General features: G+C 38.6%; 1 protein-coding gene across 3 annotated transcripts; it reads left to right on the plus strand.

The window, feature by feature from the left end:
• The first annotated feature begins 780 nt into the window (after positions 1-780).
• Positions 781-52513, plus strand: TFCP2 (transcription factor CP2). Of its 3 annotated transcripts, none has more exons than XM_065886920.1 (15): positions 781-937; positions 35395-35546; positions 36092-36168; positions 37075-37180; positions 39503-39609; positions 40638-40790; positions 41509-41619; positions 42514-42602; positions 44479-44527; positions 44913-45006; positions 45858-45948; positions 48265-48389; positions 48827-48969; positions 50624-50675; positions 51094-52513. In XM_065886920.1, the coding sequence occupies exons 1-15, from the start codon at positions 816-818 to the stop codon at positions 51126-51128; spliced, it is 1506 nt and encodes a 501-aa protein (XP_065742992.1). In that variant the 5' UTR covers positions 781-815; the 3' UTR covers positions 51129-52513. The 3 variants fall into 3 exon arrangements, with proteins under 3 accessions (XP_065742992.1, XP_065742991.1, XP_065742993.1); XM_065886919.1 differs by having other exon boundaries at positions 816-937; positions 51091-51128; XM_065886921.1 differs by lacking the exon at positions 40638-40790 and having other exon boundaries at positions 816-937; positions 51094-51128.
• The last annotated feature ends 3505 nt before the right edge of the window (positions 52514-56018 follow it).

Here is a 56018-nt window from a genome sequence, read left to right on the forward strand (position 1 = left end):
ACTGCCGAGGCCGGCGAAGCCGCTTCTTCATTGGCTAGCGTCAGGGTGATACACGTTCTTCGGACCCGAGAAGGAAGAGGGCGCCATGATTGGCTGGCGCTGGGGCGGTGGGCGGTGGAGGAACCTGGCGAGTCTGGGATTCAAGCCGGTGCTGAGCTTTCTCCACCCATGCTTTGAGGCCGTGGGGGGGCTGCAGAGGGCTGGGAGTCGACTCAGCGGAAACCTGGATTTGGTTCTAAGAGCCGTGGGATTGAGAAGGGGTGACCGGAAGTGATTTTGGGACTGACCGGAAGCGAGGCCTGGAGGGGAAAGGGAGACTGGTTCCCGGGAGGGAGGGGGGTTTCCCGCAGGAAGGGGCGTGGGGAAAAGGTGGGAAAGCGGCGTGGGCGCGCAGGGTAGGTAGCGGGTCGCTGCTGCTGGTCTGTTTAGAAAGCAGCGAGTGACCACCACGAGTTCAAGGGGAGAGCCCAAAGAGTGGGAGTGCGAGGAGTCCAGGGTTGCCTTTGGGCAGTCGGGAAAAGTGAAGCCAAAGGACCCTCGCGCGGCTCCGGAGAGCTGGGCGGGGGTGGAGGTGGGGGTGGGGGTGGGGGTAGGGATTTTTGGAAGTCAGGGCAGCCAAGAGCGAGGAGACAAGGGTGCGGGAGATTAGTTGTGTGGGCAGTGCGGGTGGGGCTTGGGGGCGGCTGGTGAGTACTGCGGGGGAGATCTTGGTTTGGAGTTTTCTACAGTCTTGCAGTCTTGCCCCCGTTGGGTAGAATCACACTGCTCGCCTTTGTACAAGAAACGGTGTCTCCTGAGGCAAGGAAGGAGCCAGGATGGCCTGGGCTCTGAAGCTGCCTCTGGCCGATGAGGTGATTGAATCCGGGCTGGTGCAGGACTTTGATGCTAGTCTATCCGGGATCGGCCAGGAACTGGGTGCTGGTGCCTATAGCATGAGGTGAGTGAGATTTTCCCAGACCCTGCACCTTCTGAATAACAAAGGCAGGATAGAGAATAAGGGGGGAAAAGAGAGAGAGGTGTATAGAGTTAGAGAAGCTCTCAGTGGTTAGAGAAAACGAACTTGTTTCTTTTGTTGTTTTGAGTAGTGAGTATTGCGGTAGAAAGGGAAAAAGAGATTACAGGCAGTGTCAAGAATAGCCCTTGATTAGCAACCAGATGAATGTTGAGAGGCTTTTGTGCCAGTGTGGGTGACTTGGAGACTGTTGGTGTGTGTGCGCGTGTGGATAGGTTGCACTGGACTTGTGTGAAGAAGAGGCCACATTGAACATGTGAGAGATGTTTAGGGAGTTGGGGCTTAATGATGAATGTTGGTTGACTGCTTATTGGGAGGAAATGTGAAACCTTTAATGCAGAAGTCCACACATCTGTATCTTAACCTGCTTTCAGGCTTTACTCAATTCTAGGGTTTCTGACTTTTGAAATATAAGCTGTGAAATGAAAAAGTGTCAAAAAGAACTCTTAGATGCTTCTAGACCTTCATGTATCAAGCCAAATGTTGATAAGAAATAAAAATCTCCTTTGAAAGCAACATAAGCCTCCCATGTAATATATTTGCATGTGTTAGCTACTTCATTCCCCCAATATAGTTTGTTTCATTTACAAGATGTGTAAGAGCCATGTCTGGAAATGTTGAAACATCTGCTTCTTAATGTTTGATGGAATATAATTGGGTTTCCAGATGCATTGTAAGGCTTAATCTAAATGAGTCAAAGAGACTTTAGAATTTAGCACTTTAATTAGGTTTATGAGTTTATAGTGGGAGGATGCCTTTTATGGGGAAAATGGACAAATTTTGCATTCTGTTAGTGAGCTCCTTTGAGAGTTAATAAAAGTGAACTTCCTTTCTTTAACTCTGCTAAGCCAAAGTGGAATTTCCTCACTGAAGTAAAATTATGAATTAGAACTTAGTACTTCATCTTCAGGAATCTTTGCTTACAGTTTAAAATAATAAAGGCTATCCTTGAATGCATATTTCAGTGATTTTCAGGGAAATTTGAATTCTATCATGCAGTGCTCTTAGCCTTGAGAAATTTAACTCTAATTTTGTCTGTCCTTGTTTACATAAGTCTTACCATAAAAACAGAGATTAACTTGGTCTGAAAGTAAACGTCTTGACCCTGAACTTGCACGTCAGTATGTGACATAATAGTTGACAATTTATGCTGTTGTTCCTGTAAAGATTACTGCTGCAAAAAGTTTAGTTTTGTCTAGGTTATCAGAGTTAAGAATGGAGATAATTAAATGTTAACAGTACTTGTTATAAAAATAGTCTGACATCAGCAAACATTTGGGTATCAACTATGTGCTCTCTCTGCCATGCAACTTTCCATTTATGAGTGCCTTCCTATTCATATCCTTAGTGGTCCTCAGAAGAATTAGTAGAATGGCTTGCATATTTATACATTTGGAATTTTTTTCCAAGATCAAATCGACAAGAGTTTTCAAACATCACTTTATGTTTTCTCAACAGCGCAATGTGCAAAAATTTTTTTCTTTGCTCTCTTTCACCTTGCTCTTTTTCATGCACTTTACTGCTGTCATGATTCTCTTGTCTCTTACACACATTTAATCATTTGCATTAATTTGTGTTAATTAGATACTAAGTTAGTTCTCAAACTTTAGTGTTTATGAGAGTCATCTGAAAACTTATAAAAAAATAGTTTACAGCGTCCCATCTTTGGTGATTGTCTGGGGCACAGACCAGAAATCTAATTTTTATTTAAAATAAATTATTTTATTTTTGGCTGCATTGGCTCTTCATTGCTGCACGTGGGCTTTTCTCTAGTTGCGGCGAGCGGGGGCTACTCTTCCTTGCGGTGTGCAGGCTTCTCATTGAGGTGGCTTCTCTTGTTGTGGAGCGTGGGCTGTAGGTGCACGGACTTCAGGAGTTGTGGTTCGCTGGCTCAGTAGTTGTGGCTTGAGGGCTCTAGAATGCAGGCTCAGTAGTTGTGGCGCACGGGCTTAGTTGTTCCGCGGCAAGTAGGATCTTCCCGGACCAGGGATCAAACCCACGTCCCTTGCATTGGCAGGCGGATTCCCAGCCACTGCGCCACAAGGGAACCCCTGATTTTTAAAAAACAAGTTCTTAGATGATTTTGATGCACATAGTCCAGGGACCACATTTTGAGAAACACTGATTGGAGGAGTTTTTATACTCAAAGACAATGATTCTTTGCTCTCCCTGTTTCTTTGTTTAACTAAACCTGTGATTATTTTTCCTAAACCTTTGTTAGGGAAAAATTTCTCTTTTTGACAGCAATTTGTTTTGTAAAATATTTTCCCTAATGTATTTGTTTTACCTTGATTTGCTTACTTCTACTGCATCTTATAATGGTTTTGTTTCACATCTATTGGTTTATATTTTATAAAAATTCATCTTAGCTGGATTCCTGTTTTTGATTCTTGATCTGCCATTGCATTCAGTGATTGTATTCTTTTCATAAGTGATCCTTTAATAGTCTCCTTACTTTTATCCTTACGTTTTAATACATGGCACAAACTTTATATTTAAAATAAAGCAAATTCCATGAAAATATGCTGAGTGAAAGAAGCCAGTCACGAAAGACTACATATGATTCTGTTTCTTAGAAGTGTACAAAATAGGCAAATCTATAGAGACAGAAAGTAGATTAGTGGTTGACTGTAGGAGAGGAGGGAATGGGGAGTGACTGCTAATAGGTACCGGGGGTTTTTTTTGGGGGGTGGGGGGGCTGATAAAAATTTTTTTAATTTAAAGATTGCATAACTCTGACTACAGTAAAGACAATTAAATTGTACACTATAAATGGGTGAATTGTATGGTATATGAATTGTATCTCAATAAAGCTATTATTAAAAGAGTAAACATTAAAATTTTCTTAAAACTTTTTTCTTTCATTTTTTTAAGGTTGAGGTGGAATTCATATTACATAAAGTTAACCATTTTAAAGTGAACAATTCAGTGGCATTTAGTATGTTCACAGTGTTGCACAACCACCACCTCTGTCTAGTTCCAAAACATTTTCATCACCCCAGAAGAAAGCCCTATACCTGTTAAACAATTGCTCCCCATTTCTCCCTCCCTCCCCTCCTTGGTGCCCAGTAATATGCGTTCTGTCTCTATGCATTTACCTATTCTGGATTTCACATAAATGCAATCATATAATGTGTGACTTTTTGTATCTGGCTTCTTTCACTGAGCCTAATGTTTCCATGGTTCATCCGTGTTGTAGCATGTATCAATACTTCAGTAATTTGTTCCTTTTTGTGGCTGAATAATGTGCCATTGTATGTATATATCACAATTTGTTTAACCATTCATCCACTGATGGACGACTATTACAAATAATGCTAACATAGCACTATGTTTATAAACATTTGTGTTCAAGTTTCTGTGTAGACATTTTTTAATTGAAGTATAATTGACGCATAGCACTGTATTAGTTTCAGGTGTGCAACATAATGATTCCACATTTGTATATGTTGCAAAATGATCACCACAGTAAGTCAACATTCATTACCATACATAGTTATAAAATTTTTTTTCTTACGATGTGAACTTTTAAGGTTTAGTCTCTTAGCAGCTTTAAAATATGCAGTACAATATTGTTTTTGTTTGTTTGTTTTGTTTGTTTTTTTTGCGGTATGCGGGCCTCTCACTGTTGTGGCCTCTCCCGTTGCGGAGCACAGGCTCCGGATGCTCAGGCTCCAGTGGCCATGGCTCACAGGCCCAGCCACTCCGCGGCATGTGGGATCTTCCCGGACCGGGGCCCGAACCCGTGTCCCCTGCATCGGCAGGCGGACTCTCAACCACTGTGCCACCAGGGAAGCCCAATATTGTTAACTATATTCACCATGCTGTACTAGACGTATGTTTTCATTTCTTTTGGTTATATACCTAGGATTGGAATTTTTGAGCCATATGATAATGCTACACTTAACTTTTTAAATTTTATATAACTTAAAGAGTTTTTCTTGTTTGTTTGTTTGTTTTTAAAGAGCAGTTTTAGGATCATAGCAATATTGAAAGGAAGGTATAGAAATTTGCCATATACCTCCAGCCTCTACACATGCATAGCCTCACCTGTTATCAACATCTTCCACCAGAGTGGTACACACTCTGTACCTACATTGGCACAGCATAATCACCCAAAATCCATAGTTTATCTTAGGGTTCACTCTTGGTATTGAATGTTCTGTAGGTTTGGACAATATATGATGACATGTATCCATCAATGCAGTATCATCCAAAGTATTTTCACTGCCCTAAAAATCCTCTGTGCTCTGCTGATTCATTCACCCACCACTACCCCAACCCCTTGCTACCATTGATCTTTTTATTGTCTCCATAGTTTTGCCTGTCTATAATGTCATATAACTGAAATCATACAGTATGTAGCCCTTTTCATATCTGCCTCTTTCACTTAGTAATATGCATTTGACGTTCCTTCACGTCTTTTTCATGGCTTGATAGCTCATTTTTTTTTTTTAGCACTGAATAATATATCATTGTCCGTATGTATCAGAGTTTATCCATTCACCACTGAAGGACACCTTTTTTCTTTTAATAAATTTCTTTATTTTTGGCTGCATCAGGTCTTTGTTGCTGTGTGCGGGATTCCTCTAGTTGCGGTGAGTGGGGGCTACTCTTCGTTGCAGTGTGCAGGCTTCTCATTGCAGTGGCTTCTCTTGTTGCGGAGCATGGGCTTCAGTAGTTGTGGCGCACGGGCTTAGTTGCTCCATGGCATGTGGGATCTTCCCGGACCAGGGCTTGAAGCCATGTCCCCTGCATTGGCAGGTGGATTCTTAACCACTGTACCACCAGGGAAACCCTGAAGGACATCTTGGTTGCTTCCAAGTTTTGGCATTATAAATAAAGCTGTTATAAACATCTCTGCGCAGATTTTTGTGTGCAGATACTTTTCCTCTTCTTTGGGTAAATACCAAGAAATGGCATTGCTGGATCATGTGGTATGAGTATGTTTAGTTTTGTAGAAAACTGCCAAACTGTCCTCCAAAGTGGCTGTACCATTTTGCATTCCTACCAGCAATGAGTGAGAGTTCCTGTGTTACTCCACATCTTCTCAGGATGTGGTGGTGTCACTGTTCTGGATTTTGGCCATTGTAAAAGGTGTGTAGTGTATGCTTAACTTTTTCAAGAACTGCCAAGCAGTTTTGCACAGCAGCTGAACCATGTTACATTCTCACCAGCAATGTACAAGGGTTCATACTTCTCTACATCCTTACCAACATTTGTTGTTTTCTGTGTTTTATTAAAGTCATCCTAGTGAGTGTGAAGTAGTATCTGTTATTATTTGTTCTGCATTTCCTTGATGACCATGATGTTGACATCTTTTCATCTGCTTGTTGGCCATTTGTATATCTTCTTTGGAGAAGTGTCTCTTCAAGTCCTTTGCCCGGTTTTAAATTGGGTTGTTGTCCTTTTGTTGTTGAGCTGTAAGGGTTTTTTATATATTCTGGTTACTAGATCATTATCAGATATATGGTTTGTAGATACTTTCTCCCATTCTGCAGGTTGTCTTTTCACATTCTTGATAATGTCCTTTGTTTGATTCACAAAAGTTTAATTTTGATGAAGTCCAATTTATCTATTCTTTTTGTTGCTTGTGCTTTTGATGTCAAATTCAAGAATCTGTTGCCAAATTCAAGTCTTGGTGATTTACCCTGTGGTTTCTTCTAAGAGTTTATAGTGTAAGCTCTTATGTTTAGGTCACTGATCCATTTTGAGTTAATTTTTGTATCTAAAGTGAGGTAGGGTTCCAGCATCATTTGTTTGTATGTGGATATCCAGTTATCCCAGCCGTATGTTCGTTTCTCATTGAATGTTCTTTGTAGCCTCATTGAAAATCAGTTGGCCATACATGTAAAGATTTATTTGTGGACTCTATTCTGTTCCATTGGTTGATATGTCTATTTTGCCAGTACCACACTGTTTTGATTACCATAGCTTTGTAATAAGCTCTGAAATTGGGAAATGTGATTCCTCTTATTTTGTTTTTCTTTTCCAATATTGTTTTTTGCTATTTAGGGCCTCTTGTAGTTCCATACAAATTTGAGGGTAAGCTTTTCTGTTTCTGCAAAACATATCATTGGAATTTTGATAGGGATTTCATTGAATCTGTAAGTAGCTTTGGGAGTATTGCCATCTTAACAATATCGAGTTCATCAATCCATGAACATGGGATGTCTTTCCACTTATTTAGGTCATCTTTAATTTCTTTAAGCAGTGTTTTGTAGTTTTTAATGTACAAGTCTTTCACATCCTTGGTTAAATTTATTCGTACATATTTTATTCTTTTGGATGTTACTGGGACTGCTTTTTTCACTTAGCATAGTGTCTTCAAGGTTTTGCTCAGTGTTTGTTTCATAAAATGGTGTTAAATTTTGTCCAGTGCCTTTTCTGTTGAGATGATTGTGTGGGGTATTGAATTGAGTGATTTCCTTATCTGAACTACCCTTACATTCCTGGGATAAATCCCACTTGGTCATAGTTTAGAATCATTTTAATGTGCTGTTGGATTCAGTTTGCTAGTATTTTGTTGAGGATTTTGTTTCTTTATTCATAAGGGATATTGGTCTGTAGTGTTCTTTTCTTGTATCTTTTTCTGGCTTTGGTATTAGGATAATGTGGCTTCATAGAATCTTAGGAAGTGTTCCTTCTCTTACCTCTTTCTCTCTTTTTTTGGAAGAGCTTGAGTAAGAATGGTGTTAAGCCTTTATTTACTTATTTTTTGTTTAAAGTTTATTTATTTATTTATTTGGCTGTGTTGGGTGTTTTGTTGCTGTGTGTGGGCTTTCTGTAGTTGTGGCAAGCGGGGGCTACTCTTTGTTGTGCACAGCCTTCTCATTGCGGTGGCTTCTCTTGTGGAGCACGGGCTCTAGGCACGCGGGCCTCAGTAGTTGTGGCACGCAGGCTCACTAGTTGTGGCTCCCAGGGTCTAGAGTGCAGGCTCAGTAGTTGTGGCGCACGAGCTTCATTGCTCTGTAGCATGTGGGATCTTCCCGGACCAGGGCTTGAACCTGTGTCCCTTGCAATGACAGACAGATTCTTAACTACTGTGCCACCAGGGAAGTCCATTGTTAATTCTTTAAATGTTTGGTAGAATTTACCAATGAAGTCATCTGGTCCTAGACTTTTCTTTGTTGAGAGGTTTTTTATTATTGATTCCATTGCTTGTTAACAGGTCTATTGAGATTTTTAAATTTCTTCTTGAGTCAGTTTTGGTACTTTGTGTGTTTCTAGAAATCTGTTTTATCTAGATTATCTAATTTGTGTGTATATAATTATTCAGTGTTTTCTTATAATCCTTTAATCTCTACAAGGTTGGTAGTAATATCCCACTTTCATTTCTGATTTTATTTATATGTGTCTTCTCTCTTTTTTTCATTGGGCAGTGTAGCTAAAAGTTTTTCAATTTTGTTTATCTTTTTAAGGAACTGATTTTTGGTTTTGATCCTCTGCTATTTAAAAAAACAGTATTTATTTACTTATTTGGCTGTGTTAGGTCTTAGTTGTGGCACATGGGATCCTCGTTGAGGCATGCGGCATCTTTCGTTGTGGTGTGTGGGTTCCAGAGCACACAGGCTCAGTAGTTGCAGTGCGTGGGCTCTCTGGTTGTGGTGTGCAGGCTCTAGAGTGTGCAGGCTCAGTAGTTGTGACACATGGGCTTAGTTGCCCCGCAGCATGTGGGATCTTGGTGCCCCGTCCAGGGATCAAACCCGTGTTCCCTGCATTGGAAGGTGGATTCTCAACCACTGGACCACCAGGGAAGTCCCCTCTACTATCTTTTAAATTCTCTATTTTTTCCTGCTCATCTTTGTTATTTCCTTCTTTCTGCTAGTTTTGGATTTAGTTTGCTCTTTTTCTAGTCCCTTAAGATGTAAAGTTAGTTTATTTGATTTGAGGTCTTTCTTCCTTTTTTATGTGGGCATTTACAGCTATAAAATTCCCCTTAAGTACTGCTTTCGCTGTGTCCCATAAGTTTTAGTATGTTGTGATTTCATTTTCATTTCTCAAAGTATTTTTAAATTTCCCTAGTGATTTCTTCTTTCATCCATTAGTTGTTTAAGAGTGAGCTTAAAAAAAACCAAAAAACTGAGCTAATTTCCATGTATTTGCAAAATTTCCAGCTTTCCTTATTTTACTGATTTCTAGCTTTCTTCCATTGTGTTCAGAGAAGATAGTTTGTATGATTTTGATCTTTTTAAACTTACTGAAAATTGGTTTATGGCCTAACGTGGTCTCTCCTGAAGAATGTTTTATGTGTCCTTGAGAAGATAATATATTCTGCTGTTGTTGGGTGGAGTGTTCTGTATATGTCTGTTAGGCCTGATGGGTTTATAGTGTTGTTCAAATCCTTTGTTACCTTATTGATATTCTGTCCAGATGTCCCACTCATTATTTAAAGTAGGGTATTGAAGTCCTCAATGATAGAAATGTCTATTTATGTCTTCAATTCTATCAGTGTTTTAGATTCTTATTTTGGGGGGCTCTGTTGTTTGGGTGTGTACATGTTTATAGTTATTCTATCTTCTTGATAAATTGGCCTTTTAAATCAATATAAAATGTCTTTTGTGTGCGTCTCTCTTTTTTTTCTTTGTGTCTCTTGTAACAATTTATGACTTAAGTTCTATTTTGTCTGATACTTGTATAGTCACTCCAGCTTTCTTTTGTTTACTATTTGCATGGAATATTTTCATTTTTTTTTCATTTTCACCCTATTGTGTGTTGTATCTAAAGTGAGTCTTTGTAAGCAGCATGTAGTTGGCCTTTTTTTCTTACATCTTTTCTGCCAATCTGTGTCTTTAATCGGTCAGTTAACCCATTTGTACTTAAAGTGATTAGTGATAATGAAGGACTTACTACTGCCATTGATAGTTTTCTATATGTCATATCTTTTTTTGTTTCTCAATTCCTCCAATATGGCCTTCTTTTGTGTTCGATTTTTTTCTATTGTACCATTTTGTTTCCCTCTTCATTTTCTTTTTTGTATATTTTTAAAGTTACTTTCTTAGTGATTACTCTGGGGATTACAGTTAATATCTTGAGTTTATAGCAATCTAATTTGAAATGATGCCAACTTAGCTTCATGAGCATACATTAAACTACATTTATTGTGGTCATCATTTTGCAGTATGTATGAATATCAAATCATTATGTTGTATACCTGAAACTAATATAATGTTGTATATCAGTTATATCTCAATTAATAAAAAAGAGCATACATTAATTCCATTTCCCCTCTTTATGTTGTTATTGTCACAAATTACATCTTTATGCATCATGTACCTGTTACTGTAGATTTATAATTATTATTTTATGCATTTGTCTTTTAAATCATATAAGAAACAAATAGAGGAGTTACATACCAAAAATACTGTATACTATCGTGTATTTATCTATATAAACTTTGTAATGATCTTTTTTAAAATATGAAATCATTTAATTTTATTTTATATTGGGGTACGGTTGATTTACAATGTTGTGTTTCAGGTGTACAGCAAAGTAGTTCAGTTATACATATACATATATCCATTCTTTTTCAGATTCTTTTCCCATATAGGTTATTACAGAATATTGAATAGAGTTCTCTGTGCTATACAGTAGGTCCTTGCTGATTATCTGTTTTATATATAGTAGTGTATATATGTTAATCTGGCACTCCTAATTTATCCCTCCCCCCACCTTTCCCCTTTGGTCACCATAAGTTTGTTTTTGAAGTCTGGGAGTCTGTTTCTGTTTTGTAAATAAGTTCATTTGTGTCATCTTTCTAGATATCATATGATATTTGTCTTTCTCTGCCTGACTTACTTTGCTTAGTATGGTAATCTCTAGGTCCATTCATGTTGCTGCAGATGGCATTATTTCATTCCTTATTATGGCTGAGTAATATTCCATTGTGTATATGTACGACATCTTCTTTAACTATTCCTCTGTTGCTTCCATGTCCTGGCTATTGTAAATAGTGCTGCAGTGAACATTAGGGTGCATGTGTCTTTTTGAATTATGGTTTCCTCTGGATATATGCCCAGGAGTGGGATTGCTGGATCACATGATACTTCTATTTTTAGTTTGTTTAGGAACCTCCATAGTGTTCTCCATAGTGATTGTACCAATTTACATTCCCACCAACAGTGTAGGAGGGTTCCCTTTTCTCCACACCCTCTCTAGCATTTATTGTTTGTATACTTTTGATGATATAATGATCTTCATTTTTTTGTATGACTTTGAGTTACCACTCAGTATTCTTTCATTTTAGCCTTTCCCTTTCGTTTCCCTTTAGTATTTCTTATAGGGCAGGTGAACTGGTGATGAATTCCCTTAGCTTTTGTTGAGGAATGTCTTGATTTCTCTTTTATTTCAGAATTCTTTTTTTTTTTTTAAACATTTCCCACGTATGGCTATTTATTTATTGGGTCTTTGTTGCTGTGTGTGGGCTTTCTCTAGTTGCAGCGAGCGGGGGCTACTCTTCTTTGCAGTGCACGGGCTTCTCATCGTGGGCTGGCTTCTCTTGTTGCGGAGCACAGGCTCTAGGTGCATGGGCTTTAGGCGCATGGGCTTCAGGCGCATGGGCTTCAGTAGTTGTGGCATGTGGGCTCAGTAGTTGTGGCTCGCAGGTTGTAGAGTGCAGGCTCAGCAGCTGTGGTGCACAGGCTTAGTTGGTCCGCAGCATGTGGGATCTTCCCAGACCAGGGCTCAAACCTGTGTCCCCTGCACAGGTGGATTGGCAAGTGGATTCTTAACCACTGCACCACCAGGTAAGTCCTATTTTAGAATTTTCGGTTGATAGTTTTTACCTTCAGCACTTTAAATGTATCATCCCCGGCCTTCTGGCCTCTATGGTTTCTGATGAGATATTGGCTGTTAATCTTATTGAGGGTCCCTCATATATGATGAGTTACTTCCTTTCTGTTGCTTTGAATATTCTCTTTGTTTTTCACCAGTTTGAATATAATGCACTTGGTGTGGAATTCTTTAGATTTATCCTGTTGAAGTTTGTTGAGCTTCTTGGATGTGTAGATTCATGTCTTTCATCTATTTGGACTGTTTTTGATGATTTTTTTCTTTAAATTTTTTTTTTTTCCTCTTTTCTTCCTGGGACTCCCAGAATATGTGTGTTCATACATATGATGGTGTACCATAGACCCTTTACACTCTGTTCATTTTTCTTTTTCTTTGTTTCTTTTTTGGTCATGCCACATGGCATACAAGATCCTAGTTCCCCAACCAGGGATTGAACCTGCACCCGCTGCAGTGGGAGCATGGAGTCTTAACCACTGGACTGCCAGGGAAGGCCCTCTTCATTCTTTTTTTTTTTTTTCCATTCTTTTTTTAAAACATTTATTTAATTTTAATTATTTTAAAAATATTTATATATTTATTTATTTTGGCTGCACTGGGTCTTAGTTGTGGCATGTGGGATCTTTTAGTTGCAACATGCAGACTTCTTAGCTGCAGCATGCAGACTCTTAGTTGCTGCATGTGGGCTTCTTAGTTGCAGCATGCGGACTTCTTAGTTGTGGCATGCGAACTCTTAGTTGCAGCGTGCATGGGGGATCTAGTTCCCCAACCAGGGATCAAACCTGGGTCCCCTGCATTGGGAGCATGGAGTCTTACCCACTGGGCCACCAGGGAAGTCCCTTCATTTTTCTTTGTGCTCCTCAGCCTGAGTAATTTCTTTCTTTTTTTTTTTTTGAAGCAGAGTCTCAAAGAGATATTTATACACCCATGTTCATGACAGCACTATTCGCAAGAGCCAAATATCAGAAGTTACCCAAGGCTCCATGGACAGATGAATGGATAAACAAAATGTGATATATACACACTACTATATATAAAATAGATAACTAATAAGGACTTACGGTATAGCACAGGGAACTCTACTCAATACTCTATAATTCAGCCTGAGTAATTTCAATTTTCCTGTTTTCAAGTTCACTAACTCTTTCTTCTGCCTGGTTGAATCTGATATTGAACCCCTCTAGTGAATTTTTAATTCCAGCTATTGTACTTTTTTGTACAGAATTTCTGTTTGGTTCCTTTTTATACTTCCTGTCTTTCTGTTGCTATTTTGTACTTATTCATACATTGTTCTCCTGGTTTCCTTTAGTTATTTGTCCATGGTTTCCTTCAGCTCTTTGAGCATATTAAAGACAGTTAACTTAAATCTTTGTCTAGTAAGTCTAGTATCTGGGCTTGCTAGAGGATGGTTTCAGTCAATTTCTTTTTTCCTGTGAATAGGCTGTATTTTCCTTTGTCTTTGTATGCTTCGTAATTTTTTCTTAATTGAAGTATAGTTAAGTCCCTGTGTTACGCAGTAAATCCTTGTTGCTTATCTATTTTATTTATAGTAGTTTGTATCTGTTAATTGCATACTCCTAATTTATCCTTCCTTACTCCCTTTACCTTTTGCTAACCGTGAGTTTGTTTTCTATGTCTATGAGTCTGTTTTTGTTTTGCCTATAGATTCATTTGTATTATTTTTTTAGATTCCACGTATAAGTGATATCATATAATATTTGTCTTTCTCTGTCTGATTTACTTCACTTAGTATAATTTTCTCCAGGTCCATCCATGTAGCTGCAAATGGCAATATTTAATTCTTTTTTATGACTGAGTAGTATTCCATTGTATGTGTGTGTGTGTGTGTGTGTGTGTTTGTGTATCTACATGTATCATACCTTCTTAAACCAATCATTTGTTGATGAGTACTTGGGTCCTTTCCATGTCTTGGCTATTGTAAATAGTGCTGCATGTATCTTTCGAATAATAGTTTTTGTCTTTTCTGGATATATGCCCAGGAGCAGGATTGCTGGATCTTATGGTAGCTCTATTTTTAGTTTTTTGAGGAAGCTTCATAATTTTTTCCACAGTGGCTGCACCATTTACATTCCCACTAACAGTGTAGGAGGGTTCCTTTTTCTCCACACCCTCTCCAGCATTTATTGTTTGTAGACTTTTTGATGATAGCCATTTTTACTGGTGTGAGGTGATACCTCATTGTGGTTTTGGTTTTCATATCTCTAATAATTGGCAACATTGAGTATTTTTTCATGTGCTTGTATGCTTTGTAATTTTTTGTTGAGAACTGGACATTTTGAGTATTGTACTGTGGTAACTCTGGAAATGAGATTCTCCTCCCTTCTTAGAGATTACTGTCATTACTGGATGAAAGCTGCAGTTGTCTCTAAGTTTAGTGACTCTTCCAAACTAGTTTTGCAAAGACTATATTCCTTGCTGTATATGGTCACTGAAGTCGCTTCTGTTATCTCCACCCCATCAGTGACTTGACAGAGATTTCCTTAAATGCCTGGATCCAATAAGAAAAGACAAGGAAAAAAGAGAGTGTTCTCTTTTTTTGAATCTCTTCGTCTCACTTTGTTAGGGAAGCCACTTCAGCCATGGGGGTTGAAACAATGGTGAGCCTCTTTGCCAACTCCTCAGCAGTCAAAAGCGGTGATCAAGACACATAACCTTGGGAGTTCCCTGGTGGCCTGGTGGTTAGGATTCTGGGCTTTCACTGCTGTAGCCTGGGTTCAGTTCCTGGTTGGGGAACTGAGATCCTGCAAGCTGTGTAGTGTGGCCAAAAAAAAAAAGAAGGAAAGAAAGAAAGACACATAACCTTTATTTTTGGAGGACAAGATCCCTATTGTCCACCCTAGCACCAGCAAGCTGCAACAGGATCTTGGGCTGTTGTTCCCACTGCTGCCTCCCATGGGACTGGGAGCTGGAGGATGATAGGTGCTATGCCAAATGCTGAAATTAAATAAAATTTACCAGCCTCTTTCTTCATCAGGCACTCCCTTGGATGCTGAAAGTGTTGGACTGGATTCCAGAGTTTCAAAGTAATTACTCTAAGCATTTCTTGCCAGCTCAATAGCTCTTTTGGTGAAAGGACCAATTCCTAGAGCTTCCTACTCTGCTATCTTCCATGACCTCTGTCCTTAATCTACAATAGCCTTTTAAATGGTCCAACCCTGCTTTTAACTCTGCACGCACCACCCCCCCACCCAGTCTATTGTCTACACTGAAACCTTTGTGTGTGGGTATTTTGTTCATTTAAATAAAAAATAATTTCAGACTTGTGGAAGATTTGCAAAAATAATCTGAAGAGTTTCTGCATACCCTTCATCCGGATTCCTTAAATGTTAACTTTTACTAAGTTTGCTTTAGCTTTCTGCCTGTCTCTTTTCAGACACCTAGAATTATTCTTTTTCTGAACTGTTAAAGAGTAAGTTGCAGATATGATGCCCCTTAACACCTAAATACTTCAATGTGCCTTTTTTTGAAAGAAATTCTCTTAATGCAACCACAGTACGATGATCAAAATCAGGAACTCGACACTGACACAATACCATTATCAAGCTATAGAACTTATTCACATTTCGCTAGTCATCTCATGTCAGTCATCTGACATGTCTTTCTTGTCCTTTAATCTAGAATAGTTCCTGAGTCTGTCTTTGTATTTTCATGGCATTGACAGTTCGATGAATACAGGGCAGTTATTTTGTAGAATATCCCTCACTTTGGGTTTGTTGTTTTCTCATGATTAAATTCAGTTAATGCACTTTGGGTAGTAATACCTAAGAAGTGATGCTGAATTCTTCTCTGTGTATCATATTAGGATACACATGCTATTGATTTGTTCCATCACTGGCAATGTTAACTTTGGCCATTTAGTGAAAGTGGCATATGCCAGTTTTCTCCCTTGTAAATTTGTCTTTTGTAATTGATAAGTATCTTGTGGGGAGATACTTCGAGACTATGTAAATATCCTGTTACTTTTCAAACTTTTACCTATCAGTTTTAGTGTTTATTGATGATTCTTGCCCTAATCAGTTATCATTATGATGGTTGCTAATAGATGGTTTTCTGATTATATCCTTCCTTCTAAAGTGGTTAGTTGGCTTTCTACTATATGAAAGAGCTTTTCCAAATACGTGCATCCCTATCTTCATAGCAGCACTATTTACAATAGCCAAGACTTGGAAACAACCTAAATGTCCATCAACAAAGGAATGGGTAAAGAAGATGTCTTATACATATACAATGGAATATTACTCAGCAATAAAAAAGAATGAAGTAATGCCATTTGCAGCAACGTGGGTGGGCCTAGAGATTATCATACTAAGCAAAGTAAGTCAGAAAGAGAAAGACAAATATCACAAATAAGTGATATCACTTATATATAGAATCTAAAATACAACATAAATGAACATATCTACGAAACCGAAATAGACTCACAGACATAGAGAACAGACTTGTGGTTGCCAAGGGGGAGAGGGAGGTGGGGGAGGGAAGTATTGGGAGTTTGGGGTTAGCAGATGCAAACTATTATATATAGGATGGGGGAACTGTATTCAATATCCTGTGATAAACCATAATGGAAAAGAATATGAAAAAAATTTATATATATATATATATATATATATATATATATATATATATATATATACAACTGAATCACTTTTTAAAAAAAGCTTTTCCTTCTTATTTATTTTTATCAGTGTAGCCTCATAGATTCTTACTTTATTCAGTAGACTGCAGTCTTTTACTATCACTGTATATTTTGATTAATTGTTCCAGATTTGGCCAGAGGAACCCCTTCAGGCTGGCTCCACACAGCAGCCTGTAAAAATTAAAGTCTTCTTAATGCCTTTTGTCCTAACATAACTATCAATAGCACCCTCCTTCACTCACCAGTGTCCCTGTTTGAGTGATAAATTATATGATTATCTGACTTAAAATGTAAACCAGATCATGTTACTTTTCTCTTGGAAATGCTCCAGTGATTTTGCATCTCACTTTGAATAAAAGCTTCGGTTCTGGCATTGCTCCACATGTGGTGCCTCTGTGACCATCTTGTCCATGTCTACCCTTCTCCTTGCTGCTGACCCCAGCCACATCTAGCCTTCTTTCGGTTCCTCAAATGCTATGCACACTCCCACCTCAGGGCCTTTGTATTTGCTGTAACTCTTCCTGAGATAGTCTTCTACATTCCTCACTTCCTTTAGGTTTCTGCCTAAATGTCACTTTATCAGAGAGGCCTTCTCTAACTACCTTCACATAAAATAGCAAGCATCTCCTTCCGCTCACACCAGAACTCTGCCTTCTCTGTTCTTTATCTTTTCTGCAATATTTGATGTGTTATTCATTTGTTTGCCTCTTTCCCCAACTAGAATAAATGTTCCTTGAAGGCAGAGACTTTGTTCTGTTCTCTGCTATATCCCTAGTACCTTAGAAGAGTGTCTAGTAAATAGTTTGTGCTGATTTGTTGAGTGAATGAACTGAACTCACTCTCACTCTGTTTTGTTTCAAAGGCAAGTACAATAGTATAGCAGTTTCTGAGGCAGCTGTTTCTCTCCATTCACATTGAGTTTTGTTCTTTTTTGGTGTTTCTTTTTTGCTGTGCTACTTTTTCAGTACTGTTTACTTTCATTTTTTTCCCCTTCAGCTGTCACCTATCCATCTTCCAAAGCTTCATCTTTTTGTCCTGAGTTAATCAGTTGTTACTAACTGTTCCTTTTCTTTCCCTTTCATTCAGAGTCCCTTATGATGGACAGATGAAATTCTTCCCTTTGTCACAAAATTTATCCACTACTTTTTAAAAAAATGGCACTGCTGTAAAAATATAAAGAAGTGAGTAAGAATGTTTAACTCCAAATTCAGGATACTGTTGCCTCTGAGAGTTGAAGGGGGCTATAACTGAGGAAGTATACAGAGGGCTTTAACTGTTAATGCTCTATTTCTTAAGCTGAGTGGAGTATACACAGGTATTTGTTATACTTTTTTTTTTTAAACCTTTTTATATGTCTGAAATACTGCATAATAAATTTAAGGAAAAAGTATCTACTGCGTGCTCTATTGCTGGCTAGCTTTCCTCATCTTTAAGATCGTCCTATCCCATTTGTTGTTTTGTTACTAAAGGTCTATAGATGTTTCTTTTTATATATATATATATATATATATATATATATATATTTATTTATTTATTTATTTTTGGCCGTGTTGGGTCTTCGTTGCTGCGCATGGGCTTTCTCTAGTTGCGGGAGTGGGAGCTACTCTTCGTTGCAGTGTGCGGGGTTCTCATTGCGGTGGCTTCTCTTGTTGTGGAGCACAGGCTCTAGGTGTGAGGGCTTCAGTAGTTGTGGCACACAGGCTCAGTAGTTGTGGCTCATGGGCTCTAGAGCACAGGCTCAGTAGTTGTGGTGCACGGGCTTAGTTGGTCCGCGGCATGTGGGATCTTCCTGGACCAGGGCTTGAACCCGTATCCCCTGCGCTGGCAGGCGGATTCTCAACCACTGCGCCACCAGGGAAGCCCCTATAAATATTTCTTTGCTTTCTTAGTTTTCTTGCCCTCTTATAATTCTTATGGAAGATGACCTACAATCCAATAATGTTGCCATTCCTTACTTATTCTACTTTATTACCTTCTTTTTCTTTTTTCCACCTCCTCCTATCCTGCCCTCATTCTTTATCTGCCTTGTTGGCAGTAGTTTCCAGTTGTAGCTGGTAGTTGACTCTCACTATGCATCATCAGGCTAGAATCTGGGAGAAAAATTCATTTGGGACTTTGGATACACGAATCAGCGTTCTCATTTTTATTTCACCACTAGTTCATGTTTGGTACGCACAGCAATTCCTGGTTGATTCAGTTAGTCACTAAGCAAATTTTTATTCACCCATTTAACAAATACTTGAGTGCCTTCTATGTGCTAGGTTTTCTACAGCTTGATTCTGTAGCTTTGAATCTTTATCATATGCTCCCTTATGCAGGTGCTGTGTCTAGTGCTATGGTGATTAAAAGACAAATCAAGCAGGTTCTTGTTCTGTATTTGCTTACAATTTGGTAGAGAAGATAAGACTTGAATATAAATATGTATGATGCAGGCTAGAAATTGGTATGCCAGAAACACTTATAAAGTGCTATAGGAGTTCAGAACATAGAAATACTACTTCTACCTTCTGAAGGTGGTATCTCAAGAGTAAGATTTGGTCATGCAAAGTTGGAGAATCTATTCCAGGCAGAGGGATTGTAGGAATAATTGAATTGCTGGATTATGAAGTTTGTGCATCTTCATAAAAAATAATACTAAATTGTTTTTCCTGGTATACTTTAAGTGTTTTGGTTGTTCTGTATCCTAGCCAATATTTTATTTAGTCAGAATTTTAATCTTTGTCAATCTAGTGGGTGTGGATTTTATTGTGGTTTTAATTTGTATTCTCCTGATTTCCTGTGAGTCTGAGCACCTTTTCATATGTTATGTTTTTTATGTTGTCTCCTGAGAAGTAAATATTCAAGTTTTTATTTGTGGGGAGCATAGAGGTTGGTCTTTTTTATATTAATTTATAGGAATTTAAAATATATTTTGGATCCTCATCTTTTATCATTTATGTGTATAGCTGGTATCTTCTCCTGGTTTATGGCTTATCATTTCATTTTATGTGTCACTGGTTCCAAAGTTATTAATTTAGTGTATTATAATTTATCAATCTTCTCTTTTATGGTATATGACATTAATGTCTAAGAAATTCTTGCCTACTCTAAGGCCATAGAATTATTCTTTTTTTTTTTTTTTTTCTGTGGTACGCGGGCCTCTCACTGTTGTGGCCTGTCCCGTTGCGGAGCACAAGCTCCGGACGCACAGGCTCAGCGGCCATGGCTCATGGGACCAGCCGCTCCGCGGCATGTGGGATCTTCCCGGACCGGGGCACGAACCTGCGTCCCCTGCATCGGCAGGCGGACTCTCAACCACTGTGCCACCAGGGAAGCCCCCAGAATTATTCTTTTATATTGTCTTCTAAAAGTTTTACAGTTTTGCTTTTCACACTTAAATCTTTAATCCACTTAGTGTTTTTGTTTTTGTTTTTTTTTTTTTTTTTGAGTGCACCATGCAGCTTGTGGGATCTTATTTCCCCAACCAGGGATTGAGTCCGGGGCATGGCAGTGAAAGAGCCAAGTCCTAACCACTGGACCTCTAGGGAAATCTTTTTTTTGGCTGTGTTGGGACTTTGTTGCTGCGCGGGGGTTTTTCTCTAGTTGCGGAAAGCGGGGGCTATTCTTCATTGCGGTGCGCGGGCCTCTCATTGAGTGGCTTCTCTTGTTGCAGAGCACGGGCTCTAGGTGCAGGCTTCAGTAGCTGTGGCTTGTGGGCTCTAGAGCCCAGGCTCAGTAGTTGTGGCGCACGGGCTTAGTTGCTCCGTGGCATGGGGAATCTTCCCGGACCAGGGCTCGAACCCGTGTCCCCTGCATTGGCCGGTGGACTCTTAACCACTGCACCACCAGGGAAGCCCCCAGAATTGTTTTTTTTACTTGAATTTTGTATTGGGTATTGTTAAGGATCCAATTTCATTTTTCCCCATATAGATATCCAGTTTTTCCAACATTGTTAATTAAAAAGTCAGTCCTTTTTTCACTGACCAGTGATATCAGCTCTGTCATAAATCAAATTTTTGTATATGTGGGGTCAGTTTATGGGTTCTGTATTCGTGAAATAGTTTAATTTGTCTATCTGAGTCAATACCATTCTGTCTTAATTACTAAAAACTTCGAAATAATATTTGATATCTGACAGGGTAAATTTCTTATGTTTTTTCTTCTTAAGGAGTATCTTGGCTATTCTTGGTTTTGTTAATTGATAAAATTTTAGAATCAACTTGTCAAGTTGAATCTGTTGGGATATTGAGTGGGATAGAATCTACAGATCAGTTTGGGAAAAATTGACATCTTTATAATATTCAGTCTTTCAGTCCTTGAACATGATATAACTCTCTATTTAAGACTTACCTGAATGTTTCATAAATCTGTCCCTACTTTCATTACTCATTCAGATTCTCATTATTTCTTACCCAGGCTGTTGCCTTAGCTTTAAACTGATCTCCCCCTATCTTTTGTCTCCTTTTTCCAAGAGGCAACCTAGCATAGTGAGATCTGGAGCTAGATTTAGGAGTATGAATTCTGGTTCTATCAGGATTAGACAAGTTCCTTAACCTCTGTTGCTTTAATTTAAAATAGAAATAATAGTACCCACCTCATGAGGTTCTTATGAAAATTAAATGAGTTAATATACGTATTATAAAACAATTAGGACAGTGTTAGGCAAAGAGTAAATGCTCTATAAATGCCAGCTGTTATTATTGCTGTGATTTAAATTCTAGTAGTCTAACTCCAGTGCCTACACTCTTAATTCCTATACTTTACTGAAAGGTAGATGAGTTCAAGATACATTTTTCAGATAAAAATTCATAGGACTTGTTAATGGGCATGAGATAAGGGAAAAGTATCAATCTAGGATTCCTTCAAGGGTTCTAGTTTGAGCATTCTGATGAATCGTTTGCCATCCAGTACAAGGGTGGGAGGACTAGAGGGAGGGGAGGTAGGCTGAGCAGGTTTGGAGGAGGATTGAGAGTTCTCTTTTGGACCTGGCCCATTTGATATCCTTGAGAGACATCAAAGAGGCAATGTTAGATAGGTATTTAAATATGGAATTTGGAGTTCAAAATAGAAGTCTGGACCTAGTAGATATGTTTGGGAGTCATCAGAATAAGGTATTATTTAAGTGTATGGGAATTAATGAGATCATCTGGGAGTGTAGAAAGAGAAGAGCCAAAATCAAGTCCTGAGGTTTTATGGAGGAAGAGGGGTTGCCACAAGGGAGTTGAGGAGGCATTGCTGGTGAGGTAGGAAGAAAATTAGGAGAGGATATTCAGGAGGCCAGAGAGGAGAATAGCCAGTGTAGGAGTTACAGCTATGGTTTTTGTTTTTGTTTTTTAATATTTATTTAGGCTGCACCGGGTCTTAGTTGGGCACGCGGGATCTTCGTCGTGGCATGCGGGATCTTTAGTTGTGGCATGCGGACTTCTTAGTTGCGGCATGCGACCAGGGATTGAATCTGGGCCCCCTGCTTTGGGAGCTCGGAGTCTTACCCACTGGACCACCGGGGAAGTCCCAGTTATAGCTATGTTGAATGCTGCTGAGAGTCGAAGTAAGATGAGCCCAGAGAAGTGACTTTTAGTTTGGCTACATGGAAGTCATTGGTGACTAAGACAAGCACTTTCCATGGGGAGTGAAAACCTAACTGTCATGGTTTGAGGAATGAATCAGAGATGAGGAAATGGACACTCTGAATACATATAGATAATTTTAGTTATGAAAGATACAAAGTGTAGTAGTAGTTGAAGGGAGATGTGAGAAGATTTTTTTTTTGTTAAAGATGGGAAATACTCAAACGTGAATATATGCTAATGGGTATAATCCAATAAAGGGAGATTGATGGTACATGCATGGGGACAAACAAGGGAATAAAGTTCTTGGGAATTGAGAATGCATGGATTGTAAGTCTGTGGGTAAAGATTAGCCTTTCCTAGGAGGAGGAATTTTGCGTTCATTGTATCAGGAGCAAAAGAAAAGATGCTTTCAAGGTTTGTAGGTTTGGTAGTGAAAGATGCTTAGAAATATTGTATGAGAGATTTAATTAGTAAAATTGTATGTGGGGAGACAGTTGTAAGTAACATGCAAATACTCAGAAGCTCTTCACAGGGGTGGTAGACAGCCAAGCGCTCAATAGAGATTTGATAATAAATGATAGCAGCATTTTCTGGACTATTCATCCACAAGTATAACCCAATCATTGCTGAGTAACCTAATTATAAAGACCTGGATTTTCTAATGGGATTATTACTATTCCTATTATTACTGTTGTTGTAATCATTTAAACAGTATTTATTGAGTACCTACTACGGCCAGGCTTTGTTAATACTAGGATGACAAGACAGGTGAGGTCCTTGCACTCTTTGGAGTTTGCATTCTTATGGGAGGAGTAGTAAATAGATAGGTAGGTAGATAGATAGAAAACAGATAGATAGATAGATAGACGGATATATAGACAAGGAAATTTCAGAAAAAAGTGCCCTGATGAAAATGCGTACGATCTGCTTTAGGTAGAGTGACCAGGCATGTCTCTGTGTAGACCTGACAGTATAGCAGAGACCTGAAGGATGCAAATGAGCCAGGCAGGCAGAATTCTGGAAGTTCAGCTTCTGGACGGAGGAATCAACCATTGCAACAGCTTTGAGCCCTTTTTGTGAAATCAGTTAATTGACACTATCGTTCTGTTCGTGTGAATTGTACAGATAGCCACGTGCGGAGTATTAGCGTGCACCACCGTTAGAAATATCTTCGGAGCGTCGAACAGGAGCTCCTGATCACATTTTTTCCTCAGGAATGTTTTGAACAGGTGCTGCTTTATGCCAGGCACTGAGTGATAATAAAGAAGGATAAAACTTGTTTACCGTTTCCTCTCTGCCTAAAACAGTGCCAGGCCCATAAGTGCACACAAAATATTAAGTGAATGGATAAATAAACTTGGATTTATATTTGCTATTTACTAGCCGTTTAACCATGGGCAAATTATTTGACATCTCAAATTACTTGAGCCTCAGTTTCTTCAACTGGCAAATAAGGAGGGGAGACAGTTGCTCCTACCCCACAGTGTTATTGTGTGGATTAAGTGCTAGTTTACATGTAAAAAATCAATGGTAGTAGTTGAGTAGGAATGGAGGGGAGCAAGGGAAGAGAGCTACAGTTTGTCAGCTGAAACTTTTAAAGAGGGAAAAGAGGTGGGGAGTATAATGAGAGATGAGACTGAACAAGTAACCTGGGTCGTTTGGAAGGGCCTTGAGTGCTGTGTTGAGGAGCTAGTGCTTTATCAGGATTTCATTGGGAAGCCACTGAAGCATTGTAAACAGAGTAGTGACATTTTAGATTTACATTTTTAAAGGTTACTCTGGCTGTAGATTGGAGGATAATGATAAAAAGCTAGTTATCATTCCTGAGAAGGGTTGAAGCTTAGTGAACTGGGTGTCTTTTGCTCTGCATATCCTTAGAAATGCAAATTAATTCTCTATCATCTGTTTATTCATCTGTCTACCTACCTACCTATCTGCCTTCTGTCTACAAGAGGAAGGGAGAAAATAACATCTGCTTTGACTGCATCATCTCCAGGGAATATGTTGGCCATTTTAGAAGAAAGGACCTTCCTCAAAGATGTGGTCTGAAGGAGGAGAAATTTTCATAAGCCCTGCCACTGTGAGCATAAAGGGGAGAGGGATAGCTAAAGTCTTTTTACCATTTCATGGGACTGGTATTCTGATACTTTTAGGATTTCCCCAAAAGTCATTAGTGGTTAAAGCGTTAACAAACAGAAAAATGTCTGTGTTTGTCTTTCACTGCAGGGAGGAATGGGGGACTAGGGAGATTGTCCAGCTTTGAAGCTAGCTAGCTGGGCTTGGTAGCGGGGATGGAATGAGCGAGGCAGAAGAACCTCAAAGGTGGTGAGTGATTCTTGCTAGTGAAGAGGGAGGGAAGCTTAACTGCAAAACAAAGACAAAAACACAAACAAAAACAAAAGAATTGGTAGACATTTTGGACCTGAAAAGAAGCTTTGAGGTTCGGCAATATAAGGGGCTAAGCGTGGTTTCCCTTAGTCACAGGAAAACAAAAACAAAAATCTATTGTTGTTTTCCCAGATAGGTCATAATATGATGCTGGATATCAGATCTTTGAATACTGAAATGGGAGCTCTATTTTTTTTATATCAAAACTGCCAGATTCCCTGGAATATAGAACCCATGGTTGTCATCCATCACCTAAATGGGAAGAGTTGGTGATTTCAGAAATTTAATGAAAGAGCCTGGTACTAATGATGCCACAGGTGATGTTTTCAATTAGCAGTGTTTTAATGAGATTTGTAGGCTGTAGGAGCTAATCCTGTAATGTTGGAAAAAAACAGAAAGCAGGCCTATATCTGGCAAATCTCCTGAGGTCGGGCTTTGCTGATTCAGGTTGCTTTGACTAAACTTTTAATATCTCACAAGCTCTCTGGAAGTAAATTTGTATCTGATATTGGTCAGATACTTTTCAGCTTCCAAAGTAAGTAAGGCTTCTAGACAGATTTGAAACCAGAAGTTTTTAGTGACTTTCTAAGTTAAAGGAAAATAAAAAACATTGCTTATAGAAGGAAATAAGTGGTAATTGGCAAATAATTCAGCATGGTAGAAATGAGGGAGATTCAAGAACTTGGAGGGGGACTTCCCTGGTGGTCCAGTTGCTAAGACTCCACACTCCCAATGCAGGGGGCCCGGGTTCGATCCCTGGTCAGGGAACTAGATCCCACATTCTGCAACTACAGATCCCGCGTGCTGCAACTAAAAAGATCCTGTGTGCCGCAGCCAAGACCCAGTGCAGCCAAATAAATAAATATTTAAAACAACAACAACAAAGACTTGGAGGGAAAAAAGAAATTAGCTTCATTTTTGGGTAAACTTTGAGATGTACATAATAAATGACAACAATTCAAATTTCTGGTCTCCTAACTGCTGAAGAATGGTTTATACCTAGAAGCATTTCTTAAAGTGTTTAAAGAACATTAAGCCCAGTATTGAGATCTGGAAAAAAGTTCCAGAAACAGTATTCATAAAGAAAGACTGTCAGATGACCAGTATCTCTTTCAAGGACATCATCAGCATAAAATCCAGATGTGTTGTTTTTATCTACTGCTTCCTTGTGTTTGGAGGTCATACCGAACAGTCCCTTTTCCAGGTTTGAAGTTGAAGTTTGAAGTTCCAGGGGAGTAGAGTTAAGCTACTCAGGGTAGAGTCCTATAAAGCACCTACCATAAACATAGTAGGCCCTGTTGAGTTATGTAATCTTTACTAGTTTTAAATAATTCATTTATGCTTCCTCAAGTATGAGTAATACTGTAAGGACAATGAACTGGAATGTAGGAAAACACTAGGTGTTTGTAGAATAATTTAGTAAGATTTGTTGCTGTGCAGAGATAGAAATTTAGATGACAGTGATGCTCTGTGCTCTGTAAGGGGATCTTATCTATAACTTTTTTTCTTGCTGTATGCAGGCCTCTCACTGTTGTGGCCTCTCCCGTTGCGGAGCACAGCTCCGGACGCGCAGGCTCAGCGGCCATGGCTCACGGGCCCAGCCGCTCCGCGGCATGTGGGATCTTCCCGGACTTGGGCACGAACCCGTGTCCCCTACATCGGCAGGCGGACTCTCAACCACTGTGCCACCAGGGAAGCCCTATAACTTAACTTAAATTAATTAATTAATTTACGTTTGGCTACATTGGGCTTTGTTGCTGTGCATGGGCTTCTCTCTGGTTGTGGTGAGTGGGGGCTACTCTTTGTTGCGGTGCGTGGGCTTTTCATTGCGGTGGCTTCTCTTGTGGAGCATGGGCTCTAGATGCATGGGCTTCAGTAGTTGTGGCATGCAGGCTCAGTAATTGTGGCTCACGGGCTCTAGAGCGCAGACTCATAGTCGTGGTGCACAGGCTTAGTTGCTCCGCGGCATGTGGCATCTTTCCGGAGCAGGGCTCGAACCTGTGTCCCCTGCATTGGCAGGCGGATTCTTAACCACTGCGACACCAGGAAAGCCCCTCAGACTTCACTTTTGATGAAACCTGGTATCAGCATTTTTGGCAGCCATGTTACATTGCTTGTCTCACAAATAATTTTTTTTTTTTAAGTCCTGGTCTTTCTCACATATATTGGGCCATTTTGTTGTTGCTGTTGTTAGTACCAAGTACATGACTTTATATTTATCCTTATTACATTTTATCCTGTTAGATTTAGCCTCCTATTCCAGCCAATTAGAATTACTTTAAAAGTTGACCCTATCATATATGAAATTGCTTTCCCATCCCAGATTCCTGTCATTTGCATATTTGATCATCGTCCTCTTTAGTGTCCTCGTCGAAGTCATTTATTTCTAAAACATGTTGCAGAGGACAGGTTTCTCTGGGGTCCTGTGGCGTATCACTAAACCTTCTTCTAGACTTACCTGCACTCTAGGTGCAGTTGTGTAGTTATCTTAAAGCCACTTAACTTATAGAATTCATATTTTTCACCTTCAACAAGGATATCAAGAGAGACTGGTTTATGCATTGCTGAAATCCAGATATATTTATGCTTATAGCATTCCCTGGTCAAACCATATTCAAAAAGGAAAATGAGACAGTTTGGTTATGGCTTCCAGTGATTCTTGGTGCCCTGCCTAAATAACTCATAAACTATTCTTTGAATAACCTTTTCTGCAGTCTTGCTTTGGACTTCATATCAGATCGCTCTGGTATAAGGTAGGAAGAATATACTCTTTTTTCATTTTGAAAATTGCTACTATAGACATAAAAAGCTAATATGATATTTGGCATTATCAGAATCATGAGATTTGTCTGAGTTTACACACAGAGTGTCACCAATGGATCTCATCTGCACATTCTTTGATTCTCCTGGTATATAATTTCATCCAGGTATATAATTTCATTCCAGGTACTTTTTGATAGTCTTATGTATCATGATCTATTAATCCCATATTTGGTGGTCTTTTTCTATTCTCAAGATGGTTTTTCTTTACAGAAAAGATAGAAGAAAAAACAGGAATTGAGATGTTCTTCTGTCTCTGCTTTATATTAATTAGTAATATGCCATTTGCATCAAAGAGTGTACCTGTGCCTTCTCTGTTTTGCAAGCCTCAGCACATTCTGGGCTTCAGCTCAAGCTTGCTTCTTATATATATTGTTGCCACTTTCTAAAAAATGGTTTCTTTCCTTTCATATATTTAGTTTTCTTGTGCATGTCCTTCTAAGTCTTGAGTTGATTGGTGACCTTTCCATCCAGTCTCTTTAGATACCTCCCTTCTTTTCTCCCTCTATCTCAGATAATGTGGGATTGGCAGATTTCATTTTTGAGAACTTTTTCCCATCTCAGACCTTGAGCTTGAGTCCTGTCTTCTTCACTGTTTGAAGCCTGCTCTCACTGTGTTCCTTCTTCTTCCAGCCTACCTGGTTTGGTTGCTTTCTTTTTTTTTTTTTTTTTTGCGGTAGGCGGGCCTCTCACTGTTGTGGCCTCTCCCACTGCGGAGCACAGGCTCCGGATGCGCAGGCTCAGCGGTCATGGCTCTCGGGGCCAGCAGCTCTGCGGCATGTGGGATCCTCCCGGACCGGGGCACGAACCCATGTCTCCTGCATCGGCAGGCGGACTCTCAACCACTGCGCCACCAGGGAAGCCCTGGTTGCTTTCTTTTGAGGCTCTCACCAATTCCTCCTCTTTTCTGATCAGTTTCTCTTTCTGAACCTAAGTTGATTCTGAACTTAGGTTCAGAATTATAATTCTACTTATTCTGCCATCTGGGTGATAGAACAATTAGCAAGGCAAATTTTTTACTATATATGCTGCTTTCTAGTTGAATGAGATTTTTCACCAGATGTTCAGGTAGCAAAAATCTTTTACCACTTTGTGACAGAGGGCTCCTACCAAGAAAGTCAGTTAATTTCACCATTCCTCGGTAGTTAGGGCATCTCACTGGCTTCATGTTAAAACTTGCAGGGCTATCTCTCCTGGCCAGGTGTCCTCCCTGATCTGCCCTTCCATCCTTCCCACAATCCAAGGAAATCAGTCTGCTGTCCTCTCCTCTTTAAAAGTGTTATGACCAATTATTTACTGGATATTTTTTTCTTTTGAAGCTGACCCCAGTGTAGGGTGTAGTCTTTTCAGTTCTTGCCTTTTCATTCTGTAACTAACATAGGGATATTGACATGTTTTATTTCATGTTTTATTTTCATAATGATGGAGTCTAAATAAGTGTTATAAATAGGGAAGTTAGAAGTTCATGGCATTTTTTTAAAAAATAAATTTATTTATTTATTTTTGGCTGAATTGGGTCTTTGTTGCTGTGCGTGGGCTTTCTCTGGTTGCAGAGAGCAGGGGCTACTCTTCATTGTGGTGCGAGGGCTTCTCATTGCTGTGGCTTTGCTGTAGAGCACGGGCTCTAGGTGTGCAGGCTTCAGTAGCTGTGGCTTGCAGGCTCTAGAGCACAGGCTCACGGCACACGGGTTTAGTTACTCCGCGGCACGTGGGATCTTCCCAGACCAGGTCTTGAACCGGTGTCCCCGGCATTGGCAGACGGATTCTTAACCACTGCGCCATCAGGGAAGCCCAGAAGTTCATGGCATCTTATTGTCCCAAGTTAGTTTCTAATTTCCTTAGGTGCTGTGGACATCTGTCTGTTTGCCTCTTACTCAAGGTAAAGTTCATCAAACCTCACCCTGTCTTTACTCCAGGCTCTCTCGAAGAGGGTTTCAAGAGATGGTAAGCCTGGGGGAGAAGGTTAAACCATAGCTGTGCATTAGTAGAGACCATTAAGAGGCTGTCTTATGTCACAGGGTAACTTATACGTCAGAGGACCCTGAAGCAGCTCTTCATGGAATCCCAGTTACGTACAGGAAAGATCATACCTGATATTGTTTCTGTTCCTCAGTTACTTCCACTCAAATGCTTTCTGCTAGGCCTCTACTCTCAGGTGTGGATTTCTGCTTAGCAGTGCACATTTTTAACATATACTTATCTTTAACAGGTAAGATTTCTATATCCTTATATTTGATCAGAGATACTGTGAGATGCTGAAAATTCGAAAATGATCAAAATGTATTAGGGCTGGACTTCCCTGGTGGTGCAGTGGTTGGGAATCCACCTGCCAATGCAGGGGGCACGGTTTTGAGCCCTGGTCCGGGAAGATCCCACATGCCGTGGAGCAGCTAAGCCCCTGCACCACAACTACTGAACCTGCGCTCTAGAGCCTGCGAGCCACAACTACTGAGCCCGTGTGCCTAGAGCCCATGCTCCGCAACGAGAAGCCACTGCAATGAGAAGTCCACGCGTGCAACAAAGAGCAGCCCCCGCTCACTGCAACTAGAGAAAGCCTGTGTGCAGCAATGAAGACCCAATGCAGCCAAAAATAAATAAAGTTATTTTTAAAAAATGTATTAGGGCTGAATATTCTGGAGAAACAAAAATATAAATCATGTCAACACGTATTTACTAAACACACAAAAGAGAAGTTACTCCCTTTAAATAGCTCATGTTTCATTGGAATGAATTAAGTGTATGAGGCAATCAAAGAATATAATAAAATGCTGAATTATACACTGGTAACAACTACTTAGAGTCCACTAGAGTTGGTTTTCCAAATCTGTACTCAATTTATGTCTGAGAAGGAGCAGCCTTCTGTATTTCTAAAATTGTTTCTCGCTGAATTTGTTTGTTATAGTTTTGGTGTAAACAGGGGCCTAGAGCTGGGTTTGCCAGTGACCTTTAGCCTCCACCTCTGGGAATGTGGAACTGAGTGGTATTCTTGCTCCTGCAGCAGTGAAAGCAACACAGTGTGGTGGGAACATGAGTAATTCAAATATATTTGAGCATTTTAGATTTTAAAATCTCTCATGAGATAACACAGTTTTGTGTATTTCGGTTGGCTGTGCTGTTTTGAGGTAATTTTATGGGTAACTTTTAGAATCAATTTTAGAATTCCGGCCTCAAGTGACAGTCCTTTGCTTAGTCGTGAGGGGTTAGGTGTAATGCCATATTATATTGAGAAGACTAGGAACTGTTGTTATATATTAACCTTACTAGGCACTGATACTTGAGAAGAAGAAAAACCCCTACATTCGTAATGTTTCAGCTGTTGCTATGTTGCAAAATCCAGTTTGCCTTGATTCCTGGTAATAGCCACTAATCTTTCAAGGAATTATCAGATATGATGCATTTGAGGATGATAAGGCAACAAAGTCTCCTAAAGACTAATTCACGTTTAATTTTGTAGTGTTTTGCTCTATTTTCTATACTGTTTGCTGTGGGAGCAGTGGTAGCTTCCTGATTTTGAGAAGAGGAAGAACTGGGACAGTACTTTTTTAGAAACCCCAGTGCTTCTACAGTTTTGTATAATCTCAAGGGAACAATAGTATGTTTCACCTGACAAATTAATATGGACAGAAAGAAGGATCCCCCACCTTCTCCACTCTTAACCCCACCCCTGTAAGCAAAACACACACACCTTCAGGCCTAAGGAAGAGGAAGAGCACCCTTTGTTTTTCTTGCCTTTGAAATACTTTTTAGCAACAAGAAACCTGTGTTTCATAAACACTGGTTTGTATCTCTTCTGACTGGATTCAACTCATAACATGTCTTTGCTATTTAGACATCAGCAGAAAGAGAAATTTCTTTTTTTTTTTTTTAACATTCATGCCATTAAATTTTTATTGTACCTATGTGTATTCTTAGGTCAATAATGAGAACATTTGCTGCTTGTTTTATATTCCAGTAAGAATTTATAATCTTATATATATGATTCATATGATTGCAGTCACTTTTCTATTAATTGTTGTTTTTGCCTGAATGTAATAACCTTATAATCTAATGTTTGGGGATAATGTAGACCGCTGAGGGATATACGTGCATATAAGGAATGCCTTTCCATCTGTAGATAGTAAAATTGATTTTGATCTCTTTGTTTTACAGTATAAGCATAATATTTAAATTACAGGTAAAGGTTTGAGTGTATTTCATTTTGAATGTGGGGAATGTTGACAGGAATCACTGGATCCCTGACCTCTAACCCTTTAGAATCTCAATTGGTTTTTTTATGTTATGTATCTGTTGCCTTTCTTTTATACCTGGAAGTACACTGTGGCCTATACATATTTTTTCTATTTAAAAAAAAAACTTCATTGTAGAAAATTTCAAACATATATAAACAAAACAGTGTAATGAACCCTCTTGTACCTATCCCCCAGCTTTAAAAATTACAACGTTACTACTCTTTTATCATTTATACCATTTCCCATCCTCCAGTCAATAATTTATTTTTTTCTTTTAGGTAAAATTTATATGGATTGAAATGCACAAATTTCAGCTGTACAGTTACGACCATGTAACCCACACACATCTAAACATAATATAGAACACTTTTCTCTCCCCAGGAAGTTCCCTATATACCTTCCAAGTCAGTCCCCGCCCTGCTAGCAAGCCACTGTTCTCTTTAATTTTGCCTGTTTTAGAACATCATGTAAATGGGATCATGCATGATATATTCTTTTTTTCTGGCTTCTTTTGTTCAGTATCATGTCTGTGAGATTCATCCATTTTGTTGCATTCCTTGTTTTGCTGAGTAGTATTCCGTTGTATGAGTATACCATAGTTTGTAATCCATTTTCTTAATTATGAACATTTGGATTCTTTCCAGTTTTTGCTTTTATGCTATGGACATTCATGTATAAGTCTGTGGTTGGTCTTATATTTTCATTTCTCTTGGATAAATACATATGAGTAGAATTGCTGGATCAAGGGGCATATGCATGTTTACTCTTGTAAGAGACTGCCTAACCTTTTTCTAAAGTGGTTGTATCATTTTACATTCCTACTGGCAAAGTATGAGAGTCCTAGTTAGTCTACAGCCTTGCCAATATTTGGGTTGTCATTCTTTTTCATTTTAACTGTTCTAGTGAGTATATGTACATATTTTTTAAATTAAAATACATTTCATTTTGAGAATTTCATGGCATGTCTTGAGATAATTTGAAATACTCTTTAATTTGGTACAGCTCTTAAGATCATTTTAAAGTTTGATCTGGACTGAATGCTGATCACAACAGTTGGTCTCCAAGGCCCAGAATATTCTTTCTCACTAACCATGGCTAGGACTTCTGAGGGGGAAAACAAAATTTTTTTAAACATCTTTATTGCAGTATAATTGCTTTACAATGGTGTGTTAGTTTCTGCTTTATAACAAAGTGAATCAGTTATACATATACATATGTTCCTATATCTCTTCCCTCTTGCGTCTCCCTCCCTCCCACCCTCCCTATCCCACCCCTCTAGGTGGTCACAAAGCACCAAGCTGATCTCCCTGTGCTATTCAACTGCTTCCCACTAGCTATCTGTTTTACATTTGGTAGTATATATAAGTCCATGCCACTCTCTCACTTCGTTCCAGCTTACCCTTCCTCCTCCCCGTGTCCTCAAGTCCATTCTCTACATCTGCGTCTTTATTCCTGTCCTGCCCCTAGGTTCTTCATAACCTTTTTTTTTTGGATTCCATGTATATGTGTTAGCATACGGTATTTGTTTTTCTCTTTCTGACTTACTTCACTCTGTATGACAGACTCTAGGTCCATCCACCTCACTACAAATCTCAATTTTGTTTCTTTTTATGGCTGAGTAATATTCCATTGTATATATGTGCCACATCTTATTTATCCATTCATCTGTCGATGGACACTTAGGTTGCTTCCATGTCCTGGCCACTGTAAATAGAGCTGCAGTGAACATTGAGGTACATGACTCTTTTTGAATTATGGTTTTCTCAGGGTATATGCCCAGCAGTGGGACTGCTGGGTCATATGGTAGTTCTATTTTTAGTTTTTAAAGGAACCTCCATACTGTTCTCCATAGTGGCTGTATCAGTTTACCTTCCCACCAACAGTGCAAGAGGGTTCCCTTTCCTCCACACCCTCTCCAGCATTTACTGTTTGTAGATTTTTTGATGATGGCCATTCTGACTGGTGTGAGGTGATACCTTATTGTAGTTTTGATTTGCATTTCTCTAATGATTAGTGATGTTGAGCATTCTTTCATGTGTTTAGTGGCCATCTGTATATCTTCTTTGGAGAAGTGTCTGTTCAGGTCTTCTGCTCATTTTTGGATTGGGTTGTTTGGTTTTTTGATACTGAGCTGCATGAGCTGCTTGTAAATTTTGGAGATTAATCCTTCGTCAGTTGCTTCATTTGCAAATATCTTCTCCCATTCTGAGGGTTGTCTTTTCGTCTTGTTTATGGTTTCCTTTGCTGTGCAAAAGCTTTTAAGTTTCATTAGGTCCCATTTGTTGTTTTTGTTTTTATTTCCATTTCTCTAGAAGGTGGGTCAAAAAGGATCTTGCTGTGATTTCTGTCATAGAGTGTTCTGCCTATGTTTTCCTCTAAGAGTTTGATAGTGTCTGGCCTTACATTTAGGCCTTTAATCCATTTTGAGTTTATTTTTGTGTATGGTGTTAGGGAGTGTTCTAATTTCATTGTTTTACATGTATGTGTCCAGTTTTCCCAGAACCACTTATTGAAGAGGCTGTCTTTTCTCCATTGTATATTCTTGCCTCCTTTATCAAAAATAAGGTGACCAGGGCTTCTCTGGTGGTGCAGTGGTTGATAGTCCGTCTGCCGATGCAGGTGACACGGGTTCGTGCCCCAGTCCGGGAAGATCCCACATGCTGCGGAGTGGCTGGGTCCGTGAGCCATGGCCGCTGAGACTGCGCATCCGGAGCCTGTGCTCCGCAATGGGAGAGGCCACGGCAGTGAGAGGCACACGTACCACAAAAAAAAAAAAAAAAAAAAAATAAGGTGACCATATGTGTGTGGGTTTATCTCTGGGCTTTCTATCCTGTTCCATTGATCTATATTTCTGTTTTTGTGCCAGTACCATACTGTCTTGATTACTGTAGCTTTGTAGTATAGTCTGAAGTCAGGGAGCCTGATTTCTCCAGCTCCATTTTTCTTTCTCCAGATTGCTTTGGCTATTCGGGGTCTTTTGTGTTTCCGTACAAATTGTGAAATTTTTTGTTCTAGTTCTGTGAAAAATGCCATTGGTAGTTTGATAGGGATTGCATTGAATCTGTAGATTGCTTTGGGTAGTATAGTCATTTTCACAATGCTGATTCTTCCAATCCAAGAACATGGTATATCTCTCCCTGAGGGGAAATTATTTCTAATCTTTTCCATCCATTTTAGCCCCTTATTGTTTCTGAAATATTTTCTCATATATTTACTCTTTGCAGCAAATGTGGTTCCCATTTTATAGATGAAGGAATGAAGACTCAAGAGAGCCTGCCCAGGATTTGCCCAAAGGTTCTAGAGACTGAAAGCTAGGATTCAAACTTGGTCCAGGACATAAGAATGAGCAACATATTAGAATTCATTGGATGTGTCTCTTTGGTTTGCAAGTTTAGATAAACTGAGAAGTATAAGAAGCTTTTTCTTGGAGGAGATAGCTGGTAGGGATATATCAATATTAGTTGTATTCCACAGAATGTAAACTGACCTTGAAATATATACTGGTCATTGATTTGTGCTTTTCATGTGGTTTCTTGGAATTTGGGTTATTGTTTTAATCCTTAGAGTAGATGAGCTGATGTGGTTATAAAGATTCTGCAGTTGGTACCTTTCTGGGAACAAATACATTACTGAGTGTCCTAAATTGACGTTTGGGAACTCTGCATACAATTTTCAGAGCCCTTTTAGGAGTCCCTGTCTATGATTCCTAGAAACACTCTCTTTGGACACTTAAGTGGTTTTAGTAGTGAATGTCTGTCATTGCCCACATTGTTGTGGTCAGAGGGATATTACAGCAGGTAATCTGAACTGAATGGTTAGGAAGAAACTTCTCCAAGGTGTGTCATGTTTATGGTTTTCCAAAGCGAATTGCAGTTAAATGATTTCATTAATAAATCGGCTCTTACACCATTGTCAGATGTTAAAGTAAGTCATTTGTTTGTTTTATTTCAGTGATGTCCTAGCATTGCCCATTTTTAAGCAAGAAGAGTCAAGTTTGCCTCCAGATAATGAGAATAAAATCCTCCCTTTTCAATACGTGCTTTGTGCTGCCACCTCTCCAGCAGTGAAACTCCATGATGAAACCCTGACATATCTCAATCAAGGTTAGATATGGTGTTATTCATTAGTATTACTGCAGACCTGCTGGATTCATGATACTTAATTAGGTACACTTATATGTAAAAAGTACATCTTTCTAGTGTGACCTGTTAAAGTCAAAGCCTCAGTGTCGTATTTGATATATATTACTGGTTTCTTTTGTCTACCTGTCCATTTGTAGTTCCAGTCTCCCTCTTTCTAATCCATGTTCCCTGGACATCCCCAGTGGTCACTGTCTGAGAAGTATTACTGTATCCAGCTCTGTTATTTACCAGTTGTGTGGCCTTGGACAAGTTGATTAAATTCTGTGTTTCAGTTTCCTTATATGTGAAACTGGAATCGATAATACCTTAGAGAATTGTATCAATTAAATGATATAATTTATGAAAACACTTAGCACTGTGCCTAGCATAAAGTAAAGGATTACGGTTGTTACTAATACTAATAATGTTATATACTCTTGTATATTCAACCAACTGAATTTCATTCTTTCTGAATCTTGGGAAGTTAATTTATGATGAATATAATATGTAGTTACTTTTTGTTCTAGGCCAGTCTTATGAAATCCGAATGCTAGACAATAGGAAACTTGGAGAACTTCCAGAAATTAATGGCAAGTTGGTGAAGGTAAAAGAAAACAAGTAAATCATTCCTCTCCATAATATCCTTTTACTGACCCTTTTTGGATTAATATTTTTTCTTTCATAAAGGGCTTGGTGGTATCTCTTACCTGCTACAGTTTGCTAGCAGAGTGGTAAACTGCTGTGTTACTTCTTTGGGGTCAGAGTGAGCCCACCTGTTCACATGGATTTTTCAGAGCTGCAGAAACGAAAGCTTAGCACTCCATGTCAGGAGAGTCTCATGGCTCATTGAAGTTCTTTTTGGGTGGAATAAAGTCACCTCTTTGAGATCTTTAGAGAAGTTCCAGTGTCTCTTTGGATACGTGGTCTAGTAGCAAAGAACCCAGAAGCTCCTGTTGATGAATAGCAGTTTTCTTAATCTGGACTGACAGTGATGAATTCACAGTATAACTGAGACAGAGGAGTTTGGTCAGCTGCTGTAGGAGATGATGAGAGGGATAGTAATAGGCACTTCCACAAAAGGAAAGTTGATGGAAACAGCCCCTACCTACCCTCAATGTTTACAGGTCGTATGGTGGGTTAGCAAGCAGGGGACTTGGTGAGATTTTCATATGTATCTGAAGAGCTGAGCCAGATGTTACACGGTAACAGTAAAGGCATGGAGAAATGCTTCCAGTGGAGTCCTTTATGCCTAGTTACCAATCAGGGCTGATGTTTAAGCCAAGTTTTAAATATGGTACTAGTTAACTATAATATAGATTATATTTGAGCAATTATAAAGTTTGCCTTGAAATACAGTATGGTATGGGTTTTTAGAGTAAAACAGGTCTCAAGAAAAATAATTTTAAGTTGTGTCTGGAAACCAACTGGGGGTGACTCCTGCTAGTTTTCCTTTGTCAGCACTGATTTTTAAGGGATCCTGTTAACATTTGATTTTGTTGCTTCCTTTTAGAGTATATTCCGTGTCGTGTTCCATGACAGACGGCTACAATACACTGAACATCAGCAGCTGGAGGGCTGGAGGTGGAACCGACCTGGAGATAGAATTCTTGACATAGGTAAGTTAAGAGAATCTATTGCCCAGGAAATGCCTATAACTATGGTCTGAGAATTGGTTTTCTTTCCTTGATGTTTACTTTGATTCAAAATGCTTCAGGGGCTCAGTTAACATGAACCTAGAAGTGGTTATTGATTAAGCATAAGAAATTACTGATATAATGATTCCAAAACTGAAGTTGAAAGTGTAGACACTTCAGTTCTGTAACAGTTGCATCCATAACTTGAGGGTGAGTTTTTGTTTTTTAAATTTAGTTGTGGTAAAATATACATAACATAAAATTTACCGTTTTAGCCATTTTTAAGTGTACATTTCAGTTGCATTAAGTACACTCACATTGTTGTGCAACCGTCACTACCATCCATCTCTAGAACTTTTTTCATCTTGCAAAACTGAAACTCTGTACCCATGAAACAATAACTTCCCATTCCCTCCGCTCCCCAGTCCCTGGTAACCACCATTCTACTTTTTGTCTGTATCAATGTGACTACTGTAGGTGCCTCAGATAAGTGAAATCATTCAGTGTTTGTCTTTTTTGTGATTGGGTTATTTCAGTTACCATAATCCTCAAGATTCATACATATAGTAGCATGTGCCACAGTTTCCTTCTTTTGGGGAACCCTTGTGCACTGTTGTGGGAATGTAAGTTGGTACGGCCACTATGGAAAACGGTATGGAGGTTTCTCAAAAAACTAAAAATAGAACTACCATATGACCCAGCAGTTCCACTCCTGGGTATATATCCAAAAGAAACAAAAACAATTCAAAAAGATATATGCAGGGGCTTCCCTGGTGGCGCAGTGGTTGAGAGTCCGCCTGCTGATGCAGGGGATACGGGTTCGTGCCCCAGTCCAGGAAGATCCCACATGCCGCGGAGTGGCTGGGCCCGTGAGCCATGGCCGCTGAACCTGTGTGTCCGGAGCCTGTGCTCCGCAACAGGAGAGGCCACAACAGTGAGAGGCCACAACAGTGAGAGGCCCGCGTACCGCAAAAAAAAAGATACACGCACCCCAGTGTTCATAGCAGCATTATTTACAGTTGCCAAGATATGGAAGCAACCTAAGTGTCCATCAACAGATAAATGTATAAAAAAGATGTGAGATATATATATACACATACACACACACTTACATACATATATATATTTATGCACACATATACACACAATGGAATATTAGCCATAAAAAAGAACAAAATTTTACCATTTGCAGCGACATGGATGGACTTGGAGGTCATTATGCTGAGTGAAATAAGTCAGATAGGGAAAGACAAATGCTGTATGATATCACTTATATGTGGAATCTAAAAAATGCAACAAACTAGTGAATGAAACAAAAAAGAATTTTTTTTTCTCAAATCCTAAAGGGAAGGATCTTTACAAACACACATGCAGCCTCTCTTCATGAATGTACTTTTAATTCTGGGATCTGTGTCTTTGATCTCTTATTGGTTGTCATCTCCTATTGGTAAGCATAGTTGTTAAACAAATCTAAGTACTACTATTTTTATCTGAGAAAACACTGGTTCTCCTACAGATATCTTGAGATATATTTGATAAACTGGCTTTAGGATAAATCCAACATAGCTAATGCTGTGGAGTGGAACCCACTTAATGCTTTCTTGTTTGAATCATTGATAACTAAAACAGTAGAAAACTTATAGCATAGTTATGATAATAAATATCAGCCTGGCCTTATCCCCCAGTTTGAATATTAATAGAAGTCAGGGAATGATATTTAAATATATGCCATATGGAATGGAAAGCAAAGTTCTAAAGCCCATTCATTTTTCTTCCCTCCTGAGAATAAGATGTGTCACTCTGTTATAGGATTCTTTGATGACTTCATAAGTCAGCATCAATTGTTACGTTAAATTTTCCCCACTTATATTTGTGATACAACACTTTCTGCCTTTATTCAGACACTCTGCTTTATCCTTCTATGACAATCCTCTTAGTTTACTTCTAGCAGTAATACTAACCTTAAAACTGTAAGTGAAGCAGATTGTGAATTAAATTTTTCATGACACTAGAGCCAGTGTGTAGACTAAATCTATCTTTAAATAGAATTTTGGCACATTAAAAGGAAACTACTTTTAAATTGTCTTATTGTAAAAACTTTTTTAAACGGAAAAAAGGTACTCAAAAGGAAAGTATTTAGGTCAATTTTAGGTCTAATCAAACTCTTTTTATTGGCAAAAAAAGGTTTAAGGTATGATACACAAAAATCTTGGTAACTAGGGACCAATAATGTAAGAATCGGTGCTTTCTTATTTAAACCCAGTAGCACTCAGAATTGTTCAATGATAACTATTTGTTTCTCAGATATCCCAATGTCTGTGGGTATAATCGATCCTAGGGCTAATCCAAACCAACTAAATACAGTGGAGTTCCTGTGGGACCCTGCAAAGAGGACATCTGTGTTCATTCAGGTAAGACACTGCAGATAGGGCTCCAGTTTTGAAGAGGATCTCTTACTACCAGTTTGGTTCTTAAAGGATAAAACATGTTGAATTTGAAATCTTTACAGGGTTGAATCTCTCAACAAGTGCAGACTTACTCGACATGTGCCTGAAAGCAATGAGGAGTTTCTGAATTGCTCTTCTAATTTCCCCAATTTATTTATTTGTTTCTCTCAAAAATACTTGCTAGTTGTTGCATAATATTTTATTCTTTGGATGTACTTACCTAACAATTATTTAGCTTTGAGAATGTTCTAATTTTTCACTATTATCCAAGAAGTTATTTTGAACATCTTTATACTTAGAATTTGATTTGCATATCTGATTATGTCCTTTGGGTAGATTACTTGAAAAGTCTTATTTGTTAGAGTTTATTTGTATGATAACCAGTAGTTTGAGCACTTCTCATCAGGTAGTCACTGTGTTAAGTAAATACTTTTTATACACGATTTTACTTAAGACTTTCAAAAATAGTCCTGTGTTGTAAGAATAGTCCTTGAGGCTTAGAGAAAATAACTTACCCAAGCTAGTATTTGGTCAACCAAGATTCCACTATTAAGATTACCAAGATCTTGGACTTTATGCAGTAGCCTAGCAAACCTTTTTCTTCCTATTGCTTGTGAGCTTTCGTATTTACTGTGTTCCCAGCATGGATGGTGCCTGTGCTTTCTAAAATCTACCTTAAAGTTCAGGAAAGTTTTACTAACAGAAACCAGTTCTCTTTTATGTTAACTCTGTCTTTTCTGAAACGATTAATGAATTCCTCACGGTAGCTTTTTGTTAACGTTAGATATGTACATTTACTTTGTTTGCACTTGTAAATCGTTTAAGTTTTCGTTTCCTCATGAGAGTGTGAATTCTTCATGATCAAAAAGAGAGGAGAAGTTTTTTTGTAGGTTTTTAAAGGTTTTGCTGTTAGTAGCTGCCCCCAAAATGTTGCTGACTGGTTTGGCTAGCTAACAGTACTGAAACCTGGCTGGATGTTGTATTCTTTTCAGGTGCATTGTATTAGCACAGAGTTCACTATGAGGAAGCATGGTGGAGAGAAGGGAGTGCCATTTCGAGTACAAATCGATACCTTCAAGGAGAATGAGAACGGGGAATATACTGAGCACTTACACTCAGCCAGCTGCCAGATCAAAGTCTTCAAGGTACTCCTGGGCACTGTGCTGGCCCTTGGAACTTTCTCTCTCGTCTTTCATTTGCGACATTAGTCACCAAGTGAGAAAGTCAGCTTGTCCCATCTTCAAAAACTATGAAAGCTCAGCCTAAATTAGAGTTATTGAAATAATTACTGATATGCCTGGTAAAGAAATTTAAATAGGGATGGTCATGGGAGAAGGGGAACTTGGAAAAGGGATCATATGGATATCATATGGATAAATACCTTCTCATTGCGAAAGATTGATTAATACAGCAGTATTCAGAGCATGACACTGAAGTCCCCCTTTACCACTCTTACCCTGACTCCCCAACCTCTCCCCAGAGGTGACCACTGGCAATAATTTCATATGTATCTTTCTAGTTCCCTTCTGTGCTCTTATATACACAGGTACCTAGATATACACATATTTTCTTTTCTTTGAAACATAAATGGGATTATATGAATTGTTTTGAAGCTTGTGTTTTTCAGTTAACTGTGCTTTAGAGATGTTTCCACGTCTGTAGCTATAGATCTCTCATTCTTTTTCAACTCCATCACACATTTAAATATCCTATTTTCAGACTTAGATGTAATGATGGATCTTGTCTTTACCTCATTGTACATACCTTTTTGTTTCACATGTGACTATTTTAAGTTCGTAGAAGTAATATTGTTGAGTCGAAGGGTGAGTATGTGAGTTTGAAACAAAATATTTCTCATTTTAGCCCAAAGGTGCAGACAGAAAACAAAAAACAGATAGGGAGAAAATGGAGAAACGAACGCCTCATGAGAAGGAGAAATATCAACCTTCCTATGAGACAACTATACTCACAGAGGTAAAAGGATTTCTTTTGGTGACAATTTCAATCAGTACTTTTTACTCTTAAAAGAAAAATACAATTATTTTGCAATATACAGTTGACCCTTGAACAACGCAGGTTTGTACTGCATGGGTTCATTTATACATAGATTTTTTTCCCCACTAAATATGTACTACAGTACTACATGGTTTGCAGTTCGTTGAATCCAAGGATGCAGATACAAAGGGCTGACTGTCAAGTTATACCCGGATTTTTGACTGTGGAGGGGGAGACGGTGCTCCTAATACCTGCGTTGTTCAAGGGTCAACTGTATACATATATCATTATGTTGTATACCTAAAACTAATACAATGTTCATGTCAATTATATTTCAATTTAAAAAAAAAAAGAAACATCACTTCCAGTCTGGTCAAAACTTACTTGTCCTCTTAGTTGTGAGGGCCTCTGCGGAATTAAGATTTACTAATCAAGATGTGCTATTCAACAAATGAACTTATCTACAAAACAGAAATAGAGTTACAAATGTAGAAAACAAACTTATGGTTACCAGGGGGTAAGCTGGGGGAAGGATAAATTGGGAGACTGGGATTGACATATACACACTACTGTATAAGAAGTAGATAACTAATAAGGACCTACTGTATAGCACAGGGAACTCTACTCAGTATTCTGTAATGGCCTATATGGGAAAAGAATCTTAAAAAGAGTGGATATATATATATGTATAACTGATTCACTTTGCTGTATACCTGAAACTAATACAACATTGTAAATCAACTATACTCCAATAAAATTAAAAAAAAAAAAAAAAAGATGTGCCATTTGAGTAACAGTAGTACATCTTTGTGGAATTCTGACACAGAAAGAGTCAAATGTACTTTCTGTGTCTAAGTTGTCCTTTGTTTTTAGTGTTCTCCATGGCCCGAGATCACATATGTCAATAATTCCCCATCACCTGGCTTCAACAGTTCCCATAACAATTTTTCTCTTGGGGAAGGGTAAGTCTGGGAAATTGGCTTGTGTTTGTCCTAAATATGTATTCTTTTGTTATGTCTCCATAAACAAAATCTTTCCAAATCAATAAGACCTTCTATTTGGTCAGTCTTTGATGGACTTATATATTAACTGAGGTTTGGGTTATCTTCAAAAGAGACTGAAAGAGTTTTATGTAGCCTTTTTTCCCCCCTATTATTTATTTATTTTATTTTATTTCATTTTTTTTGGCCACGCCACAAGGCTTATGGGATTTAGTTTTTCATTGCCCTTACGGCCCTCGGCAGTGAGAGCGCAGAGTCCTAACCTCTGGACCTCCAGGGAATTCCCTTTTCCCCACTATTAGGAAACAGCATTTATGGTCAGTTTTTAGTGATTCAGGGAATGGATTTTCTGGGTTTTTCCCTTCTCCCTCTTACTGCTTCTCTTAAAGTTATTTCACTTCCTGATCAGAGTGGTCGTTGGGAGTTGAAACACAGTTGTGCAAACAGTAAAATCTGTTTGGTTACTTATTAAGAATGATCCCAACACCTAATTATTATTTGATAATTGGGGGAAGAAGGTGAAGATGAGAGCTAAAATGAAGTTTGGGAATTATCTATGGGACGCATTTAGTCTTACTGTGTTTTACCATCAGAGATAATTGAAAGTTGGTATAGACGCCTACTCCAGTTAAAGAAAGTTGTCTTATAGTTCCAGCATTTAACACATATTCTACATAGGTCATATTGAAATTTGAAATAGTTAGGTTGTGAAATGTGTGAGTATATTGTTTGGTTGTGATGTTTGTTTTTGAATTTATTTAGGCTCTATGTTCATCCTACTTCTGAAAGTATTTAATTAAGGTTGTTTAGGGAAGTCTCTGGCGGTCCAGTGGCTGGGACTCTGTGCTTCCACCGCAGGGGCACGGGTTCAATCCCTGATCGGGAACTAGAATCCCACAGCCCATGCAGTGCGGCCAAAAAAAAAAAAAAAAGGTAGCTTAAATATTCAAAATGTAACAGTTAAGAATAAAACTAGGTAGAAATTGTAGGAAAAATAGGTAACTAGAGCCCTGAGATAAGTTAATTACTAAATTTGATAACTGAATTTGAATTTTGCAGCTAAGGCCAAAATAAAATAAAAGAAGAAGAAAAAGATCTTGTGTGAAAGAAAAATCTGTTACCAAACTATGGATTATGCAGTCTGCTTATAGGCAATTTAAAATATTATATAGAATGAGAGTTTTAAAATTTTCTTCTGTCATGTAGTTCATTATTAGGCTCAAATTTTTCTCCCATAAAAGAAGTAATCATTAGGGAAGAGAGACAATCTGTAGAGCAAAAGGAAGTATAGGGGAAGATCAAGGCTGTGGAGATAACCCTTGGATCACAAATTAGCACTAATTTTTGAAGCTATTTTAAAAATAATTATTGTGTTTTTTATTATAAAAGTATGTGATCACATTGCATTGTATACTATTTATTCTAATTTTTTCCTGTATCTGTGTGTATATTTATACACTTCATACAGTAGTAATATATTGATTACTTTTATATTCTGATATTTTTAGTTTACATTCTAATAAGCTTATGTTAAGTATTGTTTATTGCCATAATTTATCTAATCAGTCCCAACTTACTGGAATTTTGGTATTTTTTTCAATTTCTTCAATAATAAAAAATGACATAGTTTCTGCTGCTACCACCCCCCCCCAACACACAAAAGTCTTTATGCTAAAATAATAGGTAATAGAAGTATTGGATCCAAGAGTAAGAATGTTTTATGAGATAGCACAGATTCCCGTAAATCTCTAGCTTAAGACTTACGATGATGAAGAATGAGGCGATGAACCCTAGTATTTGTCATGAACTCATCCTTCCATTTTAAATGTTTCTTTAGAAATGGTTCACCAAACCACCAGCCAGAGCCACCCCCTCCAGTCACAGATGTAAGTCTAAAGTTATATAAATGTCAGTTATTATAGTCTAATAGTCTGATGTCTAATAATACTTTGGTGACTGTGTGATTCAGTAGAAATGCCCAACTTTTAGGGAGTATTATTCATTCACTAAGCAAACATTTATTGAATTTTGGCCTGAACCAGATACTGTGCTGTATTTAAGGAACTTTCAGTCTAGTGGGGAAGATAAGGATGGAATTCTATGGATATCTTGCATGGTTAGAGAAAGAAGACTGATGTATAAACAACTTCCAAGCAAACTCAGCCTGTCTGAATGTGGGTGTATTTGGCTGTTGTCACCTAATGATGTAACGTTTACCTTTTTAAAGTTGAGTCTATTTAGTTACAAAAAAAAATGCTTTCCCTCTTTCAGAACCTCTTGCCAACAACCACACCTCAGGAGGCTCAGCAGTGGTTGCATCGAAACCGTTTTTCCACATTCACAAGGCTTTTTACAAACTTCTCAGGTTAAATTTGCTTGTCCTTTTGTTTTCCCCAGCATGGGATTTCCTTTACATTCCAGGGCCTCCTGGTATCCCTGTGTTGTTTTGTGTGTAGAGGGGGGAGATCTTAATGCATTTTTCTGATTAAATGAATTTCATTGAACCCTTCAGACTTTCTCACCAGCTGCAGCTGTGCTGTGAAATGCTCAAAAAAGAAAGACCTCTTAGTTTAAACTCATTTTAATTTTAAAATATTTATTCTATACAATACTTTAAAATATATTATCCATAAAATATTTTATCAAGGAGCATTGCAGGTAGTCGGAAATTTTCCCCTTGATATCACTATATTATGTTTTCTTTGCACATTCCACTCTTATTTAGCACCTTCTGTGTACCAGGTATGGTAGGAACACACAAATGGATAAGGCATATTTCCTGATCAGTCACCATCTAGTATCAAAGAAAACCCAAATCGAAATAAAACCCTGAAAAAGGTAAACAAATAGTTGTAATGCAATAGATAAGTGTAAGGCTCTGGAGTTTGGGAATATGTGTGATGCGTGAGGTAAATCTTGAGGGCTGAGGAAGAGTCTGTTGGTCAGACAGTGGAAGGATATTTCAGGCAGGAGGAACAACTTGCTCATTAGGCGTGATCAGCATGATGAAAGCATAGGGTTAAATGAATAAGTTAATTGGGTGGAAATTGAGGTGGGAGAGGATGCAGGGGCCGGGTCATGGAGGGCCTTACATGCCATGCAAGAGATTATGACTGTAGCATACTAGTAATGAGGTGTCCTGTAACAGAGTCCATTTTAAGTCATTAACAAGGAGAATCTTTGCCTTTATCACCCATTTTCTTATATTTATTCCAGGGGCAGATTTATTGAAGCTAACTAGAGATGATGTGATTCAAATCTGTGGCCCTGCAGATGGAATCAGACTTTTTAATGCATTGAAAGGCCGGTATGTAATTAGTGTTAAAATATCAGTGGGGCTGGATTTCAAATGGATTTGGATTCAGGGACTCTTTGCAATACTTTTTGGACAGCTAAATACATCTTGTCGAAACATTCTTTTCGAATGCCAGCTTTGTGCCAAATAAAGATGAAAAATATCTTTTCCTGTACTTGATCCAAGGAGTTCCTCATGATACTCCATTTTTCATTAGTTTTTTTCATTCAGTTAAATATCCATTGTCCCTGTTATGAGCCATTAGGCTTTGGTGATACATTGATGAACTTTCTGATGGGGAGAGAGATGAAGATTATAAACTATAAGTATTTTGAATAGTGATAAGTATTTTGAAGGTAAACAAAACAAACAAAAATAAGGTTGTGGCCTACAGAGTACAGAATATAGTCAGGAAAGACCTCTCTGAGGAGGGGGCATTTAAACTGAGTTATGAGAAGGATGGAAGCTTTGGAGTCATGAGGGAAGAACATTCTATGCAGAAGAAACAGTGGGTGCAAAGGTCCTGAACTCAGTTTTACTAAAGAAGAGATTATTCTTAAGTTTGGGTAGGAATTGCTTAAGTGTCTGCTTACAAATATTACATGTAATACAGAGGAATTTCTAGTCTCTGTTTGGGATTTACAGTTTAAAATAGGAAGTAGTAATATTGATGGAAAAAAATACAGGTCAGTGCCATAGAACCAAATCAGTGACTAAATAATGAAACAGATTGTGAAGTATTTGTGTTTGTGTATATTACAAGAGATAATTGAATCAAGTTGGAAACTTTTTTAAAAAATAAAGTTATTTATTAATTTTGGCTGTGTTGGATCTTCGTTTCTGTGCGAGGGCCTTCTCTAGTTGCGGCAAGCAGGGGCCACTCTTCATCGCGGTGCGTGGGCCTCTCACTGTCGCGGCCTTCTCTTGTTGCGGAGCACAGGCTCCAGACGAGCAGGCTCAGCAGTTGTGGCTCACGGCCCTAGTTGCTCCGTGGCATGTGGGATCTTCCCAGACCAGAGCTCGAACCCGTGTTCCCTGCATTGGCAGGCAGATTCTCAACCACTGCGCCACCAGGGAAGCCCAAGTTGGAAACTTTTAAGGAAAGAGGTGAAATTCAAGGGTTGATGACTGGAAGGAAAAGAATGGATCTTTCTTTTTTAAAAGTATTACCTACAGAGGAGCTTCCCTGGTGGCGCAGTGGTTGAGAATCAGCCTGCCAATGCAGGGGACACGGGTTCGAGCCCTGGTCTGGGAAGATGCCACATGCCGCGGAGCAGCTAAGCTCGTGTGCCACAATTACTGAGCCTGTGCACTAGAGCCCGTGAGCCACAACTACTGAGCCCGCGTGCCGCAACTACTAAAGCCCGCGTGCCTAGAGCCCATGCTCCGCAATGAGAAGCCACCACAATGAGAAACCTGCACACTGCAACGAAGAGTAGCCCATGCTCGCCGCAACTGGAGAAAGCCCGCACGCAGCAGTGAAAACCCAACACAGCCAAAAATAAATAAATTTATTAAAAAAAAAAAAGTGGGCTTCCCTGGTGGCGCAGTGGTTGGGAGTCCGCCTGCCGATGCAGGGGGACACGGGTTCGTGCCCCGCTCCGGGAGGATCCCACATGCCGCGGAGCGGCTGGGCCCGTGAGCCATGGCCGCTGAGCCTGTGCGTCTGGAGCCTGTGCTCCGCAACGGGAGATACCACAACAGTGAGAGGCCCGCGTACTGCAAATAAATAAATAAATAAATACCTGGAGCCATAATTAAAAAAAAAAAAGTATTACCTACAGAGCATTTAGAAATAGGAAGGAATAAGATGATCAGAGCAAGAGGTAATTCAATATTGTTGTCTAAGAAGAAAGAACAGAAAGAAGGCTCAAGACGCTTAGGAGAAGATAATGAGGGAAATAAGATTTTCTAGTTTATCCTGTTGGTACTTTTAAGTATCAATAGAAGGTATGTCTTGAACTGACCCACAAAACAGTGGCTCACACATTTTGAATCTTTCTAACCTTTACATCAAAGGTTACAAACTCAAATGACTACAGAGACCACATGTAAATGAGTGACAGTCAAGTCTGGGGGGTACTGAAGAATGCATGCACCGCGCAAGTAGAACAGCTGATTGGGTGTTTTGTAAGAATGGGGGCCTTGGATCACCAGATCTGATTTTTCAAGGAAAACCAGAGGTTTATATGAGGGCTTCTGTTGGAATGAATTCAGTTAAACACACACACACACCAGTGGGGAGCTAAAATGTAGACACACAAGTTCTTCCTTAAAATGTGCTCACCATGGAAGAGTTGAGTAACAGCTTTCTTTTTTCCTCCTTAGGATGGTGCGCCCAAGGCTAACCATTTACGTTTGTCAGGAATCCTTGCAGCTGAGGGAGCAGCAGCAACAGCAGCAGCAGCAGCAGCAGAAGCATGAGGATGGAGACTCAAATGGTACTTTCTTCGGTAGGTCGTTCTGCACAGGCCAGGACAGATATGAAGAAAAATGAAGAGATGACTTATGAGCATGTGTGATGGGAATTTATCAAACAGCAGATTCAGCATTTGCTAGAAGGAATGGTAATTGCTAATGTTTACTGAGTTCCTAATATATGCCAGGTACTATTCTCAGCACGTTTACATGTTTTAATTTTTACAACCGGTGTTTCCTCTTTGCAGTAGATTTTATTGTTCTTGCCAACATTTCGATGAGGAAGATGAGGCTTAGGGATGTTAAGTAACTTGCCCCAGGTCACACACAGCTAGCGAGTGGTTGAGCTGGCATTTCAATTCAGGCAGTCTGCCTCTGAGTCCTTCAGGAAAGTGGGCATTCCTAGTGATCAGATTACATTTAAGACCAGAGACACTCTGTACTGACTGCCTTTGCTTTCTCCTTTTTGCAGTTTACCATGCCATCTACCTAGAAGAACTGACAGCTGTTGAACTGACAGAAAAAATCGCTCAGCTTTTCAGCATTTCCCCTTGCCAGATCAGCCAGATCTACAAGCAGGGGCCCACAGGAATCCATGTGCTCATTAGTGACGAGGTAGATTTTCAGCACAGCTGACTCACCAGACGACAGTGATTTGTCTGGGCAGATGACAGGAGCAGGAACTGTTCTACTGGGGCAGAGTGCTCTGTTTTCTAAGACAAGAGGTTTTCAAATGTTTTTGTTTGCTTACCTCCTACAATGATGTTTTAAAACTGTGTATCCCCTTGCACGTTTTTAGGTTGACTTAAAATTTTTTGTTTTAAGTTTAAATAGTTGCAAAAGATGTCATTTCTGGGCATATTATATGACATTTAAAAATGAAATGATTACTTCACTACTCTAGCTATATTCCATGTAACCTAAATACAAGAGTAATTTAATACTGTCATCTGTTTAAAAAAATACATGAATATACTTTTTTAACAGAATTTTTATATCATTTCTCTGCTTCCTTAAACTCATACTTTCATTCACTTCCCCCATAGAATTTCATCTTACCATACCTACTTTTATGCTTGAATATCTTCTTTTTTACCATTTTATTTATTTATTTTGAATATCTTTTATTAATTATCCTACCATATTTCTTTAAAACAAAAATTTGCTTCAATAAAAGTAAAAAATATCTCTTCTGAATAGAATTATCACCATAATTATACAATGGATTAAAATAACATAAATGTATTATATGTTTTGATAAGTAATTATTAAACATTAAGAAAAAATTTATTAATGCATTAGTGCATCTAGGGAGTTCCCTGGTAGCCTAGTGGTTAGGATTCTCAGCTTTCAGTGACAGGGCCTGGGGTTCAATCCCCGGTCGGGGAACTGAGATCCCGCAAGCCGTACGGTGTGGCCAAAAATAAATAAATAAAATAAAATACAGTAAAAGTGCATCTATTAATGAGATGGATGAGATTACTCGATTCCTTACCCTCCCTCCCACAGACAGTTAATTCATCGATAGATAAATACTGCCTATTGATTGCTAGAATGAAATAGAGTTCAGCATCAATTCCATCCCGTTTTTTTTTCCCCTAGATATAAGTGCTGTGGAATCTGTTCCATATAAATTGATAGACAGGAATGGATGGAGTTTGCTGTAACAGCATTGCTGGATTTTTTTTTTTAACTTCTGAGTTATGTGCCAAAAATTGCATAGTGATATTATCAAAAGTTATTCTGCATCATCTGTCATTTGACAATTTGTGATTAGAGCACTGCAATTCTGGTGAAAGGAAAGAATTGAAAATAAGACTTTATTACCCAGTCATTTGAGTTCCCGTTTGCAATTACACTTCTGCATCCTGGAGGCTTTTATAGTCCAGGGCAGTGCATCTTCACAGGATTTCAGGAAGGTGAAGCTCTTGCCTTTATTTTATAAAATGGGAAAAGGGAGTTTGAGAAGGGAAGTGGGAAAGGAAGACTGAAGAGGCTCTCAGATGGTTTTAGGAAAGAACAGATATGGGCCTATCTGTATCTGTGTGCCCCTTGGAAAGTCTTGGGGGTTAGGCCAGGAAAATGCACACTCGAATTTTAAGAAAGCTGTTTTAGAATGCTTAGCTTTTAAAGCTTTTGAAAACGAAATAGGAGAGAAAACAAAACAAAGGATTATTCTTCACTTATATCTAGTATAATAAACACACAGGCAAAATAAATATAGCAAACCAAGGTTTTAATAATCAGCAAAACTTCTTGCTTTTTTCAGATGATACAGAACTTTCAGGAAGAAGCCTGTTTTATTCTGGACACAATGAAAGGTAATGAAGTAGTAAGACAAATGCCTTTCTCGAAGAGGTTTGAGGGTTTTTTTACAGTACTTTGAGGAGAGAGGGAAAGTATTAACTGCCATATTTGAGGTAAAGAAAGTGACATGATTAGAGATTGTTCCTTTTTATGAATTGGCTTCTTGCCATTATTAGAGTAGACAGTGTAACTGATGACTTCCTGCCGTTTTCTTCCACCTTCCATGGACAAAGGATGAAACGGAGGCATGCTGTTCTTATAATGCATGTTTATTACAAGTATTCTATGATAATTAAGTATACTGCCCTCTGTCCTTCTGTTTTTTTCTTTCTCTAAAGAACCTTACCACATATATTTTTCTCCTGCTGTGTTTTAGAGGTAACTAAAGATTATTCTTTGTTCTTTGTTCTTTTTTTTTTTTTTTTACAGCAGAAACCAATGATAGCTATCATATCATACTGAAGTAGGTGTGGGGCATTCCATCCTCAGTGGCTGCTGCTGCTTTCACCTATTGGGAACTCCCCTCTTGAAGGGGGTCGCAAATGGAGCTTTGAAGGGCTGCAAGAACCTGACCCATCTGACTGTGTCCAGGCCTTGGAGGCAGAATCCCAGGCATTTGTGTTGGCCCAGGCTCTTAGGGCACCCACAGATTATTGCCCAACGTGCACTTCTGCAACGATTTCTTATTTAAAATTTCTGGACCCTATTGTTGTTGAATATCAATAGAAACTCCACATCATTTAGGGTGTGTGTAGGACATAATGATGATGAGAATTGTGTGATGTTTAATGGAAAGATGTTAAATTTTGTGATATGGAGCCATGTAATTTTTTTTTCTAACATAAAAGCAAACATCTATATTCATAAGACTAGATCCTCAACCTTTTTTGCCCCTGAAAAACCTCATTAAAGAGAAATATGGAGAAAGAAGAAAATTCTTCTTTTGATTCCCCTGTAATTCTATGACTAATAGTAATTTTAGGTAACATTTATTGCACATTTAGTTGTGTGAGGCAGTGTGATAAATTCTTTAAATAGATTACCTTGTTTAAATCCTCTTAATAGCCCTATATGAAGTAGGTAATAATGATCCCTAATTGAAGATGAGGAAATGGAGACAGAGTGGCCGAGGAGCTTGCTGAGTAACAGGCAGCTAGCAGCTAGCGACACTGAAATGCAAACCCAGGCCGTCTGGCTCTTATTAACTGCCATCCGTGACTGCCACCCTTGCAGTCCTCTGTGCTTGCCACCGTTTCCTACTGTGGCTCTTCTGGTGAATTGGATCTAACACTGAGCGAGAACTGAGGAATTAACACCAAAAGGGACGAACCACACCTAAATAATGATGAACAAATCAAGACCTACAAAAAAATGAAAACATAGACACTTTCAAAGCATCATCAGTTATCAGATTCACAGAATTTGAGGTGGTGAAAACTAGGGATTATCTGTAGCTCCCCAAATTCACTGTTCTTGAATGACCTTCTCAAACTATTAATGAGTTAGACTAACCTCTGCTTTCTCTTTCCCCTCTCTGCATCTTCTCTTGGTATAGAAAGTTCTTTTACTCATGTAGCGTTCTTTTATATAAGCTTTACAAGAAATTCATTCCCATCCTGTTTGCATTCTTACCATATACTTTAGTTCTTCCTGATTGTGATTGTGTGCTCTTGTGTGTGTGCGTGTGTAAGACTACGGGTCTTTTTTCACATGTAAAGTTTTATCCGGAAATCCCTCTACATGTTATGCTGAGGTGAAAATGATAATGTTCAAAAGATTCTGTATTGGATTTGAATCTGTGTGTGTGTGTATTTTTAAAGCATTTGATAAAGTTTAAATGTTTTTATACAGAGATTTTCGTTCATTAAAATCCACCTTCAACATGGTCTGTTTTCTTTTGGTTTGAAAGAAATTGAAAATTTTGAAACCAGAAAATTAAGTCAAATGACTTGTTTAAAATGGACCTGGACAACTTGACATATGAGGCCAAAATACTTCTTTAGTGACTGATTACCAGATGTCCCCATTCTGGGGGGACATTTCTAATTGTATTATGTTCGTAGGACTGGTTCTCGGCTCAGGGAAGTCAGCTCTCTCCCCAGTAGGCTGCTGTTTTTTTATTTTTTTTTATTTATTCCAATTCTTTCTGAATGTTAGGCTGGGAGGGTTGGACTTTTACGGTCCCTTCTAAATCTGAATCTGTGACTCTTGTTTACTGTAAATGATACACAGAATTCTATTAATATATTTAGTATAAATTTACACTTACTAATTTTTACTTGGAGATAGAGGGCTTTTTAAGAGTAGTTTTCAAATTTATATAGAAATGAATTTATGTAAGTTTGTAATCATAGATCCTCAGATTAACTAGAAAATCTCTTAGGCTTTCTTTAGCTTCAAACAAATATTTATAGTGCTAATGCCATATAATTGGTAAGAATTGGTGTAGTGCCAGAACATTGTAATTATTCAACTTGCTTTAAAAAATTGCATTTGTTCACTATTGATCCTTGCAGTTAAATGAAAATTTTAAACTAGCTTTTTCATGATGAAAGTAATACACAAAGTGATAAATTCAAACAATAAAGAAAGGTATAACTTACTTATCTCCTTGTCCCACTCTGTAGAGGTAGCCATTGCAAAAAAGTTTCTCTCTTTCCCTCCCTCTCTCTCTCTCACACACACACACCCAGATGGGCTCATGTAGTACTAATGATCTGCAGTTTTCTTTTTATGTTTAATATGTCTTGAACATCTTTCTATGTTAGGATTTATAGTTTGACATCATTCTTTTTTTTTTTTTTTTTTTTTTTTTGCGGTATGCGGGCCTCTCACTGTTGTGGCCTCTCTGGTGGCGGAGCACAGGCTCCGGATGCGCAGGCTCATTGGCCGTGGCTCACGGGCCCAGCCGCTCCGCAGCATGTGGGATCCTCCCGGACCCGGGCACGATCCCGTGTACCCTGCATCGGCAGGCAGACTCTCAACCACTGTGCCACCAGGGAAGCCCTGACATCATTCTTTTTGTTTTTTTTTTTCTGACATCATTCTTTTGGAAAAAAGAAATGGCCATTCCTTATGGATGCCTTTTAGGTTAAGCCCATTTAAACATGTATTCTCATAGGTTTTTTGCGTGTATCTCTTAAGATATATTCCTAAAAGTAAAATTTGCTGGATTTTACCTCTTTAACCATGTGATGGTTGATATTTAAAATAAAGGAGATGGTTTAATGTTTCCATTAGGGTGAGGGTATATGAGAAGGAGAATGGTTAGATTTTAGGCCCTCCTGAGAAGTGGGGTAGCATCCTGTTTAACTTAGTATTGTCTGTACTGTTTCCTTGAAGTATAATAGGTTCCATCTAGAAGAATCTATTGTATAAAGACTTGATAGTTAAAAGGGAGTCATTGGGAAGTAAAAGGGTCACTGCAGAACTCTTAAGGACTGAATACCAGTCACTACGTAAAATGTGGGTATTAAGTAATAAGATTGTTCAATATTATGCCCCAATAATAAGAATGTTTGCCCACATATATGATTTATTTAAGAGGCCACTTAAAGGGAGGGGAAATGGGGGTGGTCATCTTGTCTGGAAAGAGATTACAGTACGACAGGTATAAGACAAGTAAGTAGAGTCTGAAAGACCTGAGAAGGTGAGGTTCTCTTGAGGGGGCAGACGTGATTCCTGGAAGTCAGGCACTGTCAGGCACTGGGTACGCTGTGAGGGGCAGGGCATGATCTCACCACTGTGAGTTGGAGGAGCATGGCAAGTGAAGAAGGCTTGACATAACGAGCCTCGCCGTTTCTCATTTAGGCCTAATGAAAGAGTGTTCTGAAAACCCTTTGTATCTCCAAGTCTCCTGAGAAAGTCTTTCATATAGGGTTGCTGCAGAGATTTGGGCTATCTTCAAACTACCATGAAGGATTGACTGAAGCTTCAGCATTCAGTTTTGAAAGTAACACAAATTTCAGGTGCCAATATTTGAAAACGAGACCGAGTTTCTCCTCCTCCACTGAAGCTTTTTTCTCTGGCCAATACCTAACAATTCCAGATAACTTGGGACCAGAGAGCGGCAGTTGAGCCTTTTTATCATTTTTCTGAATCTTTAGTTGTCTTACTTGGCCATGGATGGTTCCTGTATGGGAATTTGATCTGTTATGGCCTCTGCTGCTCTGTTATGAGAACTCCAAGTCTCAGCAGGAATGGCACAAATGCCCCACCTAGCTGCATCTTTTTATATACTAGTTCGTATAAAGTAATCCTGCTTCATTCTTCTGCTTCTCCTAAAAATGCTCTATTTTCTTAGTCGTGACCTAAGGCTTTTCCTGCTAGAATATTTATTTTTAGTTTGTGATTAAATTATTGTTTCATTTTACGAACTCCAAGACTTAAATAAGGAAGAAAGATGCCCTATGTGATGTGAGGTTAATGCCATCAGCACTTGTTTTCTGTTTTGTTAATACTTTATTTCTCCTCTATGCTTCTTTAATGACTTTGTATTTTGCCTTTGACCTTGAATTTCCATCTATTTCTACTTCCTTCTTTTTTCCACGTCTTTCCTCTTCACTTCCAGATCTCCTCTGCATTGTTCCTTATGAATTCTGGCCTGTTCAACAAATTAATTTGGAAATTGCAACGATGTCTAGCATTTGCATTCTCAAATTCAGAGATTTAAAAGTTGTATGTGAATTAAAATTTTCAATTGGATTAAAGTCAGTTTTATAAAGGAACTTGCTATTTAAAAAATACTATTGTATTACTTATTGTATTATTGTACTATTTTGTATTATATGGGATCTTTTGGGACATGAGTAATAACCAGTTTATCTTGTAAATCTGTGTTTTCATATATTTGCATAAGATGAGATACACATTCCTCATTTTAATCACTACAGATTCCTGGTTTCTTCCTGAGTTTTTTTTTTTTTTTTTTTTTTGGCTGTGCTATGTGGCTTGTGGGATCTTAGTTCCCTGACCAGGAACTGAACCCAGCCTCTTGACAGTGAGAGCACAGAGTCCTAACCACTGGACCACCAGGGAATCCCCTCTTTCTGAGTTCTAATGTCTAATTTTTCATTTAAGGGTTTAGTTAATATCTTTCCCTAGACATCTTTATAACTTTACTTCAGACTTTCATTCACCTTTTTTAAGCTTATTAAGCTTGACCTCTCTAAACTCACCCTTGCACTCTACCCCCTCAAACCTGTTTGTTATTTTGCTTTTTTAATAGGGTTTTTGTGTTATGCACATATATAGATCAATTTGTGAAACCTTCCTTGATAAAACACACAGCTTCTTCGATTTTTTGTGCTCTTAAATTGCTGTGGCCCCGTCTTTTTTGCTCTAGATTTGCTCTATTG

Source organism: Phocoena phocoena, chromosome 11, assembly GCF_963924675.1.
Source record: "Phocoena phocoena chromosome 11, mPhoPho1.1, whole genome shotgun sequence".
In the NCBI taxonomy this organism is placed as follows: domain Eukaryota; kingdom Metazoa; phylum Chordata; class Mammalia; order Artiodactyla; family Phocoenidae; genus Phocoena; species Phocoena phocoena.

What these genes read in the sequence shown, in the direction of transcription:
- TFCP2 (XM_065886919.1), top strand. Translation starts at nt 816, where the DNA reads ATGGCCTGGGCTCTGAAGCTGCCTCTGGCCGATGAGGTGATTGAATCC. An exon ending in AATTTTTCTCTTGGGGAAGG is followed by an intron (nt 42,603 to 44,478) that starts GTAAGTCTGGGA and finishes ATGTTTCTTTAG; the next exon opens with AAATGGTTCACCAAACCACC. An exon ending in CACCCCCTCCAGTCACAGAT is followed by an intron (nt 44,528 to 44,912) that starts GTAAGTCTAAAG and finishes TCCCTCTTTCAG; the next exon opens with AACCTCTTGCCAACAACCAC.